Genomic DNA, 71,898 nt, shown 5'->3' with positions numbered 1-71,898 from the left:
TGCATTGTCATGCTCTCTTTATTTGTCAATTGCCCAAGCTGTAATTTGTTCACCCAACATGCTTGTTCGTCTTATGGGAGAGACACCTCTAGTGAGCTGTGGACCCCGGTCCAATTCTCTTTACTTGAAATACAATCTCTTGCAATACTTGTTTTTCTTGTTTTCTCTGCAAACAATCATCTTCCACACAATACGGTTAATCCTTTGTTACGAGCAAGCCGGTGAGATTGACAACCTCCTCTGTTTCGTTGGGGCAAAGTACTTTGGTTGTGTTGTGCGGGTTCCACGTTGGCGCCGGAATCTACGGTGTTGCGCCGCACTACATCCCGCCGCCATCAACCTTCAACGTGCTTCTTGGCTCCTCCTGGTTCGATAAACCTTGGTTTCTTTACGAGGGAAAACTTGCTGCTTGTGCTCATCATACCTTCCTCTTGGGGTTGCCCAACGAACGTGTGAAATACACGCCATCAAGCATATTTTCAGGCGCCGTTCTTGCGGGGAGATCAAGACACGCTGCAAGGGAGTCTCCACTTCTCAATCTCTTTACTTTGTTTTTGTCTTGCTTTATTTTATTTACTACTTTGTTTGCTGCACTAAATCAAAATACAAAAAAATTAGTTGCTAGTTTTACTTTATTTGCTATCTTGTTTGCTATATCGAAAACACAAAAAAATTAGTTTACTTGCATTTACTTTATCTAGTTTGCTTTATTTACTATTGCTAAAATGGCCAACGCTGAAAATACTAAGTTGTGTGACTTCACAACCACAAATAATAATGATTTCTTATGCACACCTATTGCTCCACCTGCTACTACGGCAGAATTCTTTGAAATTAAACTACCTTTCTTGAATCTTGTCATGAAAGATCAATTTTACGGAATTAGTTCGATGATGCTTGCTGCCCATCTTAATAATTTTGTTGAACTATGTGAAATGCAAAAATATAAAGATGTAGATGGTGATATTATTAAACTAAAATTGTTCCCTTTCTCATTAAGAGGAAGAGCTAAAGATTGGTTGCTATCTCTGCCTAAGAATAGTATTGATTCATGGACTAAATGCAAGGATGCTTTTATTGGTAGATATTATCCCCCTGCTAAAATTATATCTTTGAGGAGTAGCATAATGAATTTTAAACAATTAGATACTGAACATGTTGCTCAAGCTTGGGAAAGAATGAAATCTCTGGTTAAAAATTGCCCAACCCATGGGCTGACTACTTGGATGATCATCCAAACCTTCTATGCAGGACTAAATTTTTCTTCACGGAATTTATTGGATTCAGCTGCTTGGAGGTACCTTTATGTCCATCACTCTTGGTGAAGCAACAAAGCTTCTTGATAATATGATGATCAACTACTGCTGAATGGCACACGGAAAGAGCTCCACAAGGTAAGAAGGTAAATTCTATCGAAGAAACCTCTTCCTTGAGTGATAAGATTGATGCTATTATGTCTATGCTTGTGAATGATAGGACTAATATTGATCCTAATAATGTTCCGTTAGCTTCATTGGTTGCACAAGAAGAACATGTTGATGTAAACTTCATTAAAAATAATAATTTCAACAACAATGCTTAACGGAACAATTCTAGTAACAACTATAGGCCATATCCTTATAATAATGGCAACGGCTATGGTAATTCTTATGGAAATTCTTACAACAATAATAGGAATTCACCCCCTGGACTTGAAGCCATGCTTAAAGAATTTATTAGTACACAAAGCTGCCTTTAACAAATGCTGTTGAGGAAAAGCTCAATAAAATTGATATTCTTGTTTCTAGAGTTGATAGTCTTGCCTCTGATGTTGATCTTTTGAAATCGAAAGTTATGCCTAATAGAGAATCATCGATAATAAAATTGCTACTACAGCAAATGCCATTCAAGTTAGAATTAATGAGAATATAAGATTAATGGCTGAAGCTAGCGTGCTAGGTGGGATAGAGAAGAAAATGAAAAACTAGCTAAAGAGAAGAATATAGCTAAAGTTTGGACTATTACCACCACTAGTAATGCTAATGCTACACATGTTGCTGCACCTCCTACTCATACTAATAAAAGAATTGGTGTTAGCAATGTTTCCACTTCTAATGCAAAGCGCGAAAAGCACTGGCTGCTAAAGCTGCTGAAATTGCACTGTGATAAAGCTGCTGAAATTTTTTCCAACATTGGGGATGATGATCCCATTGCTTTAGATTATAATGGTTTGAATTTTGATGATTGCCACATCTCTGAAGTTATAAAGTTCTTGCAAAAACTTGCTAAAAGTCCTAATGCTAGTGCTATAAATTTGGCTTTCACGCATCATATTACAAATGCTCTCATAAAAGCTAGAGAAGAGAAACTAGAGCGCGAAGCCTCTATTCCTAAAAAGCTAGAAGATGGTTGGGAGCCCATCATTAAGATGAAGGTTAAAGATTTTGATTGTAATGCTTTATGTGATCTTGGTGCAAGTATTTACGTTATGCCGAAGAAAATTTATAATATGCTTGACTTGCCACCGCTGAAAAATTGTTATTTGGATGTTAATCTTGTTGATCATTCTACAAAGAAACCTTTGGGTAAAGTTGATAATGTTCGCATTACCGTTAACAATAATCTTGTTCCCGTTGATTTTGTTGTCTTGGATATTGAATGCAATGCATCTTGTCCAATTATATTGGGAAGACCTTTTCTTGAGCTGTTGGTGCTATTATTGATATGAGGGAAGGTAATATAAAATATCAATTTCCTCTCAAGAAAGGTATGGAACACTTCCCTAGAAAGAGAATGAAGGTACCTTATGATTCTATTATTAGAACAAATTATGATGTTGATGCTTCATCTCTCGATGTTACTTGATACACACTTTATGCGCCTAGCTGAAAGGCGTTAAAGAAAAGCGCTTATGGGAGACAACCCATGTTTTTACCTACAGTACTTTGTTTTTATTTTGTGTCTTGGAAGTTGTTTACTACTGTAGCAACCTCTCCTTATCTTAGTTTTGAGTTTTGTTGTGCCAAGTTAAGCCGTTGATAGAAAAGTAAGTACTAGATTTGGATTACTGCGCAGTTCCAGATTTCTTTGCTGTCACGAATCTGAGCCCACTGCCCTGCAGGAAGCTCAGAAAATTATGCCAATTTACGTGCATGATCCTCAGATATGTACGCAACTTTCATTCAATTTGAGCATTTTCATTTGAGCAAGTCTGGTGCCATTTTAAAATTCGTCAATACGAACTGTTCTGTTTTGACAGATTCTGCCTTTTATTTCGCATTGCCTCTTTCGCTATGTTGGATGAATTTCTTTGATCCACTAATGTCCAGTAGCATTATGCAATGTCCAGAAGTGTTAAGAATGATTGTGTCACCTCTGAATATGTCAATTTATATTGTGCACTAACCCTCTAATGAGTTGTTTCGAGTTTGGTGTGGAGGAAGTTTTCAAGGATCAAGAGAGGAGTATGATGCAACATGATCAAGGAGAGTGAAAGCTCTAAGCTTGGGGATGCACCCGGTGGTTCACCCCTGCATATATCAAGAAGACTCAAGCGTCTAAGCTTGGGGATGCCCAAGGCATCCCCTTCTTCATCAACAAATTATCGGGTTCCTCCCACTGAAACTACATTTTTATTCGGCCACATCTTATGTGCTTTTTCTTGGAGCGTCGGTTTGTTTTTGTTTTTGTTTTGTTTGAATAAAATGGATCCTAGCATTCACTTTATGGGAGAGATACACACTCCGCTGTAGCATATGGACAAATATGTCCTTGGTTTCTACTCATAGTATTCATGGCGAAGTTTCTCCTTCGTTAAATTGTTATATGGTTGGAATTGGAAAATGATACATGTAGTAATTGCTATAAATGTCTTGGGTAATGTGATACTTGGCAATTGTTGTGCTCATGTTTAAGCTCTTGCATCATATGCTTTGCACCCATTAATGAAGAAATACATAGAGCATGCTAAAATTTGGTTTGCATATTTGGTTTCTCTAAGGTCTAGATAATTTCTAGTATTGAGTTTGAACAACAAGGAAGACGGTGTAGAGTCTTATAATGTTTACAATATGTCTTTTATGTGAGTTTTGCTGTACCGGTTCATCCTTGTGTTTGTTTCAAATAACCTTGCTAGCCTAAACCTTGTATCGAGAGGGAATACTTCTCATGCATCCAAAATACTTGAGCCAACCACTATGCCATTTGTGTCCACCATACCTACCTATACTACATGGTATTTCTCCGCCATTCCAAAGTAAATTGCTTGAGTGCTACCTTTAAACAATTCAAAATTTATTACCTCTTATTTGTGTCAATGTTTTATAGCTCATGAGGAAGTATGTGGTGTTTATCTTTCAATCTTGTTGGGCAACTTTCACCAATGGACTAGTGGCTTCATCCGCTTATCCAATAATTTTGCAAGAAGAGCTGGCAATGGGATTCCCGAGTCCCAAATTAACAAACTAAAAATAGACACTCCTCCATGGTATGTGATTGTTGGACGGCACCCGAAGGATTCGGTTAGCCATGGCTTGTGTAAGCAAAGGTTGGGAGGAGTGTCATCATAATAAAACTAAAATAAAAAGGTACTCCTTCATGGTATGAGATTGTTGGCAGGCACCCGAGGATTCGGTTAGCCATGGTTTGTGAAAGAAAGGTTGGAAGGAGTGCCATCCAAAAATAAAATAAAATGGGAGCCGCTCTTTGAAGGTTTGTACGGCAAGGGGTTGGAGTACCCGCTACCATTCGTTGACAACAACATACACCTCTCAAAACTTTATTTTTATGCTCTCTTTATGTTTTCAAAATCAAAGCTCTAGCACAAATATAGCAATCGATGCTTTTCCTCTATGAGGACCATTCTTTTACTTTCAATGTTGAGTCAGTTCACCTATTTCTCTCCACCTCAAGAAGCAAACACTTGTGTGAAGCTGTGCATTGATTCCTACATACTTGCTTATTGCACTTATTATATTACTCTATGTTGACAATATCCATGAGATATATATGTTACAAGTTGAAAGCAACCGCTGAAACTTAATCTTCTTTTGTGTTGCTTCAATACCTTTACTTTGAATTATTGCTTTATGAGTTAACTCTTATGCAAGACTTATTGATGCTTGTCTTGAAGTGCTATTCATGAAAAGTCTTTGCTTTATGATTCACTTGTTTACTCATGTCATCACCATTGTTTTGATCGCTGCATTCTCTACATATGCTTTACAAATAGTATGATCAAGTTTATGATGGCATGTCACTCCGGAAATTATCTTTGTTATCGTTTTACCTGCTCGGGACGAGCGAAACTAAGCTTGGGGATGCTGATACGTCTCCAACGTATCGATAATTTCTTGTGTTCCATGCCACATTATTGATGTTATCTACATGTTTTATGCACACTTTATATCATATTCGTGCATTTTACGGAACTAACCTATTAACAAGATGCCGAAGTGCCGATTCTTTGTTTTACGCTGTTTTTGGTTTCAGAAATCCTAGTAAAGAAATATTCTCGGAATTGGACGAAATAAAAGCCCGAGAGGCCTATTTTCTCACGAAGCTTCCGGAAGACCGAAGACGAGACGAAGAGGGGCCACGGGGTGGCCAAACCCTAGGGCGGCGCGGCCCCCCTTGGCCGCGCGGCCCTGTGGTGTGGGCCCCCGTGCCGCCTCTTGACTTGCCCTTCCGCCTACAAATAGCCTCCGTGACGAAACCCCGGTACCGAGAGCCACGATACGGAAAACATTGCGAGACGCCGTCGCCGCCGATCCCATCTCGGGGGATCCTGGAGATCGCCTCCGGCACCCTGCCGGAGAGGGGATTCATCTCCCGGAGGACTCTACGCCGCCATGGTCGCCTCCGGTGTGATGTGTGAGTAGTCTACCCCTGGACTATGGGTCCATAGCGGTAGCTAGATGGTTGTCTTCTCCCCATTGTGCTATCATTGTCGGATCTTGTGAGCTGCCTATCATGATCAAGATCATCTATATGTAATTCTATATGTTGCGTTTGTTGGGATCCGATGAATAGAGAATACTTGTTATGTTGATTATCAAAGTTATACATGTGTTGTTTATGATCTTGCATGCTCTCCGTTATTAGTAGATGCTCTGGCCAAGTAGATGCTTTTAACTCCAAGAGGGAGTACTTATGCTCGATAGTGGGTTCATGCTGCATTGACACACAGGACGGTGACGAGAAAGTTCTAAGGTTGTGTTGTGCTTTGTTGCCACTAGGGATAAAACATTGATGCTATGTCTAAGGATGTAGTTGTTGATTACATTACGCACCATACTTAATGCAATTGTACGTTGCTTTGCAACTTAATGCTTGGAGGGTTCGGATGATAACTTTGAAGGTGGACTTTTTAGGCATAGATGCGGTTGGATGGCGGTCTATGTACTTTGTCGTAATGCCCAATTAAATCTCACTATACTCATCATGATATGTATGTGCATTGTCATGCTCTCTTTATTTGTCAATTGCCCAAGCTGTAATTTGTTCACCCAACATGCTTGTTCGTCTTATGGGAGAGACACCTCTAGTGAGCTGTGGACCCCGGTCCAATTCTCTTTACTTGAAATACAATCTACTGCAATACTTGTTTTACTTGTTTTCTCTGCAAACAATCATCTTCCACACAATACGGTTAATCCTTTGTTACGACAAGCCGGTGAGATTGACAACCTCACTTGTTTCGTTGGGGCAAAGTACTTTGGTTGTGTTGTGCGGGTTCCACGTTGGCGCCGGAATCTCCGGTGTTGCGCCGCACTACATCCCGCCGCCATCAACCTTCAACGTGCTTCTTGGCTCCTCCTGGTTCGATAAACCTTGGTTTCTTTCGAGGGAAAACTTGCTGCTGTGCTCATCATACCTTCCTCTTGGGGTTGCCCAACGAACGTGTGAAATACACGCCATCGGTCCTCCTCCGGCGACCGTGTCGTTTATTGTGGACAGCGTCTTCTCCGTCCGCCCATCTATTTGCTATCTCCATCAACGCGGATACTTGTTTTTGGATTGGTCCTTCCCAAATCCTCGACAAAATCTCCACGCCTAATTCCTGCGACAAACGCATCTATTGCTCTCTCGTCAGATATGTTTTCTGCCGAGTTTTTTATGATGTTCCACCTTTGGATATATTTTCTCATTGACTCATCTGGCTTTTGTCGACATGCCCTCAGCTCTTCTAACGACGCGGGTTTTTTGCACGTGGACCTGAAGTTCTTGACGAATATGTCCTCGAAACTTTCCCAGCTGTCGATGGATCCTGGCGGAAGTTTTTTGATCCAAGATCGTGCAGCTCCACTTAAGTGCACCTGAATACTTTGCATGGCTGTTGCTCTAGTTCCTCCAGTTAGCTTCACCGTCTCGAGATAATCAATTAGCCAGTCCTCTGGGTCTTGCAGACCGTCGAATTTTTTGAAGTGATCGGGTAACTTGAATCCTGAGGGGACTCGAGTTTTTCGGACTCTTCTCGTGAAGCACGGTAGACCGCACATATCCTCGTCATTAAGCTCCGGGGACTGCCGATGATCTCTTCTGCTTTGCCTCGCTCTATCGACCCTTGCTTGTGCTCCTGCATCTCTTGCTCCACTTGGTCCTTCAGGAGCTGCCGCCGTTGCTGCCGCAGGTCGTGGACTATTTTGCCTTGTCGCTCCTTCGGGAGGCGTTGCTACGAACGCTGTCCCCATAGCTCCAACCCCTGCTAACGCCATATTATATAATGTTTCCCTTGGATCTCCCGGGGGTGGCACTGGATGCGAGGATGTAAGCTTGTGTCGCCATATACCCAGCTTACGGTGTCTTAGGGATAATATTTCCTCTTGTATCTATCGACATAAAAGACATGTCGAGGTTTTGAACTAAGTGCTCTCTTTCTGCTTCGGGTATGTGTTGTAACCTTGATCTTCCTCTGTTCCGGGCCTCTCTGTGGCTATCACCCGAAACTCTAGATTGTCCACTTAGATCCGCCCTTCTCCTGCTGGATGCAGAAGCTGCCTCCTTTCTCCTGTTCAACTCAGTCTGTCTGTTTTTCTATTTCTCGGGCAGTTCGTGCGAGCCTATATTGATAAGCTTGCGGTTCTTGAGCTGTGGCTGTCGTCGTCATTGGCTCCGAACCATCTAGGGCTTTTGCCGCTCTATCCCAAGCTGCCTGTGGAAGTTGAACTCTGACGCGTGGTGTGGGCCCGTCATATTTAGTGCCCATACCTTTCCTTAGATCTGAGGGATCGACAAAAGGATTTCCCAACTCGTCGAAAGCCTCCGATGTTTCCTCTTGATTTTCGATAGCATAAATCTGATGATATTTGGTACTCAGATCTATGTTGGGTTTGGTGACATCATTGTTGAGATTGATGAAGACCTTGCCCATTGTGATGGATTTGTCGATGAAGTCGTAACTGTCGACATCGCTTGAGCCATCGCTTATATATGAGTCCGCAGATGACTCAAACGATGTATCATCGAAGATCTTGGCGAGTTTCTCTCTTGTTCGATGCTGACGTAACGTGTTGCCGAAGTTTCTTCTTCTGACTCAGTTGACGATGCATAGCTTGAAAAATCAGAATCGACCGCCGACGATCCCGACGAAATCGGAATTTCGACACGATACGATCCTTCCTTCTCAATGCGAAAGTGGAACCTTCCGAACGTCATCTCCAAGGGCTCCGCCAGATACGCATATGCATCCAAACGGGAGGGTGGGTGAGGAACAAAATCAACAAGACCGAGCGGCGATCTGTTTACCTCGATCCATAGTGTTGCTTCCGAGTTGATGATGTCGAAGATCTTGAACGTGCCATCGAGATCAGATCCTTACGCCTCTAATTCCCACAGACGGCGCCAATTGACAAGGGATTAACTTATCAATGCCTATGGATTGTAGGCTAGGGTTTAGTTAGAAGTAGAGGGCAAGTAGATCTCGAAGGTTTCAGCCGAAAAGTACTCGACGAATATGAAAACTAGGGTTTGCAGACAATGATTCAATGATCTCTTCGTCCCTCGGCTCCCCCTTTATATAAGAGGTGGAGCCGAGGGTTTCGTTTTGTACAAATTACAGAGTCCGGGACGGTTTCTAACTCATCCCGCCAGATTACAAATAACACTTCCTATTACAACTCTATCTTTTCCTTTAATACATCTTGATCTTCCGAATCTTCTTATTCTTCGAATAGTGGGCCTTCAATAAACCCCGGGTACTATATTCGGCAGGCCCATTTGGGATGCCTATGTCACCAGCCGGCGAAATTCATTGTGCGATCAATGCCTGAAGATTGTTGGATTGGGTGCTTTCGGTCGTGCGCTTCCATGTTTTTTATCTGACCGTTTTGTTTCAGAGGGAGCGTTTCGAAGCTCTGCTGGCTGTTAATATCATGGAATTTTCTTTCCAAGGTGCTGGCGGAGAAGGTCATGAAAGCCGAGATCGGTGGAAGAGCAACGGTGGGCGGATCTTGGTGGTGAGGTGGAATTGGCTTGGAGCTTCGTGATTTTGAACATTGACTTGTATGTGGGGGCGACTGCACAGGAGAAGTTCAGAGTTCTATCTTTCAGGGTGAAAATCCAAGGTCTGGCCTTAAGTGGTTGTGCCTGACAATGTTCTTGTTGAAGGCATTGTTTTGAGAGAGAGGACTTTCTTCAGGGTGAAAACCTAAGATCTGTGATCGGGCGACGATAGTGTTTGTGCACTGTTTTCTTCTTGGAGGCGTCGCTTATGGAGAAGCTGATCTTCTGGTGTTGTCCTGGTGGTGTCAGAGTTGCTGTTTACAGTTTTCGATCTCTGTAGCGGGGCTTTTCTTTTTTGTAATTCTTCTATCTTTTTTGGTTGTGTGCATCCTTTATGCCATTAAGGTATGATGTTGTTGCAGAAGCTGGGTGTAATCGGTATCTAAACGATATTAATATATGCTCATTATCGAAAAAATGTAATCAAACCCTCGCAGATCCAAAATCATGTAGTTTATTTACTCCTATAGAATCGGAGAGGACATGCAATTATACTGAAAATCCTGCGAATCAAACGAGTCCTTAGTCGGCTGGTGTTGCTGGGTCCTTAGTCGGTTGGAGAATACGACGAGGGATATTTTCTCCCAACATGGGTCATGACCTTCGGCTAGACCCTCCTAGCTAGTCCTAGTTACTGCTATTTCCTAGCTAGTCCTAGTTTCGGCTATTTGGACAATATTTTTTTATCTTTGGACCTTTTATGGTTTTGTAACGAATTTTGTGCGGCTGTCTGCATCTTAGTTATGCAGAGGCCGGATCTATTGCGCAAGTAATAAAGTGCCCATTTTCGAAAAAAGATATGGTGATCTCTAGGTGCCGTGTTGGAGATTGCCATGAAACAGGAAGAAGAAGACTGCCTTGACAGTGTTATGACAACACTGGATACTAGCCAAAGCATGCATGTATTACAAGATCAGAATACCACGGAACCACGAAAGGTTTTTCGGATGATCTCTAGATATCATCAGATAAAACATCAACAAGCTGGACACACTACAAGCTAGCTACTTTCCCGATGCATAATAAGTACGTGGTTGTGGTTTCAGTTTAAATTTAAATTTGAACCACGCCACGTATTTAGACCGGAGGGAGTATATATCTTTATCGAACCAATGGCAACGACGCTACATGCACGATGGACGTACGCTTTGCGCAACTTGGTAAGGGGATGCCACTTTACTTACTTTACTACTGCATCTTCGATCTCACGAACTCGTGCAGACCACCAGCTAGCAGCAATCGAGCACCTCCCTGAATCTTTCTCCACTCTGCCTGGAATATTGCAATGCGAATCGAATCAGAACGGGAGGCCACCACCTGCGTCGATCATGCCGGTAAAGCATGCATGGACGTACGGGAGAAAAGCTACCCGGCATATGGCCGGCCGCCCAAGCAATTCGTATCCGTCCATGCCCTACTCTAAAAATCTCTGAAACCTTGTCGCTTGTCAGTATCATGCCGTTTAGATTTAGAGATTTGACGTTACAACGGCAGGAGTCCGAGCACTCTGGGAGACGATTCTTTTCTAGCGTTCTTCGGGGTATGACCATAGTTAGCCAGCCTTCTTCTTTTTAATAATAACAAGATGCATCTAATACATATGGCCTCTGCAACAAGCTAGGGTTCTCCTCAGGCTTTCTGCCTGAGAAACAATTCACTATTTCACTTTGATAATTACTATTCTGTTTTTGAGATGCAGGGAGAGCCGGAAGGGACTTACTTGGTATTCAAATGCCAGTCTGGTGCTTCTTCACATGCAAAGATTTAACCTCCTCTAGGAGAAGTTACTAATAAATGTTTTCTCAGCTTACCAAGTAACTATGTGCTCGAAACAGAATCTTTAAAATGTCTGAAAAGGAACACTTGAAGAGTTTTTCATTAAAGACAATATTATTCGTGTCTTATACTCCTTCTTTTCCATTAATCGATGCTCTGAATTTGTCCTACGCTAGATTTCTCTATGTTTGAACGAAGTTACATGAAACATGTCAATATGTAAAATCAAGCTGTATACAGTATATAGTACACAATAATACAGCATCCTTTCAAGATAGCCTAAAATAACAATAAAACTGAAATTCAAAATCTATGGAAGTCAAGTTGCATCCGGCGATTGCGGCTACACACAATCTGCAGAGATGCAGAATTAAGATATGACACGCAGCTCGATCGGGATCCATCGTCCATGATCGATCAGTTATCAGTTATAACGTCCCGGGGGCATGAACACATGCTTCCATGTCGATCACTGCCCGTATAAGGCCGTATTCCCTTGCCAGCTTCCGCTCTAGCCAGCACAGTCATACAGTAGCCAAGCAGCTGCAGTGAGAAAACAAGCATTCTGCGTATGGCAGCTTCCTGAGCAAGAATGGACAGTCCCCTGGCATCTGACAGCCGGCGCTACAAGGCAAGCAAGTAGCGCCCGATCGCCCGTTCGAGAAAGAAACGTAGCGCAAGCCACTCTGGAGGTCCCTGTCTCCGCTACATATAGGTGGTAGCACCCATGCACGGGCTGCATTGCCTCATCGATCTCACCTAGCTAGCTAGTCAAACAGAAGCTTCTCTTGGTTCCACATACCGGCAGTCGGCAGCACGGAAAGCCACGGGAATTTCCATGTCGCGCGGCAGTGGCCTGACGCGATGCGCCGTCACGACGCGCTCGGCGCGTGGCGCCGGCCGGCGCACCAGCCGCATCAGGAATTCCTTTGCCACGACGCCGACGGGAGGGAGACGCCCGTTCATGAATCATGATGGGATCAGTACCGGCTGTGATCGATCGCCCGTATGCGGCCGCATCGAGGGAGCCGTGGCGGTTTATTCCCGGACGACAGGGCGCCATGGGCCGCCGGTGAGCCCGACAAGCACACGGCGACAGCGTCGCCTTGGTGGCGGGCGAAACGACAAGTGAAGTGCTTTGCTGTGCGTGAGTGATGCTGTCTACTAGGTCTCCGACTATAGTTCTATTAGTCTCGTCCATGAAGATTGTGGTAAAAATGTTGGTAACAAGCGGGATCTTTGGCCTTATGTTTAAAAAAAATGTTGGTAACAAGATTGGCAGCTTTCATGATCTCTTGTTTCTCGAAACCAATGTTCTGCATATCCATGACAATTATACATACGTGCCGAACTATGCGAGCTAGAAGGCTTCAGAAGACAAGAACCCTGGCTCTCTAGCTTTTAGTTCGGTGAGGTCAGACTATCTTCTTGACTTGCTTCAAAGCGGGGCATTCCTCTGAGATTTCGAGATTGGCTTACGGTGCTCCTTTTCGCCGCATCCTCTAGAGTTCTCTTGAATGGGTTGCCGGGATTGCCAATAAAGCACGGGAAAGGGTTGTGGCAAGGGAACCCTCTATCGCCACTCCGATTCGTCCTCGCAATCGACCTTGCAACCCATTCTTCATGGAGTCATGGAACATGGTAATCTTCACCGACTCCGCGGTAGGGCAACAAGCAACTAGATCTCCCTCTATGCAAGACATTGTGCCATTCATTCTTACTATCTCAAAACAAAATAACATCAGTTTTTGCTTCAATGCCCCCCTCTCTCTCCTAACTTTGCTTCTTGTGGATGGCTAAGATCTCCTAATACCTATTCGTGGGCTAACTTAGAAAAAGATCCACATAATCCATAGATGTTTTATGTTTCAAACACAACACCCCTTCAAGTTAAAAGTGGCACACTTAACCCCCTCAACTTCCTAAAACCATGTAATTCACAACTAACTCTGATAAGCAGTTTTGAAGAGCAGTTTTTCTCGAGGGAATTGTTCTACGGTGACATCATGGAGCTCCTCTACCGTGCATCATCTCCACAACCACGAAGAAAGGCGTGCACTTGTTGGACGGGACCAAAGGCTTTGCATCAAGAGTACCCGTGAATAAAATTGCTATCCTCAGACATGGTATTATGAAATCGAGGAATGCTCTGATTTCATAAAACATGATGAGAAACCCATGAAACGGGCGGAATGTTTTCTAGATTGATGCGCCAATGTTCAGCGCCGATCTCTAGATATCCTCAGATAAAGGTAAATTTGGCATTCCTTAAACGCGGTATAACAGATAGAGGGGTGCTCCGGTTTTAGAAAACAGGTTTTTTGGGATTAATGCACTTACGTTCAATGCCGATCTCTAGATATCCTCAGATAAAGCATGAACAAGCTGGAAGCAACAAAGCTATTTCATCAAACCAGTGACAACCGGCGATTTACACAAAAAAAACTTTTTTGGGTAAGAATTACACGAAATAATCCTTCGGCCAAACTATTTCACGATTCTAATCTTTTTGTATGGCTCTCTTCGCAAGGGCGCCACACCCTTCTGTGTGGCGCCCTTCGCAAGGGCGCCACACCTTTCTGTGTGCTCCCTTCGCAAGGACGCCACAAATTCTGCCATACGTGACGGCTCGAGCTGCTAGCCGACAATGTGTGGCGCCGCTCCCACAGACGTCACATAGACAGATGTGACGCCCTTCGCAAGGGCGTCACACAAAAGGGGTTATAGACGTGAAATAGGTTGGCAGAGGGTCGTGTGGTTTTTTCCATAAAATATTATTTTTTTGTAAATCGCCGTGGCAACCACGCACATGCATATGCAGGATCGACACTTTGCCCCTGCATCTTCTCTCCAGCTCGTGCATGCAGACCACACCAGCTAGCAGCAATCGAGCACCTGGCTGAATCTTTTCTCCACTCTGCCTGGAATATGCACATGAGATGCGAATCGAATCAGAACCTAGAGGACACCACCTGCGTCGATCATGCCTTGCTTTATTGGTGGCCATTACCGATAAGGCATGCACGAGAGAAAAGCTATACCTGGCATGACCGGCCGCCCAAGCAATCTCTGTATCCGTCCATGGCGTACTGTAAAAATGTCTGAAACCTTGTGACTTGTCAGCTTTCATGCCGTTTGGAGATTTGACGCCGCACCAGCCGCAGTCCGAGCACTTTGGGACATGCTGTTCTACAGTTCTAGTGTGTGTTCTACCGGGGGCACGATGACCGTTGTTTGTCCACTGATGACCGGGGGCACGATGACTCACATGGGCTTTCTGCCTGACAACATAACACTTTCGATTCTCACCATCAACATGCCACCAACAGGCTATTAACTTGCTGGTTTTTATATATCAATGAGTGTGTTGTACTAGCATAATTTGGTTGTTCATAAGTTACCTGTGTCAACAAGAGATCAGCCAACAAGTTTAATTAATCGTGTACGTATGTGTTTCACCGAGGCATACTATTTCTCTAACGATATGTAACATACTCATCAGTAGCGTGGCGCTAGCGACTTTGTCCCTATTCTTCGTCAGATGTTATTTGACTATGTGCAGTGCAGTGTATGTTGTACTGGACATTTCTGAAAGAAAAAAAAAAGCATAATTTAACTGGTCCTAAGAAAAACATCACCACTTTACACCCATTTGTATCTCAGATATTGTGGTCCAAGTACTATCCTCTAAAATCCTAACAACCTATGTCCTCTCATCTATGATCTCTTTTTTTCCACATGATCCATGATCTCTCTTACTCAGTCCTTACCGTATCATATTGCTATTATTTTTAATAAGGCAAAAGATTTGCCATTTTCATTAATTATGAAGAAGTTCAGAAGTTCGTGCTCATAACAGTATCTACGAACTTAAGCATAAGCATACTCTCCCGCAATTACATTACTCAAGAATTTTGCCTGGCTAAACTCCACATCCTAGCCTCATCTTTGATCTTGGTGATGACTATCAAGGCAGTAGAGGTTTGGCTGAGAAAGACCCTCATGTTTCTCTCTTTCCATACTTCCCAAGAAACAAGCATGAGCAAGCATGTCATCGCCTTCTAGCATAATCTGTAACATGTAGGTGAGGCGAAAAGCACAAGTATAGCCCGAGCTAGCCCACTTTTGTTTTTGTTCTTTCAAACTTCAAAACTTTTGATTTCAAAGTTTCAGAAAATTTCGAAAAAATATAGAGACATGGAGAATGTTGTAATCTACTGTGTAAATTTTCAGATTGAAATATACTGTTCATTACTATTCACCAAGAAAGAACACAAGATTTGTTATTTTGCTGAGCCCAAAATACAACGTATTTCATTCTGAAAATGTATATACTTGTAGATTACAATATTATCCATATCATGGTATTTTTCGAATTTTTTGACATGTCTGAAATGAAATTTTTATAGGTTCAGAAAATGATCTACATGTAGGCCAGGCTACAAAAGTTCACTCTCTCAAGTGAGGCGTCTATCAAAATAAAATGCTAAACAGACGAAGAGGTAGGTAGTTTTGATGGTGGAAGTTGCTATAAACACGATAAACAAATAAATCAAAAATGAAGAAAAACTTACACATGAGACACAAGATTTGAACGTGGAAAACCTTCCCAACAAAGGGAGGAAAAAAACCATGAGCGTCATCTAGCAAAACTTTACTATATCAGGATTTGAACATGGTTTTTTCAATGAAGCAATAAATCCTAGCCAGCAGCTTAAAAGATGTATTTATTTACGGAGATAACTATCTGTACCGCGCCGAGAGAAACGGAGTTTGAAGTTAGCCTCAATTTTATATGAATTTAGATCATAAAACAATAGAAGGAGGATTTCAGCACGAGGACAGGCACAACCGCACAAGAGTTATAACACAATGAATATATAGAGTCTCAAATATAGCATCGATCGCTCTCAAATGTACAAGAACATGCCTTCGAGTTGAAAAGAAAGTTACTTTGTATTAGTTTCAATATACTATCTGTAAGTCTACCACGCCCATCTAACAATTCGATAATCTCATCGGCATTGAACTTATTACCCAACATGGGTGGCTGCATAATCGTAGCTGCTCCTCCTGTCTAGTTGGCTTTTGTGACTTTTAGTGCTCGTTTTGTACCGACTTTTATGTTTGTTCTTATCTTGGACGGCTGTGTGCATCTTAGCTATGCAATGACCGGGCGTGATGCTTAAACTTTTAAGTAATAAAACCCCCTTTATCGAAAAAATGAATTTCTTTGTATTTTTTCCTAATATAAATGAGCATGTAATGCTAAATAATGTCATCTCCCATTTTATTTCAAAATCTAGGCATTCTGAACACTTAATGGATCATTTTACTCAACCAATTCTTGAGCTATGTAACATACATCTTGTAGGAGGTTCCTGAAGATGGCCTAACATAGCAATAACAGAACTTGAGAATTTAGGGAAGGACAATTGGATGCATTGATTGTGGTGCACTACAGGAAACAGATAAGGTGCCGACGGCCATTACCTACGCTGACGGTTTTTTATCGGGGCCGTCTGGGTAAACCCAAGCCGGGGCAGCCCAACAACATGGCCGTTGGCCCAAGTAAATCATCGGCGCATGGCACGCTGGGCCCACGATAACCGTCGGCCTAGGTTAAGCCATCGGCGTAGGCTGGTACACTGTGATGGCGAGGCGACGACATCAACCCTATGATCCCTATATGCCGACGGCTTTTTTTGCTCCACGCACCCCCCTCCTAGAATCGCCTTTTTAGTTTCTAATAAATATAAGAAAGTGTTAGAAATTTCAAAAAATAAAATCATTTGAGACGATCATGTATTATGTGCTCTAGTTGTTAGGAAAAATAACAAACATGAATTTTGATATATTATACAAAATAACGTGATGTTTCGGTAAAACTACTTTTCTGGTTGCATACGACTTCCGATGAAACGTTTTTTATATGAAAATTTATCTACATAAAAAGTTACATAGTTTTAACGCCCTATGGCCATTTACCCATTTTTTAGATGTCTCAAAATAAAACAGAAAATAGGATTTTCTTCAGGTTTTAGATTTTGATGAAAAATAAATAACTTATTGTTTCAAAATTTATTACTTATTCAGTGTTGTATACTCAAATAATTGTCGGGAATTCAAAAAATAAAGACTGACATCATGGCTGAAGGCATAATAGGATTCATAGCAATACTATTATCAATAAAGTATAGCTCCTCTGCCGAAAGCTCATCCTTAAGGAACGAACACAATGAGCAGTTTAAGGATGGGTGAAAGCAACCTGATAGTATTAAACATGCTTAGAGATTAAACTGTTTTTTTCCGGAAAAACTCGCAGACGGCCGTTAACCTCTAGTGGTGCAGATATTAAACTAAAATATGACACACAATTCGATCGGGATCCATCGTCCAGGATCGATGACCGATAACAACCCGTCGGCATGAACACATGCTTCCATGTCGAGCCACTGCCCGTCTTCTCTTGTCAGCTTCCGCTCTAGCCAGCACAGCCATACTGTAGTCAAGCAGCTGCAGTGAGAAAACAGGCAGTCTGCGTATGGCAGCACTTCCTGAGCATGGACAGTCGCTGGCATCTGACGCCGGCGCTACAAGGCAGGCAAGTAGCGCCCGATCGCCCATCACTAATCCCAGAAATGTGCTCATCGCTAGGAAACGAAGCACAAGCTACTCCTCGAGTCCCAGTCCCCTCTACATATAGGTGGTTTGTAGCACCACCCATGCATCACCTAGCTAGTCAAACAGAAGCTTCTCTTGGTTCCACGTACCGGCGCGCGCGGAAAGCCACGCGCGGGATCTCTATGTCGCGCGGCAGTGGCCTGACGCGGTGCGCCGTCACGACGCGCTCGGCGCCATCGGGAATTCCCTTGCCATGACGCCGACGGGAGGGAGACGTTCGTTGATGATGGGATGGATCTCTACCGGCTGTGGCTGTGATCGCGCGCGCCCGTACGGCGGTGTGGGCGTCCACGCGATATGTATGCGGCCGGATGGAGGGAGCCGTGGCGGTTTCTTCCCGGACGACAGGGCGCCATGGGCCGCCGGTGAGCCCGACAAGCGCACGGCGACAGCCTCGCTCTTGGTGGCCGGGGAAACGACGCGGCCGGCCAGGCGGGCGGTGCGGGTCCCGAGCGCGGCAAGTGAACTGCACTTCGCTGTACGTGAGCGATGCTGTCTACCAGATCTCCATTCTCGCACACGTCCCTTTTACCCATTTCTTCCACGCATACGGCGCCAAATCATCTTCCTATATGCGGAGTAGTATCTATCAGACTATCACTTAAGGCCTTGTTTACTTCTCTCGTATTTTCCTTCCCAATGGGTATGGGGATGGGAGGGGATTTGGTGTTCACCATATCCCCCAAATACCCCTCCCCAAAAATACACTAGTATGATGGAGAGTTTTTGATTTAGGCAAAATATGTGGGGATGGGAGGAAATAGAAGGGGATATCTCGGGATTATGTCGTTCAAAACCGGAGAAGTAAACGGACTAGTGGGGATTTTTCGGGATACGAAATAATCCCCTCCCATCCCCATAAATACCTTAGAAGTAAACAAGGCCTAACAGCGGGGTGCCCCCCGCATCATCAGCAAACGGACGAGAGGAAGGAGTCCGTGCCGATGCCGATGCCGATGGATGCCGCTGTACCGTGGATGTAAACGACGAGGCCTAGCTAACTAGCTCGTCGTCGTGTGCGCGCACGCGGCGATCGAGAGGGTAACCACCAGCCGAGCAGTTGTGCCTTGTGCGAGGAGGACGAGCGAGCCAGCCTGGTCCCCCGTAGCCTCGGCCGGCATGGCAGTGCGCTTGGGGTGGACGGGTCCCGGGACATACTGAAATTAGTGCTGTGACTTAGGTTTCAGCTCCTTCTGTTTGCCTTCTTCGATCAGGGACCCTCGCTAGTTTATTCTCATTGTATTGGCCTTTCCACGCCAAGTGGGAAAATAACCGATTCTGACAATAGTATAGAATGTAATGTCACTCACCAAGGGCAGAAGATGGACTGGGCTTCAATTTTAGCAAATTGTAGTAATAGCTAATTTTGCAATAAGCCGGAATAAAGCTCTACCGAAAGGTGATGGCCACCATAACCATGCTTATGAGTTGAACTATTTGGAAGAAGCAGTTTTCAACCACAAGTCCGCTCCCCGTACCATCCTCCTCGAGATCATTAGAGCCGAGGCGAAGCTTTGGGTCACCGCGACACGAAGTGTTTGAGTTTTATAATAACAGAAGACTAATCCCTTAGGACTTTCTTTGGTTTGGATCTTTGACTTGTCAAGACACTTCTACTTATTGAATGAATGGTGGTAAATCTTTTTCCCCACTTTTTTAAAAAAAAGTTTCTCTTAGCTCATGCTATAGTTGCAGGGTACATAAATAAATTTCAGTAAAATATTTCAATATTTGAAAAACTATCAATGTTTCTAACAAATTCATAATTTCAAATAGCACATGTTTGCTGATCCGGTGACATCATCTGTAACACTCCCATTCATAGAAAAGATCATCAGAGTAGAAACATCAAATGAACCATTTTGAGAAAATGTTTCAATAAATTTTGATGCAACAGTTCATATTTCAATATCATGCTATGACTTTATGTTAGCGAAAACTTGAAATAACTTATAAACATACTAAGTTCCTCAATTACTTTTTTTAATGAAGCATCCGACAGATTCACCGATACATTGGTTGTTATTTTAATAAAGCATTTGACATTATTTTTAAGTGAGAGTGGATTTTGTACTTACACGCATGTAGGGGTGTAAACGAATCGGATCGGATCGGATTTTTGTTGGGGGGATGACCCCCGGTATGCCAAAGGCATGCCAAACCGGATGGTTTGAGCCATCAAGATACCGGCTTGATATTCATTCCAAAGAACAAAGTTAAGCGTTTGGCTAAGTAAGTCTATACCGGTATCCCTAAAGAGAGGCATACCGGTATGGGCTAAGAAGACACCGGGCTACCGGTAAGAAGTGCACTGTAGCACGTCGGCAGGACTGGTCAAAGATTCTCTCAGGAGCTAGAGGACAAGGGTGACCTAAGCAAAGTAGCTTTAAACGAAGCCCTGACGCCAAAGAGGAAGGTGACGCCAAAAGCAACCGGAGGACGTCAGCCTCCCCGATTAAAGAAGATACCGGCGTCACGTATGATTAAAGTAGCTTTGTAAAGTAGTTTGTCTGTTCAAAGATGCCGTTAGGGTTTCTTCCCCTGTAAGCCACCCTCTCCCCTATATAAGGAGAGGGGGCACACCCCCATCGCGGGCATGTGAGATATGTACGATGAGATGTATGCATAAACCTGTATTCTGTTGAAATCAATATAGAAAAAGATCTAGAGCAGAGTTCTTCCTTGTGTCTCTCTTCTTCTACCTCTGGCTTAGGCCAAGTTCTTGAGGAAAGCACCCGGAAGTTCATCCAATCTAATCCAAAAACCCTCCCCCGAATCCTCTAGCGTCCAACTCGGCCCCAACTTAAGCCATCCCATGGCATCTGTCTGTGTCCGCTCTTTCCGGATTCTTTCGTCGCATGGTTCTTTCCGGATTCTTTCGTGAGGCTGAGAATCCGGAAAGAGCCCTACGAAACAAAGAAAGAAAATAAGGACATGCTACCGGAAAATATAAACTTATAAGCGAAAACCGGAAAAGAAAAGAGAAAAACTTACGGAAGGCAAGCGCGTCAGTTTGCATGACCAGTTGGTCATACTCCTTCTGCTCCGCCTCCAAGCGGGCGGCCCGATCCTCGGCTGCTTTCCGCGCCTTGGCTCCCTCTTCCAGCTCGGTCTGCAGCACCACAGTGGAGTTGTTCGCATCCTCCAGAGCTTCGTTCAGCTTGGTCTCAGCGGCGGCTTGGGCGGCCTTCATCGCCTCGCTGTGCTTGAGCCCGAGCTGGATCAGCTGGTCCTTCAGCCCCTTGGAATAAAGTTCCTGGGCGTCCAGAGCCTTGCGATGCTCCTTGATGAGCTGCTCTTTTTCATCTAGAGCCCGGAAAGGAAAAGTTAACAAAATTGCATCTGGTAAAATGAAGCGAGACAAGTTAACCGAAGAAGAAAAAGTACCTTGGGCTGCGGCGAGCTGGATCTTGAGGGCTTCGAGGGAAGCTTCCGGGATAGCTATCATGCAAAAGATTATAAGTACTAGAAGAAAAAAGTTGCCGGAAAGAAGATGCCGGAGGAAGGAAAACTCACCTTGGCATTTGCTATGCGCCTCAGAGAGGTCCCGATGCTCCCACAGAAGCTCCTCGAAGAGGCGCTTCCGGGCGTCCGCCGTGCTCTGTTCAAAGCAAAATAATTATGAGAAACGTGCCGGTTTCGAAAATATTAGAGGAAGTTTCGCGCTCAGAGCTGCGCTCTAAACCCGAAACTCCGGGACTGGGAGGATATGAGTAAGTCCGGAAAGAATAAAACCGGCATCAATTGAAAAGTTGCAAAGAGTTCGGTGAAACTTACCACCACATTGTTGGTGGCGTCGTGCCACGCATTATCGAACTCCTTCACTGCGCGCCAAAGCCGCATGAAGTGCTCTTCCGTGCACCGGGGGCCGGCGGGGTCGATGGCAGGAAGTCGGTCCTTCCCCAGGCCGCGAGTAGCTGCGGACACATCTGCCAGATTCCACTTTTCAGCGTAATCGAGCAAATGCCCCAACTCGCGGCCATCGCGCTTCAGCTCCGTGATCCGGCCAAGCAGGCCGGTAGCCTTTTCTCCAGCCACGGCAGCCGCATGGCCGACGTGCAGCACCATGGACTGCGGATCGGCAGCTGAAGTGCCGGAAGCCGTGGCCTTCCCCTTGAAAGGTTCAGACACACGGAGCTTGGCGCCTTCTGGCGGCGGCGGCGGCTTGGCCGCAGAGGGTCCTTGGCTTGGCGGCGGAGTTGGCGTGGCCCCAGTTGGCTCAAGTATAGGAGCTTCTGGCGGCGGTGTAGAGCTTGCCGACGCGGAAGTGTCCGCCACGGACTTGGCGGGGGAAGAAGTCGAGTTCTTCTTCTTCTTTCTTTTTGGGGCGGAAGGAACCAGAGGTTCCGCCCGCCCGACAGCTTCAGTGTCGGCGCCGGTGTTGCTGGCACCGGTATCTTGCGTGTTTGGAGGGGGGACGAGGTCCTCCTCCGCGCGGTGATCCGGAGGTGTAGGGGCCGCGCGCCCCGCACTTGGAGTGCCACCCAGAGGGGAGGCAGAAGGGTTGCCGGTACCAAGATGTACCGGGCTTGAACGAGGAGGAGATGAGGTCCTGGCCGTTCCCTCGGAGCTCCCCGGCTTCGTACCGGTAGCGCCCTTGGAAAGCGTGAGCGCAGGGCTAAAAAAGAAAAAGAGAAAGGATAAGAAAAAACAACCAAAAGGAAAGTTTGTAAAACCAAACAAATAGAAAGACAAAAACTCACCCGGAAGAGACAGGCATTGTCTTCCCTTTGTAGCGCCTCTTGACTACTTCCTTCCCTCCAAGGATTTCCGTCCGGGGGCGTTTGGCGGGAGGGGCCTGGCTTGAACCGGCATCGGGTGCCGGGGCCTTGTTCTTCTTGCCCTCGGAGGCGAGCTTATCCAGGAACTCCTGGCCAACCTCGGCCTGCAGAGGAGCCACATGCTCGTGGACCTGTGGTTGGGGGCCAGTTGAGGGAGCATCTACAGAGGAAGAATAACGATAAAGCATGAGAGACCGGAAGAGAAAACTACCTCAAACACAGTGAGATCATCGCTGGAACCGGGAGCCTCAGACGAGAAGTTACCGGGGCGCGGGGTGTGCGTGCGGCCCATCTTGAGATCCGTCCAATGGACGTAAGGATCTGGGTCAACCTTGTCCAGGGGGCGCTTCCGGCAAGGGCCTCGCTGATCCGCAGTGATGCGAGGGAAGCGCTGTTTAACCTGAAAAGAAACAAAAGGACGATTAGCCACAACACAACAGTTACCGGTATAGCAACCCGGGTTGCGCAGTTTCTTACTTCTTCGGTTGGAGGGTTGGTGGAGCTAAGAGGCACGAAGCCCCACTCCCAGTCAAGCGGCATAGCAGTCTGGCAGATCTGCTTAGCCTTGAGGACTACATCCTCTTTGCTTAGGGGGAGGCCGGAGATCTTGGTGGGATCGCCAGGACCATACATTTCGCTCATCTTGTGAGCCCGGCGCTTGAGGGGAAGCACCCGGCGGGAGATGAAAGCGCGGATGATGTCGTCAGAGCAAATGTTGGTTTCTTTCATCAGCTTCTCCATGAAGCGTACGACCCGGTTCGTCTCAATATGGTTGGTTCCGGGAAAGTAGCCCCAGTTGACCTTCGTGGGTGGCGCCGGATTGAAAGCTGGCAGGTTAATAAGATCCGGGGCGCCGGTGTTCTTCACGTAGAAGAAGGTCCCTTGCCATAACCGGCACGATTCGAGACCGGAAAACTTAAAAAAGGGGCTCCCTTGGCGGGAGCCGATGATGCAAGACCCGCATTGTACGGGGGGTTTGGGCCTAGGAATTTCCTTGCCCTGGACGGAGTTGATTCTAAGAGAGAAAAAGCGAGCAAAGGTCTCGCGAGTAGGACGGACACCGATGTATGCCTCCATGAAAGTAGCATAACAAGAAAGGTAAAAAACGGCATTGCCGGGAAGATGGTGAGGCTGAAGTTGGTAGAAGTCCAAGAATTGGCGGAAGAAGTCAGAGGCAGGGAGGCCGAAGCCGCGCTCGAAGTGAGCGAGGAAGACAACAAACTCACCGGGTTCAAGTACCGGTTCGATCTCGTTGCCCGGAAGCCGGCAGGATACTCCTTCCGGTATCCTTCTAGACCGGTATAGCCAGTCGATCTCGTGCTGATTTACGTCGGAGCCTTTCTAGGCCCCGCGGGTGACGCCGGATAAGTCTACTCCGGAAGCTTGGCTAGAGCTGCCGGCCTCCTGATCTTTGCCGATGTCAGCTTCCATCCGGGCAAGATCTGCTGTAAGTCCGTCGGATGCTTCACTCCGGTGGCTACTGGAGGATGACTTGCAAAGAGACTCTTCACTAGACATACGAATCTACCCGAAAAACAGATTTCCCAAAGAGCTACCCTTGCGCGAAGATCTACGAGTAAGAGAAAAAACAAAAGAAAAGGGGAAGTAAATACCCTACCGGCCCAAGATCTGGAAAGCAAAGAAGAGAGAGGTAAAAGCGCATCGAGCCTAACCTGAGGCGGCGGAGAAGCTGAAGGAGGAGGTCGCCGGCGGTGCGGCGAGCTCACGGTCGTTGAGGAAGTCCGGCGACGAAGAAGGAGAAATGAGGTCGCCGGAGGACGAACGGCGCAGCAGCAGCGGGCGCACTGCGATGAATCTCCGCGCAGCGAAGCTTGGCGAGGCTTGGCGAAGCAGCGGCGGAGGTTCACCGGGCGGCGAAGCTCTGGTGGCGAACGGAGACGGCGAGGGCGCAAGAGGGCTAAGAGCTCTGTGCGCGCGAGAAAGTTGAGAGTGCGAAGAAAGGAGGAAGAAGGAACCGCTCCCCCTTATATAGGAGAAGGAGTTAATGGGCCGGCAACCGCTGGGCCGCGACGGTTCAGTTCGTGGGCCGCCACGTGGCGCGATGATACACGCGCGGAAAATAACATGCCACAGGGAGGCCACACGGATCCGGAACGGCAGCAGGGATCCGGTGCGGCGCCATAAATGCTGGCGCAGAAGCCGAAGGGAAGTGACCCCGACATCGGCGCGTCGAGCACAGTGCGCATGTCACTGACAGGCACTGTACCCGAGAAATTCTCGACTTCGCCGAGGAGGGATTTAATGTCAATGGTGCCGGAAGAAAAGACACCGGAGACACTTTGTAAAGAAAGGAAGATGTGAATATGACATAAGATACCGAAAAATCCGGAAGGTAACAGAAACAAGGTAAGGCAAAGAGGCCGGCAACTTCGAACAGGGTGCCGGAAAGATCAAACCGGTACCTTGTGAGATAGGAACCTGGCATAGCCCGTCGGATAAAATCCACCGGACTGTACCAGCTTCGGGGACTAATGTTGGGGGGATGACCCCGGGTATGCCAAAGGCATGCCAAACCGGATGGTTTGAGCCATCAAGATACCGGCTTGATATTCATTCCAGAGAACAAAGTTAAGCGTTTGGCTAAGTAATTCTATACCGGTATCCCCAAAGAGAGGCATACCGGTATGGGCTAAGAAGACACCGGGCTGCCGGTAAGAAGTGCACTGTAGCACGTCGGCAGGACTGGTCAAAGATTCTCTCAGGAGCTAGAGGACAAGGGTGACCTAAGCAAAGTAGCTTTAAACGAAGCTCTGACGCCAAAGAGGAAGGTGACGCCAAAAACAACCGGAGGACGTCAGCCTCCCCGATTAAAGAAGATACCGGCGTCACCTATGATTAAAGTAGCTTTGTAAAGTAGTTTGTCTGTTCAAAGATGCCATTAGGGTTTGTTCCCCTGTAAGCCACCCTCTCCCCTATATAAGGAGAGGGAGCACACCCCCATCGCGGGCATGTGAGATATGTACGATGAGATGTATGCATAAACCTGTATTCTGTTGAAATCAATATAGAAAAAGATCTAGAGCAGAGTTCTTCCTTGTGTCTCTCTTCTTCTACCTCTGGCTTAGGCCAAGTTCTTGAGGAAAGCACCCGGAAGTTCATCCAATCTAATCCAAAAACCCTCCCCCGAATCCTCTAGCGTCCAACTCGGCCCCAACTTAAGCCATCCCATGGCATCTGTCTGTTCACCACGACGACAATTTTGCTCATACCATATCTTCTACCATATATTTTTCTCGGATTCGAATCAGAACGGATATTGATCGGTTTCGGATTCGAATGCGGATATATCGGTGTGCAGATTTGAATCGGAAATGGAGAGGACTCGGACCAGAAACAAAAATAGTCGGATATATGCTCTCATCGGTAGACAGTTATAGTTCTTGCAAATCTTGAGAGAGATTTAACCTTTTAGTCTTGTGCAGTTAATAAGAAAGAGACATAATGCGCTAAAACTCAAACATTGTTAGAAATTTAGATATAAACATGCTCGCCAAATGAATTTGGTAACTTAATAACTACAAACCTTTCAAGCTTGGCCTTTGCTTTTGACTCAAAAATCGGATTATCCAGTTTCAAACCTTCGGATTATCCTAATTAAATTTCGGATAATCCATATCCGCATGCTATTTGCTATACCGTATCCTATACCATATCCGGAGCACCACTTCAGAATCGGATATCCTTATCCGTCGGATTCTTTAAAATTGGATATGGATACATTAAAACGGATTCAGCGCCGGTTTCGGTGCAGAAATTATCCTATCCGTTTACACCCCTACACGCATGGGTGTGGGTGTTTTCATTATCGTTCATTATTCCTCAAGATTCGTGCTCACCATGGCAGATGGATATAATCTTTTCTCTCTCCTCTTTTTATCCGAATCTCAAAGCAAAATAGACGGTGACAGAAACATCCACACTCATGCGTGTAAGTACAATTCACATCTACCATTGTGAGCACGAATCTTGAGGAATAATAGGCGATGATGGAAACACCCACACCCATGCGTGTAAGTACAAAATCCACTCTCATCTTTAATGAAACACTTTTAATGAATCATTTTTTCCAAGCGATCCAACAAGGGATCGAATTTCATTACCAAAGAGATAACAAAACCATGTTCAGGATATTACAGCTACCAACAACAAAAGAAAAACGCCGCTCCTAATGCTAGCGTCTGATAGAAACTAAGCCGAACCCAACATGAAGTATATACTTATTACAGAAACTGACGAGGAGATGAATTACATCACATGCAAATGATCTCCCATCGAGCACAGGCCAACAAAAACACATCACGCGATAACCAGCAGTTTTTCAACACATCAGAAGCATCTTTACGTTATCACCAGGGTTCCTTGTCATCATCCGTCTTCTTGTCTTCTAAACGGAGCGGGGGGGTCAGGTGCAGATTTTCCTGTCTCAGCTTGTTCACTTGTTGAAGCTAATCTCATGAGGTTGTCCGCTGCAGCATCTTTTTCACCATGGAGCCCAGCTCAGTAATTCATGAACACAACAACATAACTGATTAGCTCAAAGAGGGAGTGAATCAACTTATTCTCAAAACAGTCTCTATTTCTTAACTTCCAGATTGCCCATTAGATTGCTGCCAGCAGCCCAGCAATTTGAGTGTTGTGGCTGGCAGGAACGAACTGTGAAAATCACCAAAAAAACCAGAGAAAAATTCCTAGGGCGAGTAGGAGAACCAATGGCCTTTGCTACAGCACTCCAGAAAAATTTGGCTCCTACACAGTCAAAGAAGAGATGAATGATGGATTCCTGCTTTCTGCAAAACTGATAGCAAGGACTTCGAGTCCAGTTGCGCCTCAGTAGATTATCCTTAGTAGCGTTGTGCAAAATCAAACATAGCCAGATCTTGATTTTCAGGGGAATTTTACTTTTCCACAAATTTCTGAAGGATCTATCTATCCCATTACTGCATAAGTGTTTATAAACTGATTTAATAGTGAATTTGCCCCCTTTAGCCTATTTCTAGAAAGGAACATCTTTTGCCTGATTGAGATTAATTTGATTCAACAGAGACAATAAGCCATCTCTCTAAAGAATCAAGTCAGTTGTCAACCATCTTCTGAAAGTAAAAATCCATCTCATAGCAGCAGCATCAACTGTAACTGTTGCAAATACAATACAGTTCAGTGAACATATCTTTCAAAGGACTAATGTTGCCCCAGGAATCTCCCCAGAATCTAGTCAAAGCCCCATTTCTCACCTGCATCCTTCTACCACACAAATACAACTTTTTAACTTGTAGCATATCATCTGACATAGGGGAATCTCCAGTTCTACGCTTAAAAAACACCAACACCTTTGAGATATTTAAATTTTATAAAATCTTGCCAAGGACCAGAATCATGCTCCAACTTCCACCACCACTTGCACATCAGGCTAATTTTAAATTTAAGCAAATCCTTTACACCCATGCCCCCTTTTCTCTTTGGTTTACAAATCCATTTCCATCTCACAATGTGGTATTTCCTCTTATCAGCACTACTAGTCCAAAAAAAAGATCTAATAGGTTTGTTCATTTGCTCTATATTTGTTTTATGTAGCAGTCTCATAGACATCTGATAAACTATACTACTGGACAGGCAGGCGTCAATTTCAACCAGATTTCCACCAATACACATGGAATTACCAATCCAGCCACTCATCTTCTTCCACCAATAAACATGGAATTACCAATCCAGCCAACTGCCTCTTTGACAATTGAACAGTTCAGCAAAATATTGTGCTTAATTTTCATCTTCCATAATCAACATCACCTCACTTTTCTCAAAATTGATTTTCAAGCCAGACATGGATTCAAAGATATACATCAACAATTTCAAATTTCTAGCTTGTTGCAAATCATCCTGAATCAGTAGGATAGTATCATCAGCATACTGCAGCTTTGCAACCCATTATGTATTAAATTATTAACCAAACCAGTAAACAACCCATTTTATTGAGCCAACCAAACCATTTTTGCCAAGTTGTTTGCTGCCATATTGAACAGAAATGGGGCGAAGGGGTCACCCTGCCTTACCCCCTTGTAACTGGTAAAATAAGGTCCCACTTTGTCATTCACTTTCACACTAAGTGTCCCTCCTGTAACCACCTTCCCGATCCAAATTATCCAGTTGTCACTGAAACCTTTTTGTTTGCAGCAGTCAAACAGAAATTCCCAATTTACTTTGTCATAGGCTTTTTCAAAGTTAATTTTCAAAACAACCCCCTGTTGCTTCCTGATTCTACTTTCTTTAAGAATCTCATGCAGCAACATCATCCCATCTGTGATATATCTCCCTTTAACAAAAGCAGTTTGGCGGGGATGCAACAACTTATTCATCACAGGTGTTGCTCTGACTGCCAAGGCTTTAGTCACAATCTTGAAAAAAACTTGGAGCAAGCAGATGAGTCTGAACTTCTGAATTATATTCTCTCCAAGTCAATTTTGTGTTCAAGCAAATCATCAAACATAGCCATCACATCATGCTTAACAATCTCCCAATAGGATTTATAAAATTCAATTCGGATCCCATCATGACCAACAGCTTTGTTATTTTCCATCTAGTCAACAATTTCTTTGATCTCTTCCATAGAAAATCTTCTATCCATATCCAGCCGATCTGAATTATTCAATTTCTCCCCCTCCTCCTAAATCTCACTGTTCAATCTGATGCTAGTATTAGCAACAGGATCAAAAAGGTCCTTGTAAAAGGATGTGGATGATCCAGTAAGGCATCATCACCCTGAATAATAGTATCACCTCTTTTCAGGGAAAAAACTAGTCATTCTCCTTTTACAACCATTGGAAGCTCTATGGAACAACCAATTTTCTCCATGCAGCAACCAATTTTCTCTTGATCTCAGGCGCCGAAAGCATTCCTCATTATCAAGGATTTTTAGTAATTCTTGTTGAATCAAAACTTTCCTTTTTCTTTGATCTGGAGATAAATTTCCATTTTCCTCCTTTCTCTCTAATTCACCCAACTCTATAGAAATTTCTTTCTTTCTTTTAATATCAGTACCTCTCAAATTGGCTCCCCAACCCTTCAGGCTTTTCTTGACATTCTTCAATTTCTTATGCAACCTTTCTAATCTATTATTGGCCACCACATACTGGGACTAGCTCCTAGTGACCTTGTCCAAGAAATCATCTTCCTCCACCCATCTTTTTTCTAATCTGAATTATCTGTTCTTGTTTGCCTTGGCTTCCATTGTATCAAGAATCAAAGGGTTATGATCAGATATCTCTCTAGCCAGCTTATGGATAGTAGTCAGAGGGAAAATATCTTCCCATGAGCTACTCATCGAAAATATATCAAGTTTCTCCAGGGTGGGTCAGCATGATTATTAGACCAAGTATATTGACCACCAGACATATGAATCTCTCTAAGGACATGTTATTGATGAGGAGTCGGAAATATCAGACCATTTATTATGACTCGTTAGTTTATTCTTTTCAGAGGAGAATCTCAACAAATTAAAATCTCCACCAATCAAAAGTGGTAGAGATTGATTGTTGCACACATTCCCCAATTCTGCTAGGAATTCTTCTTTGCCACAAACTTGTGCTGCACTATACACAATAATCAAGCACCATTTCACCTCCATTTTCAAACCAGTCAAAGTTACCTTGATATGGAATTTTCCAACACAAGTATCACAAATGGTAGACCTGGATAGCCTAAAACCACCAGGATACCACCACTCCTGCCAACTGAACTAGTCCATTTCCAATCAAACTCTCCTCTGGGATCAATCCTCCTAAAAAAGGAGGTAGAATAATCTTTCTTAATAGTTTCTTGCAAACCAATGAAGTCCAAATGTTGATCCTTCGGTAAATCTGAAAGGAACCAACCATGCCTTTCTTGTCAACCACTCTGCAGTTCAAGGTTGCACCTATCATAGATTCTTTGGATTTTTTTCCTTCTCCTGGTTCCAGCCACAATGCCACTCAAAGGGTGGTCACTGTTGGCTTTCACGAAGGCAGCACATGATTTTGATTGTGCTCCCACAATTGCATCACCTGATTTTAATTGTGATCCACTTCTCCTAATCTTGCAAGCTGATTTTCTTTCTTTCTTTTTCCTCCTGGAAATTACTGGAGTGAAACCATCAACATCTTCCAAGTCTGTACCACTTTGATCAGTACCAAACACAAGCAGGAGAACTTGACTGACATTTGTTTCATCAGTAGGAACATGATTGTCCTATACCTCTACAATAGCATGTCTAGCAATTTCTAAATCTTTCAGATAATTAACTTTCTCTAGAGAAAAAGAAACAAGTCTAACATCCATCTCCAAATCTCTACTCATAATATTTTAATGAATCATTTGTGAAATATTAACAATATGTATGATATGACTTGTAACATTAAATGCCAATAGAGATATTAACCCATGCTTAATCGTGTGACTAGGCTACTGATAATGGATTTCATTAGTCACAATGTGATAAGATGATCTTGCAATACCAAATCAAATTATACTACCACCTCAGCACTACCTATTTTTTCCATTAGTATCACCATAATGTGATAAGATGATCTTGCAATACCAAATCAAATTATACTACGCATGCTTTGGGATGACATAAGGACGATTTGGAGCCTACCGGCAGATTCTGATCTTCAGCAACCAACTTACAACTGGTTCCAATTTTTTCTTTCACGAATACAAGTTCATACGACAAACCTCTCCCTCCAATGGAGAGCTCTAAGAACTTCCTCTCTAATTATTTGAAGCTGATCTGGAATATTAAAGAGTCCTCCACCGAGTCGATGATCAAGTGTAAACAGCCACTGCTCGATGATGGGACGTTGCCAACTCCCCGCAGGTGAAGAAGGCCCAGACATACGCTGAACTGAATGTCTAGGGCTCTAGGCCCCCTCCGGGTTGGGTGAAAGTCTCCATCGATGGAGACTTTCCGCACTCAAGATAAACCTGTTGGGATAGGTATGTCGTTACATGATGCCGAAGGTCTTCTAATCTTTACCTCCTGCAGGCACTGTTCAAAAACTAGGGCGATTCAGCGATTACTAGGCCGATTAATCGCTACTAGGGGCATGGCCGTGTTGATTACCATTAATCTCTTGTGTTAATCCTTTAGCCCGATTAATTGTACCGAAAGTCCGATTACTAGGTATGTTCCCGATTAACTACTGCACTTGGTCAAAAAAAGTTATAAACTTTTCAATGCATATAGCTAGTACAGGCGCTACCCCTCCCCAATAAAGTAGGTTTTGCAAAGCTCCCGCTTGATTGCAGCCTCCAACAGCTCGAACTCCGCTGTCGCCAACTAGTTCCTTGCCCTCCCAGACCAGTTACTCTCAGTTGCCTAGATACAGGAGCTCGGCCACCTTGCGTAGCTCGTGCAGGAGCTCAAGGGCGCCTTCGATAGGTTAGGTGGTTGAGGTGTAAGAGGGGTCGTACCCTAGGTAGGTGGTGGGAGAAGATAAACTTCAGTGGTGAGAGGATAAGAAGTGGAAGGAAGAAACGCGGCTTCGACTAGTGGATCCTGATTCGCTCGTGACCTTGAAGATTAGGTCACGGAGGAGAAGCATACATGTTTTTCTGGGATTTTAGGCTCTACAGAAGTAGGGCCAGATATATAGAAGCTCATATACTATTATTTTCTTATATAAACTGTTTTTACGTGCTAATTTGTGTAGGTTACACCGATTAATAGCCGACCGATTAAATCAGTTAATCGTCCGAATTCCGATTAATCGCTACTCCCAAACCAACCGAGCAGTTAATGATTACCGATTTCCTTACACTACTGTGGAGCACTACTTGAAGCTGAAGTCGCTCATGTGGCTTGGATCTGGCTTTACACAAAAGTGAGTTGCCGATTATTATCAAGAATGATTGTTCGCAGTTAGTGGATGCTGTAAAGCCTATGGGGCAAGATAGGTCACCCTTTCTCCATTGGATTTCTCGTTTATGAGATTAAGTTGTTAATTAGTCAAGGGCCCGAGCGTGTCCTTGTAAAAGTGGGACAATGGCAGGTTAGGGCTAGCCCTGGTCTTGCAAATCTTACGAGACTAGAAAAGCACACTACTACTTGGTTAGGTTCTAGACCCGAAGCTGTTCTTCAAGATCAAACCATGATCGACTTGTGACACCTCCAGCTTAATAAAGTTTCTATTTTGCCCGGAAAAAATGATGTATTTTGTAGATAGCTGCATCCCAGCAGTGTGGTTGAACCGACCTAAGTTATGCTTCATGTCTCTCACGACTAACTATCTGAATGATGACTACCACTACCCTGTGCAGAACAACTTTGACAACTGACGACTATTTCAGGCCTACGAGAAAGAACAAACTGACCAATCTTCTTCAGATTTTATCTCACCTATGAGAGTTCTTTTTGTCAGGAGATTTGAGGGTCATCGTTGAAAGAAAATAAAAGTGCTTACGTGTAATGCATAACATGTCCCTTTGATGTCAGCTCAGTGTGAACTTAAGCCATAAGTCAATTTATTTTTATAGAAAACTAAAGGTGAAATCAGATCATGCAGATTTGACTAACCACAGCAGCAAAACACTGATGTACTTCCAGACGCTGCATTACAATCTACAAGACACGTTACCAACCATCGCCAACAATCCAAGATAAAGAGTGATTTGGATGGGATTTCTACGTCAATTATTTGTGCTGACTGAAACTTCCATATCAATCAGGCCTTGTTTGGCTCTAGAGTATTAGTGGGGATAATCCGCAATAAATTTTAAATCCTCATTTATTTTAAATGTATGTTTGGTGCTAAAGTATTGAGCCCCGCTTATCCTCACTTTTCCTCAAATCTTAGTATATTTTTCAATCCCCAATACTCTACCCCTACCTAATGGATTGAAGATATAGTTTTGCGAAGATTGGGTAACGGATTCACCCAATACTCTAGAGTATTGTCCGCACTAATCTCCACAAACACTCTAGTACCAAATAAGATCTCAATGGGTTTAGCGCCAGAATGTTACAGGACATGATGGAGAAAAAGAACAGTAACGGAAAATGTAGCACCTCAGATTCATGCCAGAGTGACTGTTTATCTTGGATAAATATACTTGGAAGCCAATAACTACATCCCAGCAGGAAGGTACCTCAAAGTTGTGGGACATGGCCTAGGATAAGAATGCTCGAAATAATTACATGCTTGGCTTTAATACTCGATGATTCTGCAACAAACTCAATTCAGGAGACTACTTATTTACAATGAAATATATGGATTAACGAGTTCACTTTTCATCAGATCACCAAAAGTTTGGTCCGTAGCACAGCTTATAGATTTGGCAAGTATTTTTGTAATAAACAGTGGGACAATGGAGACATGCATGCCTGTTTATTTATACATTTAAACAAAACGGGCTCCGTGACAAGTTACAATTATATACCATTTAAAGCTTTACAATGAAAAATTTCGGTAAATGCCCGCAGCTCACTCATATACAAGGAAAAAAAATTGGGAACCTCCTCAGAGATCTTCTGATAGCAATCTCTCACCTTACAAGGAAGAAAGGTAACAGTATAAGCAACTGAGAACAGCATGTTGATTTTAAGCAAAGAGTGACAGCACAGCTCTTAAATGCAAATAGTTGAATGGCAGATTCACACTTCCCTATAAACATACACTACCAGCTAGAATGGAGTATCCATGGTAGGTGCAGTTGAGGAAGACAAACAAGATCATACTCTGGCGGCAGGTTCAAAAAAACATCGTCATTTGAGCAGACTTCCTTAATAGCAGTCAATCAATCATACTCCTAGATCATATCCTATCAATATACACATTCATACTCTGGCGGCAGGTTCAAAAAAACATCGTCATTTGAGCAGACTTCCTTAATAGCAGTCAATCAATCATATGGAGTAGATCATATCCTATCAATATACACATTCATGTTTAAGCACCACTGAACCATTTTCGCAGCAGATAGCTAACACTTACGTAAATCAAAGTTGCTAACTATCATGTGCAGTCTCGCTGCAATATTGTTACGAGTAAAACCCAAGAAACGACAACTTACACAAAACAATAGATTTAGTGATTAACTGTATCACAAACTACTAGTTAATGTGCACCAAAGTCACCACCCAAGTCACCTCATAAAGATATGGGCTCCCCACAACCTGTTAATGGTGAATATTCTGTTTGTCATGATGACTTTTATTCTAATATCTGGGTTCGCAAATCATGGTGTGGATGCCGTGTTTGTATTAGAAAAAAAAGTCACTATGCAAAGGAACATGTACCACCCCAATTTCTCAATCCAAAATCTAGAATGGTAGAGATTGATATATTGATAAATGATAGTGGATAGTGAAACCGAAAGACAATGACTTTGTCCAAAAGACGGTTTCAGACTTTCAGTGCTTCTCGGTATGGTAACAACGCCATACTCGAGTAAGTATGTCCTAAAGAACTTTTACAATTTAGTGGAAGATGTTTCGGAAATACAAAAATCAACTAGAATGATTTCACTTGCAAACTTTGATGGAGGGCATCCAAAAAGTGCAAAAAAAATATTGTATGAAATTAAGGCTTGGCCAAAGGGAAACTTGGTGTTTGCATAGTTACACTAGCATTTTTTTTACTGTACAATTGTGCATGGCATGTTCTATGCAGTATAATTTTTGGTAAAAGGTGCATCTGTTAAATGGTCCTGATTATTCTCCCCTGTGGTCTTTCACCCACACTTGTCAAAACTGGGATGAAACTAATGTCGGTTTAAGATATTTATATGACCATGAAAATGGCCGTGGTCATGGCAAAGTAACTGATTAAATCTTGTTGGTAATAGTTTCATGTATTCATCTATTTATGTGCTTATATATAATGTTTTTCTCATTTAACTTGTAGATTTTACACTTTATTTCAGATGAACATAGATTGCAAGCACAACAACCAAAGGCTCCCCCTAATAAAGCAAAGACTAGGATATCTCAAGCTGCAAGTAACACACCTAAATCAAAAGCTTCCCCCTCTGTATCTTATTATTAAGCTGTTTTGTAGAATCCTTAATATACTCCATAAAATGCTCCATACTAAGGGAAGACTTTGATTTAATTGTGTTAATTGCAGCTTGAGATATCTTGGTCTATGCTTCTGCTTTAGGGGAGCCTTGACATTGTTGTCCTCGCAAAGGCATGTTCATCAATCTGTAAGTTTCATAAGAGAAGCATTACATATTCAACACGTAAATAAATACATGAAATTAATACCAACAAGACTTCATGGGTTTACCTTGTCAAGATCACGCCCATTTTCATGGTCATATAAATCTCTTAAACCAACATCCCAGTTTTTCATAAATGGGGAATGGAGAAAAATCAGAACCATTTAATGGGGCACATTTTCCCAGTAATTATACTGCATAAAGAACATTGAAAATTGTTGGAGAAATACATACAATGCACAATTGTACAGCTGAAAACTAGTACAAGCACCAAGCTTCCCTTTGGTCAGTCCTTATTTCATTTCTTCCCTCTTTGGATGCCCTCCATCAGAATTCGCAATGTGAAAGCATTTCAATTGACTTTCGTATTTCCGAAACATCTTTCGTTAAATCGTAAGCATTCTTTGGGACATACTCGAGTATGGAAATATTTATCGGATCAAGAAGCACTGAAACAGTCATTGTCTTTAGCTTTACTATCCACAATATCATTAATCAATTTATTAATCTCTATCCTTCTAGATTTAGGATCGAGAAACTAGAGTGGTACATGTTCCTTTGCATAATGAGTTTTTTGCCTAACACATCCATACAACGATTTACTAACTCGAATATAGAATAAACGGCATCATGACAGAAAAATGTTACCATTAACAAGTTGTGGCCCTATCTTGTATGACAAATCTTTGTGCCGTAGAATAACAAAATGCTCAACCGGCTCCAAGACAAGCCAAATAACCACACACCCAATACATCAATTTTTAACATGAAACAAACACGGGATCTTATGTGGGCCCAGGTGGAGATCCCACGTAAACGATAAAAGCTGTAGTTTTGTGATAGTTTATCATCAAACCTTTAGTCTTGAAAAAACTACAAGTAATATTGTTATGCAGAGTTATCATAGTATCCTATTACCGTAACACTATTTTCTTTTTATATATGAAGTGCACGGAGCTCATGCAATTGTTTGCGAAGAAATGATGGACATATAGTAGCCTCTGGACTTTTGTAGGAGGTAGCACAAACAGTTTCACATAGCTTCCTACCTACTCCCTCCGGTCGGATTTAATCGACGCGGAGGGAGGCCTGTACGTGCACAACAGTTAGGGTAGGTGTGCGTCAATTTTTTGGGACCAGAGGTAGTATATATTTCAGAATTAAAGCCGCTATTCAACACTCAAGTGGAGGAGAATAACCCTTAACGATACTAACTTTCTCTTCCATTATAACACAATTTTTTTTGGAACAGTAATATCTGAGCACCTTGATTCAGCAGTTTCACTTACAGTTTTACGCTTGAGCCCCATTCACCCAGTTCCACAAATCCTTGCTAGCATCCAGTTTTATGGAACCCGTCAGAATTTGGTTGTTTGTGTGCTATTTCGATGGAACAAGAGACCTGATGGTCATTAAAGATGCAGATATCATAAACTTCATGAAAATACTACAACCATTTGGCTATAGGCGAGACAGTGAATCTCGAAAAAAGAACGCAATGAAGTGGGTTTCAGGATTGCACAGGCCTTGAGATTCAGAACCTTGTTTCCAACCGCCTCCCTGACCAAGCAATTCTCTTCAAAAAGAATAATAAGTATTCTATTGCAGAGGAATATGTTATTCAGACTGCAATTACATTCTTATTCCCTGAGATGAAATGATTGTTCTGGAAGTTGGCGCAATTCGGAAGCCTTCACAAAGAAACGTTTGAGGAACTATGTATTTGCATTGCACCTTAAGAGGTATAGGGATAATAGAACCTTAATGGGAATCATCATATGCAACAGGTAAACACAATAATGATGTACTGAGGGGGACAGACCACAAGCTATGCTGGCACCAATCCTGGCAGTAAGAGATGTGCACTAGGATTGCCATGCAAGGCATACATAAATACATCCTTTACTGAATTAGAAACATAGGTAACAAAATGGTGAAATTAACTCTTCTTTAAGAGTAGTTCTCATACAGATTTAAGTTTGCCCTGAGTCCCTCATGTTCTCTTACCATGACTAACTCCAGAATTCCTACGAGATTTGCTTAGAGTTCTTAATGAGAAACTCTTGGTCTGCCACTAAAATGTAGTCCAGTTCTCGGTATGCCACCAAAAATTTGTCCTGCCTGGATTTACCATTTCAATTAGTTGACCAATCATTGGCCGTTAAGTTTGATAGCTGAAAAGACCATTTCACCCCTGGTTCTTTGAACTTGTTAGTAGAATTATTATCTTTCAACTTTACTAGTATTGTTCCTAATGTCAATATGTTATGAAGCTGCGAAGGGCAGGGGAAATATATCTCTTTTACTCGTTACCATGTTCAAAACGGTCATTTTTCAGTAGTGACTTCACAGTCAACTGATAGGAGGTGGCAGATCAAGAATTTTCACCCTGGAGTGTAGTCTCAGCAAATACAACCAGTTGTAAGGGAGAATATCAACTCTGACTAGGGAATTACCAATTTGCAGAATGCATTGACCAGGATACCGAAGAAGGAAAGCACATGCATACAAAAAACTTAAATGACGAAGTCAAAGGCGGTCCACCAAGCAAACAGACCCACTAGGGAAGACTCCAAGTCCATGGTCCACCATAGACTAAATTTGACTAAAATGTCCCCACCTTAACAATCCATCAGCAGGTTCTTTTGTACATGGGCTTGAGCCTATATGAGGCACACTATGGCTCCCTATAGTTCACCACTCATTTGAACATAATTCCCACCTCTCCTAGGTGTGGCCTAAGCTTTTCAGAGGGAGATCCAAATTTGACTAAAATGCCCCCACCTTAACAATCCATCGGCATGTTCGTTTGTACATGGGCTTGAGCCTATATGAGGCACACCATGACTCCCTATAGTTCACCACTCATTTGAACATAATTCCCACGTCTCCTAGATGTGGCCTAAGCTTTTTGGAGGTGACGCCTCTTGTGTCGAAGGCTCCTCCAGTCCTCCATCGGCTAGAGAGGAAGCTTCCCTAAGAACATGTTTGCCCCATTGCCAAAAAGCCTTCCATAGGCGCAGAGCTGACCATCCCGATTGAGCTTGAGGCCACACCCATTGATGGGTTGACGCCCTTCTCCTCATGGGGCACAGCTGAACTAGGTTAATATCACTGTGACATCTTTTATCTCTTAATAGGAGTCCCCCACTAACTCATTTTCCTGAATTCTCCTGCGTCCACGTCACTTCCTATCTCTCCACGTGGTGCATCAAGCGTTGCATCCCGTCTGTGGTCGTGCATGACTCTCCCGTGTTTTCTCGACCGGGCGTCCCGTCTGTTTTGATACATGGGCTGGGCTCTCCATGTGCTGGACGAGGCATGCCCGAGTGCCCCACATACTCTCTCCCCATTCTCCCTCAAAAAAAAAAAACTCTCCCCATTCCCGCTGTAAAAAAGGTCGTCCGCTGTCTGTTCGTCTTCCAGTCCGCCGCCGCGACCAACGACCTTCTCGCCACAAATGATCTACCACCTTCTCCCCACAAATGCTCTTGAAAGCTGCACGATGGATCTCACGATTTCATCATCATTGTCCTCCAAACACGCACGAAACTGCTCAGATAAACTCACCAGCTGCCGCCTCCATGTTTAAAAAGCTACCCTCGACAACCAGCGCGGCCGCCTGCTCGCGATGTCTTGCACCAGCCTTCACTTTAGTATCTGTCCGCTCCAGATTTTCCTTCTCTTTTTTTTACTATCCTCTCTCTCATGTTTGTCAATTGTTAGGTTGCGCTCCAAATCTGCTCGACGTTTTGCCTCCCCGTGATTTGGTTGGATTTTCATTGCATTGAGCCTCCTGCTCACTCAAGGCCACTCCGATTTAATTTGGATTTCCGATGGTTTGTTGTTCCATCCGTTGTTGATCTTCCACAGTCCCTAGGTGTTCTTGATTTATTTGTTTACCTCGGTTTTATTCTTTCAGATTGTATTTTAACATGATATGTTAACTGTATAATCAGGCTGTCATCATCTTTGTAGATCTGGTCCGAAGAAATATCATCGAATCCAACTAGGATATTTCTAGCTGCTGAACTACCAATCGGCTGGGCAGCTACTTGTGGCTTCTAGCATCTATTGGGCAACTTGTCAACAGTTCTTTTTTCGTCAGAATCCCCACTGTGATAACATTTTACATTTCTGATGTCAGGACAACGTTTTATCTTTGATGACACTTTGCTATCCTGTTTTACGTTTGATATTTGATATACATTCTACATAAGGATGACGCTTTGGCTGGGCACCAATCTGAAATGGATATACTCTACCGATTTAACTACAAAGGCTATTCTGAACTGCCTAGATTGCCAACAGATGTTGGATGAAATGGGTGAGAGATTTTTTACTCTACTGGATCAAGCAAGTTGATAAATTAATTTGACCGATTCTAACTCAACTGTTGTAATTTATTTTCCGACAAAATAGTATGGCAATTTTTTTGCAGTATTAATAATTTCCCGTTTTGCACCAGATATGTATAGCATTGCGAGATATGTACAAGATAGTATGAGCAAGGAATCTTTGATATCAGGTAGGTGCTAATCCTTTCTTCTCCCACACATTTTTCTGATAACATTTCAATTCTTTGTGACATGAAACTCCGGTAACATTTCCCTAATATTTCCTATAGTGTTTGTAATAAATTTTAGAGAGAGCAAAGAAAATTGGTTTGCTGACAAGTTATCTGGTCAGTTGAGGACTTCATGTAACGTTTGTGTCATTCGAATTTGGCTGCTGCAAATTGTATTTTTGTATGACACGCCACTTCAGGTTGAAGTTAGAATAAACAAATGTAATTGTCTTCTCCTTTGTAGGATTTTATTGGTATAGGTTTGTGTAAAGGGATGTTGCACAAGTTGTCTAGCCGGACAAACAGGAAAAGGGAGAAAGCAGAAGAAAATTAACTTATTTTACCTGAACATGTGACCATATTGCGTTCAGAATTTCATGGTTCTTTTTTCTTCTTGGAGGTATGCTATTCTGTCACTATGACTATATTGCGCTCAGAATTTCAGATATAGTTATTTAGCAGTAATTCAGTTATTAAAATAAATTCTGTAGAAGTAATGGTCAGTTGTTAAAATAAACTCAGTTTTCTGCACCAAAGTGATATAGCTTAATTGTTTCCGCAAGTTGTGAGCAAAGTGTCTTACTTTCTTTCGTAGAACTGCAGTCTTATGTCAAGTTTGCTGCCTTCTGATAAGACACACATCATGTACTTTCTTTTATAATGGGTTTGTTTTACTTCCAAATGCAACCGATCTATTTATTCTCAGTATTGTTGTGTCTTACATACTAACAAATGTAGAGAAAACGAAGTTGGACTTCAGATCTTGGATAGGATTATCATTCTATTGTGTATTTTTGAAGCAGCACAATGTTGTGGAGGAACAGCTCCACCGTGTTGCTACAATGTGGACAACACAAATGTTGAAGGAACCGCTTCAACATGCTGCGCTAGATATCGCTCTAGGGGCGTAAGCTAGATATCGCTCTAGGGGCGGGGCTGTCAAGAGTTCAATCCAAAACTCTCAACACACAAGATCTAGTCCAAGATCTAAGACAGAACACAAGGTTCTATTTATTTGATAGGTAGGGGTACATAGTCCGATTTCACAGGTAGAGATTGGACCTCTATTTATAGGCTGCATGAGCCTTCACTACTTAGCCCAACTCACAACTAGAGTGTTTTAGAGAACACTACATAAGCTAGGAAAAGAAACACACACAACCTAGTTACAACTCATAGCTAGAACACTCTAGAAACCATTACAACACTATAGGACCAAACTACCTAGAATATAATAGAAGTGTGTAGAAGCTACTACTAGATTTTAGTTGGTTCTATTTTATTTTATTTTCTCTTCTGTCCCTCATCAATTTTCCTGAAATTATTTTATTATACTCCCCCCGATCCAGAAAAAGAGTCGGAAAGGCATTTTTGCAAAAACATCCTTATGCTTTTTATTTCGTCAACCCGCACTCCCCCACTCAATGAACCAAACGCGAGAGCTGATCCTCACATGCATGTTCGCATGTGCCGTGAAACCCAACGCCCCCAACTCGATCCCCTCTAAGATCTTGAAGTCACTAGTGGTCGCGCGCTGCATCGGCAGCCGATGGAGTCCTACAGGCGGCCGAGCTCCATAGATCAGAGCTCTCCTCCCCTTGGGGGCAGCTTGGGCCGGTGGTTTGGGGAGCGAGCGACCTGGCTGGGCGAACATGCGGCGGCGAGCAGACACGGAGGTCAGCGCGGTGGGTGGTCAGCTCGAGCGGAGGCGAGGCAGGGGCGCAGGGCGGAGGCGAGGCGGGGGCGCATATATGAACTTTCGAGAATCATATATGAACTTCATCTTTTTACCAAAATCAACTTTTCAAATGCAATTTGAAAACCCTCACATGATTGTCATTTTCTTCTATAGCTAATAAATTATGATGTGCAATATAGATTTCCACAGCAACGCGCGGGGTATCATCTAGTTTGTGTTAGTTTACAGCGCCAAACATCACAGTCGTTGAGCACGCACTCCTACTTAATTGACAATCATATTCAACGCTTAATAGAGACCCCCTTCTCTTTTGTCTTTTTTGTTATAACAACATAACCCTAATCAGTTGAGAAAGTTCAAATCTGGCATGACAACCGCTAATTCATCAAATGGTTGGTGAAAAGCTAGCACTAAGCATCTCTTGGCTTAATGTAAATGAGGCACTTTCTTGCACTTAATCTCATGTTAGTACTCTGTCACCTCCGACAAGAATGCACCAGGTTCATGTATTATTTGTATGCATGAGTAATATTGCCAGTTTATAAAACCATGTGGCCTACCATATCATCATCATTTCAGCAAAGGCGAAATAATAACAAAAAGGTAGTCTTTTATTGCTTCTAAAGAGAGTGTACAGTGCAGTTTATCTGGATTTCTTACTTTACATCTGTAACTTAACCCATGACTTTTGGGCGCCATCCAGCAATGACATCCTCTGGCAGAGCCCGAGTGTTCACAAATGAATCCATTGCGAAAACAGTCTGCAATAGAAAAGTCAAATGAGTTAAGATAGGATGTTCAAGGTCCACACACCTGAATAGTATGCCCAGAAGAACTTTACACACTAATAGAAAGATAGCAGGCCTAATATACCAATCTGTATTAGAAGCACTAATGCATTAATCTATCATAAAAAAAAGTACAGACAAAGTGCATGCCAGTTTTTCTAAGGGCTACTTGCAGTCTTGAACCATATAGTCAGCATAAGAATAGGCCATCATTACTTCTAAATAAGCAGGGCATGTGTATTATATGCCACTCATAATTAAGCATGGTCAATTGTTCATGTGAATGTCAAAATGACATAAACAACATTCGGGCATTATGTTACTGTATGCAGTTTGCCACAAAAATAAGTTTGTCTAATCGTATTTTTTATTAAACAGTGAAGGGCAGAGCACACATGCCATGAAACTACTCAAGAACTGGTATTTTTTGCTTAAGCAAAGGATAGAAAGACAACCTGGTTGCACCTTTGATAATACACTAGGTGAGAGATGGCATATGAATTTGTTCATTTTTGTATTATTAAGTACTCCCTCTGATCCATAATAAGTGCCAGGGCTTTAGTTCAAATTTGTACAAATTTATTTTGAACTAAAACCCTGACACTTATTATGGATCAGAGGGAGTACAAGATACCCCAAAAACAAATGTAAAGTTTCTTGTACAAGATAAGAACAAACCTTCATGTATGCTTTCACATTTGCAAGTGAATCTGGGACAGACCAATTCTTATAGTGGCCTAGAGCAATCTCCATGTGATATAATTTCGGAGCGAGAGAGAGATCAGCTCCAGAAATTGCTTCACCATTAATAAATGGTCCCTGCACGAAATGTCATCCATGATAAATATACAGTAAAATTCATCTCAGACAGGCATGTTAATACCGAAAACAAGTATGTCGATATAGAAGGTTCTTGCAAGGTAAGAAACAACATTATCAAATCAAATATAGTTTAAGAAGTTACATAATAAATTCATCTAACAAGCTAAGCTTATCCGAGTATCTTGACTTATACATTCCTAATGGGAGATTGAGCATAATTTCAACTTCCAAAGCAAATCCGATTTCCGCTACATATGGAGCAGGAGTTGGGGGATACAATAAGCACATGATAAAATCGCCGTAAAAAGATCTACTAAAAGAACGATAATGTTAAGCAAATATTACACCCTAAAACATAAGATGTGCAGATATAAAGTTGCTTGATAAGAGTGGGGCAGCAATGGCATTGTTCAAAAAAAATTTGAGGAAGGGCCAAACTACCAAACAACAGGCTGTGGACAAGCAACATCATCCACATCTGTATATCAAGCAGATCTGATCAAGTGAATAAAACTAGTAGCATAACTTCATATGGGTATGTTATATCGTCACTGTAATTTTAGATCAGCATAAGGTATCTGAACTATGAATATCAAACTCGAGTCTGACTTCACGAATGTACAGATTGGTAATACTCTCCTAGTATGATGACAAACAATATAAATAACACTAAGGATATATGAAATTAAGGCTTGAGACCTTGAGTATCCTACTTTAAGAGAGAAAGCAATATAAATCTAGTCATAGGCACATTAGAGCCACAAGAACACAACCGCCTGCTAGAGCTAAGAAAAAAAACAGCAGCTATGTCTAGCTAAGATTAAGTAATCATACGGTCATACTCATGGCACAATTCATGAGACTACTCATCTAATTGAAATAGCCATGTGGGCGGTGTGACTATGGCAAGTAGATAGCGCGACAACATTGCAGAAGTAGATATCCTTGCCAAACCAATACTAGTTAGACCATCTCCTCGAACATTGATATTGCCACTAAGCTCACTTACATTGTCTTTTAGATGACTGTCGAATGATGTTAGCTCGCTAAGAAGTGCCTGCTCTGTTCCATCGCTGGTGTCTTTGCTCTTGAGAAAACCAATAAAGGTGGAGAATATTTTTGACCCTCTGCATAGAAATTTGTGCAAAATTGTTAGTAGGGCAGGACTAACAGAAACGCCTTATAGTAAAAAAAAATACGATGGCCTTGAAGGAAATTCTAGAATTCTCAGTTACTTGGTAAGTTGGTAGCTACAGGTATGAGTACATATACACTACCGTGGGCCTTCCGGACACACACTCAGACCACTATTACCAAAAAATGCAGAGCCAAAAGTAACCAAAAAAAATGGGCAAAAGATATAATTGTGGACATCTTAGAGATATAATACAAGCATTTTCACTTTTCATCTCTAAATGGGATGTGACTACAGTTACTAATTTCATGTAATAACTGTTGGTGAGACGCTGGAAATACCACTTACACTGAAGCCTTTTCTGGCGGGGTAGCCAAGGATGGTTGAGGATACTTTTCTTCTAGTACTTGTGTTATAACATCGGAATCAGCGACCCATTTGTCCTCAAGCTTTACAATGGGCACCTTACCTTCTGGGTTAATTTTTAACAACCTGATGAAGTGATAAAACCGAATGATGGCCATGGAACTTTCAACAAAAGAAGACCCACTAATGATATGAATATCAAGGGTTAGTTTTCTCATCCAGATGCATACCAATCAGGTTTGTTAGTGAGATCGACTAGTTTTAAAGCATAAGGCAGGTTTTTCTCCTCTATTGTCAACAAAACTCTCTGCGTGAATGGACCTGCGACCAACATGTGAAATTTAACAGAATGATAAAAATGTTTCAACAATAGAACTAAAAATAATAATATATGCGGCGACTAAAATTATCAGTTGGGGTATCACCGCAGCAGTTCATGCTCTTGGATAGTAGGAATGCAAAGCTGCCTACATGTTATTCTTTTATATCATTCAGATGCCAATATAGTGGCCCTTAAACTTGCAGGATCAGTATATGCTATTTAAAAATTGATGGTTGACAAAAATAGACTGCATCAGCGATGTCTACTGTTCTAATAGCACTTGCTCTAATCAAGTGAAATTTGTAGTTATTACATTACAAACCCACAATAAAGCATTTACGTATTAATTTACAAACCCACAATAAAGCATTTACGTATTAATTTACACAAACTATGATTTGTCTCTGGACCTTCATGAAACCAACTAGTCACCCTTCTACATCGTCGATCAGTTTAAATGACATAAGCTGACAATTACTCGAAAACCAGTTCTAAGATTACTCTGTGTTTGAACTCTTAAATGTTCATGCTTATTAGGGACTTACGCAGCCAGATCCCAATAGTAAACTTTAGTAAACCGGAAAAAAAAAATCAAAGAAGTGCTAGCATACTTTGTAGTCCAGCAATTCTGCTTAGCAGAAAACTAAAATGGTGGTCGAAATAATTCTTAGCCTGCCAAACTACAGATTTAGTGCCAAAGTCATCAAGTCACGAAGATGAACAATTACCAAGAAAAAAAAAACGAATCAGCCCACTAGCTTGCAATGTTTATGTTTACATGTAGATCTTATGGACAAGCATTTGACACCTAAAACACAGAGATGACAACCCAAAGAAGCACACAACCCGAATACTGTTTGTCGCATTCTCCTTTCCTCCACGCGTCCACCATATGAGTATGTGAATCCAAAATGCAAAACCACAAGGAGTCCCAAACCAGAATGACACTGAACTTGAGATGACCAATTATCTGATACTCGGAATTGCAAATTTCCCCACTTCTCTTGCACAGCATGATTATACTTGTTTCCAAACCAAAATTAACGGAAATGGCGCCTAAAATCCTGCATTACCAAATACCAATGCCTCCGGTAGTCCGGGCCCTTGCATTTCTAATGCATAATATGAGAGAAATAAATCGCGCGGTCGGACACAAAGATAGAGAGCGCTTACAGTCGCCGAGGCGGTCGGGGACGGTGATGGAGGCCTTGGCGCAGACCTCGAGCGGCTCGGCCGAGGCGCGGGCAGCGAAGGCGCGGCGCGCCGGCGAAGCGCGGGCCGGGAGGAGGCGGCGGCCGCGGCGGAAGGTTGTGGCGAGGAGGGTCGAGGAGGAGCCGGTGGTCGTGGCGGTGGCGCAGGTGGTGGTGCGGAGGAGAACGGCCATGGCTAGCTCGTCTGGGTTGGTTCCCTGGGGTGAGGCGGCGGCGCGCGAGCTGTGGGAGCAGAGGTGGAGGTGGAGGCGGAAGCTTATCTCAGCGGCAGCGGGCGTGGTACGTGCGCTCCCGTCGGCTTCCGGTGCGTCTCCGTCTGGAGAAGCTTCTCGTCGCGGGTTCACCGTGCAACTGTTTGGGTGCTAGGCGTGGAGCAATTGAGCCTGTTGCAGCCCATCAATAGGGGTCACTAAAATTTAGACCCATTAGGCTTTTTTGGTTTCTTAACACGTACTGGGCTACCTAATAAATTATTGGGCTTTGTTCATAAAAACAAAATATTTGGCTTTGTGACCTTCCCAAAGGCCCACTGGGTGCAGGCTGGGTGCTCTAGTAGTCTAGCACTCCGTACTGACTTTGTCGTAAGCAAAGCATCTGCGGGTTTGGATCTTTTGTATTTTATAAAATACATGGATTACATGGAACAATTTGCAAAATATATGTAGACATATGTGGTATTGATTGTCTAAAAAATACATAGATTATATGAAGTACTTTGCCATGCAAGATAAGTGTACTCGTCAATTGGGCAACAACAGGGCCCATTTCCCAATCCCGTTGGTTAATTCACCTATTGGATAGTTTTTCATCTTCGTGGTGCTCTTATTGGAGGCAAAATCCTCCGCACCAGGTAAGGCGGGGCTAGGTTTAGGATACCACTATCCTGGTAACAACAAATTCCCCATTAGGCATCTAACATGTGGGACCATGGTACTAGAGAGTAGTAAAATATCCAATATATACTTGTAACCCTAAACTCCCACACGGACACCCCATCCTCACTCCCCTCGTCTCTCTTTAGCAGCCGTTGCCGCAATATACGGATGTGCAACGCGAACCCATCTCCCTCACACACACCGCAATCTACACTCTCCATTCCTCTTCTTCACCTCGATGTCCCGTTGACATCACCTGCTCCTCTCATTCCCATCGTTGCCCCTACTTGAGAAGTGCAGCTTTTTTTGAGCTCACGGATGGTTGCTAAAGCGGGTATGGGGAACCGATGGTTATTTCCTTACCCGGTGGGAATGGGAATGGGGATGGGGATGATAGAAGAACTAGTTCCATGATGGTTAATGGGGATGAGGACGATAACAATTTTGTAGCACGAGAATGGTTATCGTTGAGCGATAACCGGTGGTTAGCGTCCCCGTTGTCAAATTGAGTACCCAGCGATGCAGCGTGCGGTGCAGTATTAGTATAGTATAGGACAAATTATGTGTTCAGGGCCGGCCCTGACCCATGGCCAGCATGGGCAAGCGCCTAGGGCCCAAGCCAGGAGGGGGCCCAGGATCACGTCTTCCCTTTTACTATGTTTTGAAAAAAAATAGCACAGGTGACAGACCCAACGAATACAATCACGTAAGCTATCCCCGATCGGTCCATCACATCAAGAGCAGTTCCACAATTACATGAGCAAGGCAGCGTGCGATTTCCTAAAAGAAACAACTACAGGACGACTAAGGCCTGGATCGATTGTTCATCTGTCTCGTAGTACTTGTGTGCCTCGTCGAGTCGCCCCGAAGCTTGGTTCCTCGTCCTGATAGTCATACGCGGTGTTGCTTCCTGCTCCATCGCCTCGCCGATCGGCAGCTGGTCAAGTCCATCGGGAGTAAGGACTTCGCAATCCCAAGGACTTCACAATCACGCCGAGTCGTCTGCACGTACGCCCCCTGCCCATGATCCAGCTAATCCTCCAGCTAATCCATGATTTAATCCCTCAATTAGGGTTCTAATTATATGAAAATATCTTCGTCATTATGGGTGTTACAATTTTCAAAACAATCATTTGGTGCTGCAAAAAGAAATAAGCCAAAGTGAGATCATCAATTTATTCAGTTGTAAAGGGGTGCTTTAAATAAGTATTTGAGGTAATAAGTCATTGTAATTTGGTTTTATTTGAGACAAATAAACTAGTAGGAAATACTTTTTATATTTTGCTACTTTTTTAATTTCTATTGTAATATGACATTGCTAAAGTGAAATTATTTAAAGAGATTTGAGTGTGTGCTTAAATTTTAATTGTTAACTTTTAACAAGTAAAAGTAGGCACATATATATTTTTACATAACTAGTTATGCTTACATATATATTAGCTTTGAGGGCATATACAATCTAAGACGCTTAGAAAAGCCACATTGTACATGGCAAGAGGCCCTTTTGTCGACTTTGCCCAAGGGCCTCGAAAAGTATAGAGCCGGCCCTGTATGTGTTCACTACTAACCAAAGTACTCAATTCAATTGGGGTTGTTGCTGACCCATACCACATAGTTCCAGCAACTACGAAAGCTGCAAAAAATACAGCAGCGATACTACTGGAAAGTACAGTTTCAATATTGCCCATACGTAATCCTTTGTATAGACGTTGAGGCGGACGGACACTAAGATGGAATAAGCCCGCTAATATACCCAACGTACCCGCAGCAATGCATAAATGTACAACAAGTTTCTCAGGTACAAAGTAGAATCGTCTAAAGCTATCGAGATGGGATATGGTTTGAAAAATGTCGACGCAAAAAGTGCAAAGAAGAAAATGGGTCTGATGGACGGTTCTTAAAAATATTTTGCATTAATCTATACCTAATAATAAAGGAGCTAAGGTTTCTGCCAAAATTTTCGTCCAATTTTTCTTTGAACCGTTTTGCCCTCCCACCAAATCGCATAATACTTCACATTGCCACCGTACCGTTTCGTTTAGTTTTTCTTTTGCGCTATCTACCGGCTCGTCTTGCCTCCGTGCTCGCGTCACCATGGGCCACAAGCTGCGATGGCCGCTGCTGGGCTAGCTTCGCATCGAACCCACCTTAATCTAGCCTAACGATAGCTAAAAATATTCTTAAATTAGTACCACCTCGCTTCATTAAATAGAGTTTCAGCAGTTTATATACGCAGGTTTTCTGGATATCCACAAGCCTCCAAGGAACAGAAAGGAAAAATCTCATCGAGATTCGGTAGCGCACCCCATCGGTGGCGGCAGTGGTGTGCTCAAGTGAGCGGAAAGACTCGGGATCTGAATCTATACCTAATAATAAAGGAGCTAAGGTTTCTGCCAAAATTTTCGTCCAATTTTTCTTTGAACCGTTTTGCCCTCCCACCAAATCGCATAATACTTCACATTGCCACCGTACCGTTTCGTTTAGTTTTTCTTTTGCGCTATCTACCGGCTCGTCTTGCCTCCGTGCTCGCGTCACCATGGGCCACAAGCTGCGATGGCCGCTGCTGGGCTAGCTTCGCATCGAACCCACCTTAATCTAGCCTAACGATAGCTAAAAATATTCTTAAATTAGTACCACCTCGCTTCATTAAATAGAGTTTCAGCAGTTTATATACGCAGGTTTTCTGGATATCCACAAGCCTCCAAGGAACAGAAAGGAAAAATCTCATCGAGATTCGGTAGCGCACCCCATCGGTGGCGGCAGTGGTGTGCTCAAGTGAGCGGAAAGACTCGGGATCTGAATGGAAGAAAAGAACGAAAGGAGGCAGAGCACTCTGATGGTGGAAATTAAGCAGTCGAACTCGTCAGGAAATCGAAATCGGGACGCCTCCCCTGGTCACAGCCGCCGGGCTCGCCGCCTCCGGTCGGGCCAGCGCCGAGCGGTTCCTCCGGCCGTCGTCCCACGGGAGAAGACTCGCTGTGTTGGCGCGGCAAGAAGAGTACTGAGCCTCTCCTGCGTGGAAGCTCTGCGGATCTGATGCGGGCAAGCCTCGCTGTGTTGGCGCGGCAAGAAGAGGAATAGACTACTTGTGGCCCATGGCGAGAGACAGATGATGAGATGAAGCAGGGAACGGGAGGAAAGGAAGAGGGAGTGGCGGCGGTGGATGGAAACAGGGGAGGACATCGTGCGCTTGCAGGTCTGATGAGGGTGCTGGCTGCTGCTGGGCCATGGGCCTGTATTCAATCAATTGGATTCATCTCAGAAAAATAGCTTGCGTTCAAAACACATGGGTCGTACGGATATTTTATGTTGAATTGTCCCACATCGATTGCTTAAAATAAATTCTACCGGTTTATATACTCAAAGTTGCCTGAAATATCAGCAAGCCGGAATTAAGAAGAAATATAACAATTGGTCTGTCGGAAATCTATGCCATACATGAATGGAAGGATGGAAGTATTAAAGTAGCCTGGTGTGAGAGCGAACATGGGAGGTGGCGTTTTGGCTCATAGGAGCAAATGCTCCCATTATACAAAATAATTAAAAAATAATTTTAAAAATGTCAAAAAATTCTGACATAATTTTTTTGGTGTACATCGTGACATTCTTTGTTAGTGCACAAGTTTTCGTGGAGAAACAACATTTTATGTGGCGTGTACAAAAAAGACAAAAAAATGTCCTGTACGTAGTCGTGTTATAGCATCAAAATTTGTCTTTTTTACAGGAGCCACAAATTTTTTTAGTTTCTTTTGAAAACTTGTGCACGAACATAAAATATGTAGATGTACATGAAAATTTTTACTTTAGAATTTTTTGACACTTCAAAATGTAGATTCACATAGTGGGAGCAAATGCTCCTATGAGCCAAAGTGAATATCCCGCGAACATGGCCAATCTAAGGAGCAGATGGTGGGTGGGGCTGTTCCGCAAAGAAATTACCGGGATAGATGGTGAGGTGAGCGGGATGCGCGACGCCCCAGAGAGATAATTGATTGAAAATAAAATCAGCATTGATGCCCAAAATTTAACGTTTTTATAATATTTTTAGAACCATCATGAAATATGTTTTCGTATTATGAGCATTTAAATTTGTTGATGTTCATATTCTTTTGTATATAGTTGCTCAAACTTTAAAAGGTTTAATTTTGACTAAAAACTATAGGCATCTTAATTTGGGAAGGAGGAAGCAGTACCACGGGTGATCTTAGGAGATGCGAATCGATTGGTCTAGATTGGCGAACTTATTTATAAGGTTAACAACATGTATTTTTGTTCATGAATTTTCCTTTTGCAAGATTTGGAAAAAAATGGAGCAAGCGGTTATCTATTGCCATTCAACTTCCAGACTTCTTGATTTGTTTCGTGCAAATTTAAGAAAAGTACATTATTGTTAGAATCTATGTTAGGTTCTATTGTTTCGTGACCCTCTAGATTCCAGGATACTTACAACCGCGGTGCAGCCAAATATAGTTCTAATAAAATAAATACATACTCCTCTTAAAGATCTGAGTCAGAGTTTTTTCGCAAATGCAAGTGCTGCAGGGATAAATGCCACATGCCATAGGGGATACCTAATCTGAAAGCATTATAGCATCAGCATCAAGCTACATTAAGACGGTGCAACAATGTGAAGAACATTAGAACATACTGGTTGTCTATTGGATTTGTACCCGACCAGTTGAGTTTCACTCATGTGGAGGACCGGCGGTTGCATGATTTTTATATTGAGAAACAAGGGTTTCAGATTGGTGCAGTTTCGGTGGTGCTTTGGCGGTGGGATTGAGGCTTAGGCCCGCAAGAATAGTCAGGACAAATGGGACAAATCTGACTACAACACAAGCCGCGGCCAGCTCATCATTGTACAAGGATCAAGTTTTTCATGAATAGAGGAATACGTAACAACCGAATACCATGTTGGCACAAATGAGAAGTGTCATCAAGCATGCTATACTTGGCTGGAATGCTTTAATTTTAGTTTATCCCGGTGCAACGCACGGGCAATTTAATAGTTACAAAATAAATACTATGCATGTTTAGAAGATGTGGAAGCTTAGCCTAGGTTAGCTCAACTGATCTTGGGATACTTCGCGAGTTAAAAATAAAGGGAACACGGTGGATTCATCCATGTAAAAAGGATTTTCATTTAACATTGTATTTCCATAGACCCCTAAATTTTAAAACAGTGTAAACTCCGTAGGGTTATCGTGGTATCAGTTAATCTCAGCCATACTACGCCTAATTCCGAACAGGTATCGTTTAATCTTAGCCGTTCTTGTGTTTCAATTAGGAAAACATTTCGGTCTTGGGGGGTCTATGGAAGCACCAGCCTTTCAGTTATCCTTTATTTCTTCTAAAAATGATTTTTCATTTGTTCTTTTTTCTATTTCTTTTTTACATTTGAGGGTTGAAATATACTAAAAAAATACTGCAACTTTCATGGTTTTTTAGAAGTTATCAATGTAAACATATCTATACCTATACACAATGAGTAAGGACTCAAAAATGAAATACGAGGTGGTGTATCTTTTAAATGTGACGCCGTGGCAACGCACGGGTTTTGTGCTAGTAAATGTTAAATCCAGGAAAGAAAAGCGCATACAAATCCACACACTCCACCTTGCCTGGCACAGTCCGTCCCACTGACAAGCATGCCCACCGGAACTCACCCCCGCTCGTCCCTTTCCGTCGACCGTCGAATAAACAGCCGCGCATGCGACGCGGTGCCCAACTGCACAACAATCTCCGCTGACACTCGGGTCCCGCGTGCCAACTCGCCGCGGTGGGCCCGGACCGTGCCGTCACGAGGCGCCCAAGAGGTGGCAGTTGGGCACGAGGAGGCGCGCGCCGGAACCGCCTACCCAATAAAACCCTGTTCGCTCCCCTCCTCCGCGTGACAGAGAGCCCAGACAATACTCCGCAACCGCCCAAATCTCACCCCCAATGGACACCAGCGACGGCGGCGCCGCGGCGGCGGGGCTCGACGAGGCGGACGCGGCCTTCTTCTCCCGCAGCCGCCACCGCTGCTGCTGCTTCTCCGCGCCCTGGCAGTCCTCCTCCTCCTCGTACGCCCGCCGCGCGGGCGGCGCGGGGACGGACGGGGAGTGGTGGCACCAGGTCGGGGACGGCGGGGCGAGGGCGGGGAGGCGGCGGTGGTGGCGGCGCGGGGTGGACGCGTTCATGAAGGTGCGGGAGTGGTCGGAGCTCGTCGCCGGCCCGCGCTGGAAGACCTTCATCCGCCGCTTCCGCCGCGGCCACCACCGCCACGCCGGCGCCGGCGCCGCGGGCGGCAGGAAGCTCAACTACGACGCGCTCAACTACGCCCTCAACTTCGACGAGGGCGCCTGCAGCCCGGAGGACGGCGGCGCCGAGTACCCCGACTTCTCCGCCCGCTTCGCCGCGCCGCCGGGCTCCGTCAGGACATCCATGGAACTCGGCGCCCGCGACGCGCCCTCGCTCTTCCACCACCACCCGCCGCCGCACGCTCCCCCCACTGCCATCGCCGCCGCCAAGGGCTGATGATGACGGCAGCCGCGCGCACCCACCGATTTTTTTCCCCAACCAATGGTATAGTGGGACGGCGGAGGCGATAAGGCTGGGACGTCCCTTTCCTCCTCTTGGACGGATGGTGGATGGTGCCCATAGGTAGGCCGGTGGTGGTGTGGTGCTCGTCCAATTCTTTCGTTTTCTCCTCCTCCGTCATTGTACAAACCAAACAAAATACAACGCCGTATGCATCCGCGCCTGTATATATGATCACCATCGTCTGTCATCAACTTGTATATCGACCAGATAATTTGTAGATTTCTGTTATCGTCAGTCATGTTGCAATCGACACGGTATGACGAAGAATTCAATAGCTTTTTTTTCTTCTGTTTCACACGTCGAGGATTTCATTCATTCATTGCAAAGATATATATATCCTATAAAAGGAATATATCACTACTAATATAATCCAACTACTTGGGACAGCAAATCTGCCAGCTTTCATTCATCAATCAATTTATAAAGATATTACCAGAAGAAGAAGAAGAAAATCAGATGTAGTACTATTGCAAGAAGAAAATCGTGCTACTACTTACTCTCAAGAATGCTACAGTGCAACAACTTGAGACAGCAAACCAGCTAGCGCATTGGATGCTCTGCATAATGCTCTGTGATTGCAGTTTTAGGTCTCGCGGTGCCGATTCAATCGCCACTCGTCTCGTCTACGTGAATACTACGTGATTGATGCACCCCGTGAGATGGGATTTCGACGTTGCCGACACGGTTCGGGCGATCACATCTGTGCAGTTGCATCAATCTAGTGGCATATTAGAGCATGAATAGAGTACAGTGGTGTTCAGTTCGGGTTCTTGTATTTGTAATAAAGGTATTTTCAATGGGTCTTGAGTTTGGACAGTGACGTCTTCCTTGGCGTGGTTCGGCAGGTGGGTTGCGACGTCGCGTGCAACTGTCCGGTCCAAAACAAAGTGACAAGTTTACATGACTTGGACCTGTACTGCACCAGAGTGCTTCAGCAGATCGTGTCATTCTAAAGGCATGGCCAGTGCATAGCCCAGAGGTGTTGCCTCGCAGTTTTATCTTAATTCGGATGGTCCAAATTAAGTTCGGATAATGAGGTAGCCTTTTCATCAGGAAGCAGTCTCTTCAGCCATAAAGTAAAAACTGAGTGAAAATGTGAGAGATGTCGCGAGTTGTGACGTGCCGCTGGGTTGTTCAGAGGTAGTCTTGTAGACGTGGGTAAGTGGAGATGTCGCGAGTAGTCTCGTAGAGTGTGTGTGCCGCTGCCCTTCGAGGGTAGTGTGGGGTTGCACCATCTGGCGGTTGTGCCAGGGGTGCGTTGTACAACGGCCTTCTGGCCCTTCTTCTATGAACCAGATATATCTCTCCCTGACGTATCCTTGAAAAAAAATGTGAGAGAGAAAAATAAAAACCAAATCAGCTTTTGAGAGAAAGACATATTAATGAGACCATAACATGGCATGCATATGTCAAAAGTTTTATCCAATCCTAGTTAGACATCTGCCTCCATTGCTCATGCCCTAAGATCAATTTAAAACGATGAGGTGACATGTCAGGCCAATTTGTATGGCTATCTATTGGAATGGCCATGGTTTTATTGGATCGGGTGGTATAGATTCATCCTTCTCAGCTACACCCAAAACGAAAACACAAGTAATTTCACATGGCATGACATATTGTTCTTGCGTTTATGTTATTCATGTGTTTTTAATATTCATTAAACTATGATCCGAGTCGGTATGTCTGTGGTATGTATTTTTCGAATTCGCCACATGTTATAAACGCGGCAAGCAATAACGAAGAACGAAAAAAAATCACTGCATAGACGCAAGATTTTAACGTGAAAAACCCCTTCAACACAGAGGAGAAAAAACCACGGGCGTCAGCCAGCAAAATTTCATTATACCGGGGAGTGTTTACAGATGTCGTCGGTTATCTTATAATTTGATAAACTCTAGCCGGTGGTCTACAAGAGGTATATCTAGACGGTGCTATCGATCTCTACCGCAGGGGGCGAGGGCTATCGCCCCCCGCGCACCCCCCACCCCCCAGCGTCCTTGTTCTCCCAAGCCTCCGGCAACAGGCTTCCACTCCACTCGTCAGAAGTTAGCCTCCCTTTAATATTAATTTGTATCACAACATAACACCACAAGACACCGTTCATTTTCTGCAGAGATTAAGAGCAAATCAAATGAACATACCTGTAAAACAAAGCAGGGGATGCACCGGTTTGGATGTCAAGAGATCATGAGGATTGCATGGATATACTTGGATAGCCAACAACTGACAGACGATTCAGAAAACAACGGATCTGAAGAATCAAATATAGCAGAGACGTAATATTCCGATATTGATGTTAACATCCAACCAATCCTGTCCCCTTGCTGAATTTCCCAATGGAGCCTTGAGCATCTAAAATGGGGATGATGCGATTTGAGTACACGCACAAAACTCTGTCATTTTAAGTCGAACAGGTTAAAATATCAGTGAAGGAATACTCAAAACAAAAATGATCAGTGACAACAGCCAGCAAACTTTGCTAGGCCCCGTCATGTATGGGACAGTACGAAATTTGGCACCAATATTTTTTTTAATCGTAATCCACTGCTTTATTAAACGAGGCAGCGGTTACATTCGGACTGAATCACATCAGTAATTACATCAAAGTGAACAGGACTAACTAGGCTTAAAGCTTCTCTAGCACAATAATGTGCAGCTTTATTTCCTTCTCCACCAATATGAAGAAACTTGACCTCCTGGAAAGAATTGCATAGGAACTTCATTTGTTTTATAATGTGAGCCCCCATGAATCTTGGCTCTTTTTCCTCCCTCCACATATCCACAACCGAGATGCAATCAGTTTGGATGATAAGCTTTGGGATCCGAAGTCTCACAGCCGCCTCCAGGCCATCCCAACAAGCAAGTAACTCACTGACAAGAGGATCATCCACATGTGCATGCTTCCGACACCCCGTCTCTACAAACTCCGCTAAGTCGTTGCGAAGGACATAGCCTGAACCTGCTTCGCCTGTGCTACAGTTTAGATAACAATCAGTATTAATAAGAGACCAGCAAGCCAGAGGTCTCTCCCATTTTGCCACAACCTTCACATTTGATTGCTGAGATGGGGACATCTCAAGCAAGAATGGTTGTTCTTCAATCAGTTACATTGATCCCAGTGGCTTGTACTGCTCCTCACCATGAACATACTTAATCCGGCTGGACCATGTACACCACAACAGTGTCATCACGATCGGGATGTGTTCCACTGACAGGAAGGGACTCATCAGAAGATCTTGCAGCCAAGAAGCCGGGTGCACTCGTAGTATAGACACCCGAAAGTGATCAAACGCGGGAACTGCTTTGCATGATTGCACCTCACCAGAGCATAAAATAACAATTCTTCATCATGCCCACATAGTTTACATGTACCATTGTCCATAATGTGTCTCCTCGAAAGTTCAGAGTAGGACAGAAGAAATCCTTTGATGGCACGCCAACAAAAGACCCGAACCTTTGGAATCACTCAGAGCCTCCATAACTTCTTCCATATCGCTACAGAATTCGATGTTTCCTGGACATCCACAATGTCTTGTACAAGCAAACGATAAGCTGACCTGACAGAGTATACACATGTCTTCTCCTCGTTCCAGGCCCAGAATCATCGCCACCATGCCGTGGGCGCGGCAAGCGAAGGGCTGCTTCCGCATCCATAGGGCTTAGGGTATCACACACCATCTCTTCATTCCATTGGCCAGACGCCTGGTCAATCAAATCCGCGACACGTGTTAGATTCGTGTTAGTATTGATGGTGAGGGGTTTAAGACCCGGAACACCTGGAAGCCATGGATCCGACCACAGCCGAGTGTCGTTACCATCCCCCACACGATGAACCAGCCCCCTCTTCAACACACTCTGCCACAGATTATGGCCTTCCACACTTTTGAAGCTCTTTTTGGGCAGCAAGCTGAAAGAATGTCTCCGTTTGGAAAGTACCTCCCTTTCAACACTCTTGCACACAAGCTGTGAGGATTAACTAGTAAGCGCCATGCCTGCTTGCCCAACATCGCATCATTGAATTTCTGTAGGTCCCTAAAACCGAGACCCCTTCTCCCTTTGGCCTCAGACATCTTCTCCCATGTTGCATGCCTCTTCAGTCAAGTGAACCACCCCACCAGTACTTGAACGATATTGTCGTTAATTTTGGAGCTCCGATATGCAGCTACACACGATTCCTTTGGTAGTACAAAATTATTGTAGTACCGCCAACCATTTAATTTTCATACGTCAAGAATGGACTTTGAGAGTGCTGTCAATCAATACTCAACAAGGACCGTACGGCTGTAAATTAAGAAAAATTTAAAGCTACCGGTGGCGTTAATTTTCTGAGCTAGTTAGCCAGCAAATGAGCCAAAAGTTGCCTAACTAGATATGCTATTCCTGGATGGATGTTGCAACAAGAAAAAGAATCAGCTTTCACAAGCTCATAAATGTTTGTTAACACAAGCTCACGGTGCAACTAGTGACATCAGTACACTGTCATTTCAATGAGATGTTGACTTTCTGACAGGACAGGATTCAAAGCCAACGAGAAAGGAAAAAAACCAGAACACCCATGACACTTGGTACTACTCAAGTACTCAATCATAGCAAACCTCCAACCTTTCTTCTTGTCCGTTTCAGTCATGCGTGAAACTGGCCTTTTCCGGACGATCATCCACTGCATATGAGAAAAAATAATATGCGGCCTGGAACTAGCATCCATAATCTTTCGCATATAGAACAGTATTTTGTACAGACATGCCTCGTCCGATCTTCAGAGGTATAGGACCTCAAGCTTGTGAGCCCCGAGAACTGGAAAATAATCTCTGGGACTTGTCCTGAATCTGGGAGTGGAGATCTGAAGAACCAATCTCCAACCAGCTCTTTCAGATGTCAGAATAAACCACTATTTTTTTATCTGGTTACTAACAATAAGTTTTTTTTATCAGTATTAGTTAGTTGCTGAAATACCAAGAGTATCCGTACAGTGAGAACTGTCGCTGTATGGGTTCACATGACAGATCTAAGATCTGAATGTAAAAACGCTGAATAGATTGCTTTTACTGCCTGCTCAATTTAGTGGATGCATGAGAGGCTGGCACTCCTTTACTGCTTTCAGATTTAACATAACACAAAGATGAAACAGCACATATGAAAATGCATCTTGGCTCTTAAAATCCACATGACATGACACTGAACTCCACTTCCTGAAGCGCGCCTTTCCAGAAACTTATCAGGATACATGTCACACCAACTGTTCAGTTAGATAATATTCAGCCTGTCACTACCAGCCACATGGTAAAATAAGCTACAAGAGGGTAGCATTCAATTGGATATAAATTTGTACAGGAATGATGCCATGAAGCACAAAGAACGCCAACAACAAGAACAAATGTCGCTCATAAACAAAGATGGAGCACCAGAATTCGGAGCACCAAAGCAAAGATGTAAACTCCTATTTACCAACTTGTCAGTTGCATGCCCAAGGCTATGGCAATCAGATGAATTCAATCTCACAAAACTATCAGTCAGAGCAATGAGGAAATTAAAGTGCCTGTGGAGCACTGGCATTACATATTAGGTGGTATGTGTAAATGTATTGAAATTAAGGTTTGAAAATTGTTACCTCTCACAAAACATGAATGAGGAACAGCGATATTAAGGTGTCTGAGACTCAGCGACATTACAATTAAGAATTAACCAGCAAGAATTGCATACAAGTGGCATCTGTGAATATGTTGAAGTTCAGAAAAACTAAATGACACATCCTAAGCTGGCAGATCTATACTCTGAACATTAAAGGTCTGTGGCAGCCCAGGAATGAAGCAAAGCATGATGAGTTGGTTCCTCTGGTTCCAACCTTTTTTGCTTTTTATCATGATAATGGAAACTATCTTTGCTTCTGTGAGAGTAAAGAGATCCATGAAAAGGGAATGTAAACCCCCCAAGAAAGTGCTTATCAAAGGAAAGGCTTTGACAAAGGCAGCAGATGACTGATGAACTAAAGGCAAAAGAATATGCTTAGCTAAAACATAAATAATTAAAGCCTCTTGTATTGGGCTCAATCATGATATGTTCCTACCAATCACTGTGCATCAGATGGAAAGAACGGGGGAATACTAGGAAACCTATTGACGTGAATTCAAATTTAGAAATAATCCACCATGGACCTCAATTTACAAAGTTAAAGCAAGACACTTCCTGTTCTTGAGTTGTATAATGCAATCTTCAATACATTTGATAGTCCAGACCATGAAGTGTATATCATCAATTTCACTTAAGCTCCTATGGCCAGATAAGAAGAAAAAACACAAGATATTTACATGTGCAATATCTTAAACTTGGTTTACTACAACTATCATAAAAGGAAATATGCCAAATCATAAGTAGTTGTAGGCATGTAGCTCATCGTGAAATAATAGTTAGCTACAAGAATTTAGACCTATGTGCCAATGGCTCTCGTAAATTACAGCCTTGTGCAATTTCTCAAACTTACAAGTGATGTTTTCCGCAGAAGTCAATTCCTGTCTACTTATGCATTAACAGTTTTATTATAGAAGAACAGTTCCTCATAATAGTAAAACAGGTTTTGCTTGGCCGTATAAAAAGATAAGTGAGTCGTAAAAGTATTAGCTACTTGCAACTATTCATCAGATTAGGACCCACAGTAAGGATTCAATAAAACCAACTACAAGTTTAAGATTTGTCCCATGAGGAGCTTCCCAAACCTACAAAATAATCTGCTAATTCTTCCTAACTAACCTAGTGCCCACTTAATCCCGCCTCAACTGTTTATGTGGCGGCTTAGCAAGTGTACTTCCCTTTAACTGCACATGAATTCATAAGTGTCTCTTTGGGCAAGATCGTAATACATTCGCAAGAGCCGCCAAAGAAATACAAAAACGAAGATCAAATACCCACAATGATAACCACCTTACAGCAGCATCTCTGAGTTGTGTTTCATTTGGGAGAAAGCATTATCTCTGAACAATTGGCTCTCGTCGGTTCGGGAAGGGATAAAAGCGACTGCCAGGGCTACACTTCTACTCCCTCCGTTCTAATTTAGTCTACATTTAAGGAAAAAATGAGATAAACTAGTATTGCATTTATTAGTATTACCTGGATATGTGAACAACAAATCCAAGGTACATTGAAAATAACAACGTCCAATAAAGAGAGCAAAACCACTTCGTTTTCAGTGTTGTTGTTGACTAAAAGCTAGAATTTAGATTATTTCAGAACAAATTTTAGAGCTAGAATGTAGACTATTTCAGAACAGAGGTATTATGTGATAACAGACAATTTAATATCCAAAAGTACTCCAAAGCAAAACTCTACAGTTCATCAGAAGGTGTAATTAGTACCAAAGCAAAACTCAAGTAATATTCATCCTTTCATCTAATGCTCTAGAAGAATGTTAAGATTAGATTTAGAAGTCAATGCTAACCCCACTTTGATCAGTTTTGTAAGTGAAGCTTTAGGAATACGAAGGTAGCTTCAAACCGATACACGAACACAAGCAAAGCAGCATTCTCCGGAAATCACATGATCCTAAGCTATGACACAATTGGCGCAAAGCTGGCTAGAAGTTACTATCCTTCCATGAGATATAACCAATTCCAATCAAAATTCTGAACATAAAAATTAGACTAGAATAATTATAGGTAAGAAATTAATGGAGTGGAACTAAGAAGAGCAATATTAGCTAGTATCACAGTACAGAGTCACATCAGATGTTGGACTTATCCGCGGCGCCACCCCTCTTCATCCAGGGAAGGCTCCCCGCTTCCGAACAATCATCCGAGCCGGCGGGTAGCTTGCCCTTGAGATTAGACCACTGCCAAATCTTGGACATGGAGAAGCTCTCCCCTTTGTTCCGCGCGCAGATTTTCTTTCCCTCCATGATGTCGGCATTGACGCAACTTATCCCGGGAGGTCTCGGTCTCATCGCGCCGTTTCTAGGTCGGCCTGGCTGGAGAGCCACCTGAAGCTCAGAAGTCCCGAGGACATACTGATAGGTGCCCATGGAGAAGCATTTTCTCGCATCCAAACTGCTGCTGCTGCTCTCCCCTTCCTCCCTCCTCAGCACAGCGGAATCGGCGGCGGCATTCCCGCCTTCGACGGCACCCTGGGTGCCAACATTCTTGAATTTCCCAAGCCTCACCGGGAACACTCTTTTCTCGGCCACCACCGGCACCTGTGCTTCATCTGAGGATTTCTGCGTAGGCAAACCGAACCCATCCTCGCAGCACTCGGATAACCGGCCTTCCTCCATCCCCTCGTCGAAATCGAACATGGGGTTGTCCTCGGCGGTGAGGCCGGGCGCGAAGAGCACCCCGCGGCAGAGCGGGCAGGTGGAGTTGGAGAGCAGCCAGGTGTCGATGCAGTTGAGGTGGAACGCGTGGCCGCAGAGCGGGAGCAGCCGGAGCCGGTCCTCGGCGCCGAACTCGCAGAGGCAGACGGCGCAGTCGAAGGGCTCCTTGTCCCCGGCCCCGACGACGATCTCCCGGTAGGAGAAGACGGGCAGCGCGTCGATGAAGGCCTGGTCGAGCCCGGAGTCGTGCAGGTGGAACAGCTGCTGCAGCTGGCGCTGCAGCGCCGCGTCGGCGCCGTCGTGGCCCGCGGCTGCGGTGGAGGTGGCGCGGCGGCCGTGGTGCTGCTGCTTCTTGACGAGCAGGCGCACCAGGAGGTGCAGCAGGCCGGAGATGAAGAAGACCACCGCGAGGATGACGATGATGAAGAGCACCGCCGGGCTGATCTTGCCGCCGCCGCCGCCGGAGCTCTGCGGCGGCTGTGGAGGCGGCGGCGGGGGAGGGGCGGCGGGGTAGGCGTTAAACGGGGTGAGCGAGTCCCTGGCGACGAAGGCGCCATGGAGGCGGCGCGGGTACGCCGCCGCGTGGGATCCGGAGGAGGAGAGTTCAGCCATGTCTCGTCCTAGAGGCTGGGGCTGGAGGACCGCCACATCTCATCTGATCCGACAGACAGGGCAGGCAGCCAAAGATGCGATCTTTGGCGGGGAGCCAGCGCGCGACGAATCCCGGCCGGAAAAGGATGCGGAAGTCGCACCTAAAAGCGGCGGCGGGCAGGCGGTGGTGCAGGCCGGGAGGAAGCGTCCAAGGCGGTAGGGACCAAGAAACGGCCGGGGTCGGGCGTGGCGAGCAGGTAGACACGGAGGGGAGGAAGAATGGTGGTGGGAATGGGGAGCTGGAAGGGGAGGAGAGAGTGGCACGAGCTGGGGAAGAGAGGAAAAAGGCGAAAGCGACGGCGGTGGTGGTGAGTGGCGTCGTCTCGTCGGTGTGGAGTATTTTTGTGGTGGTGCGGTCGCTTTCGGCCGCAACCATGGTTGGAAGTCGCGGTCGCCGGGAGCGCCGATTGCGAGGGCACAGCGGCGCGCCGGGCCCCCCACCCGTGGCCGACTGACCAGTCCAGTCCAGGAGCGGGGTCGTGGCAGCTTGGCCTGTCTAGCGTTTCAAGTGGATGCGCACGCTCGAGACAAGTAGTTTTGGCAGGTATACTTGATGACAATATACATCACATATTCTCACGTGGACAGTCTTGATTCCAAGGGTTTTAAAAGCACGGGAATATGGAAAAATTAGGAACAGTTGTCATGGCCTGTGAAAAATAGTTTTGGCAGGTACTTGAGCCCAATATACATCACATATTCTCTCTTGGGCCGTATCTGATATAAAAGATTTTAAAAAATATATATGGAATGCTCTGTTTCATTAAAACACGGCTGAATCTCTAATTCAGATGTGTGTAGGTGTGTGTTTCAAATATAGCTATGCATGCTACCAAAGAGAATTTGCATAACATTTTTTATCTGGCTTGCCTATTTTACCGCAGCCAACTTGAAACTACAAGCAATTAAGATCTATCCTTTCGAATAGCCCGGAACAAAACATTCAGATTCATGAACACACAAAAGGGTATATAAGGACATCTCCAACGGCCTGATGCAAACAACAGGCGCACCCGCGCGTCCGTTTGCGTCCATTTGGGTGGACCGCGGACAGTGGCCGGTGTCTCTATCTTCTTGGCAACATGTTTGTTTATTGTTAGTAAATTTATTGCAAATTCGTGTCTTGTCATCAAACACCAAAAATGGGGAGATTGAAAGAACATATATCCACAGTTATGGTTTTGTGTGTTTGATGATAACATGTGTGATGATCTAATGTAGCTTAGTATGCAGATATGATCCAAAGTTTGTTTGAACTAAGAGGAATTAAAAAGGAAGAATCATTTGATGAAAAGGAAGAAGAAAGAAAGGAAACGTGAATTTCCAGGCCGGAAATTCGGGCTCAGAATTTCCGGGCCCCAAAATTCGGCTAAGGACCTGAGGTCCGCGCTCTCAGTACACCCCTCGGAAATTTTGCCGAACATTTCTGTCGAGCGGCCGGAAATTCCGGCCCCAACTCACACCGGAAATTCCGGTCCTAGATTCTGCAACGGCTAGATTTGGTAGGGGGTATAAATACCCCCCCCCCCCTTCTTCCCCAAGCTCTGGTTGCTCACTCTCTCTCTCTCCCTCTCTCAAGTTCATCCACCATTGTTGAGCCACAATAAAACACAAGATTCACTTGATATCCTCCTCCAGCCATCCAAATCTCTTGATCTTTGGAGAATCGAAAGAGAAGACCCCGATCTACATCTTCACCGAAGTGATTTACATTTCCCCCTTATTTGCTTGAGGGCCCCTTTGCTAGTGTTCCTTTTTGAAAACCCTAGTTGTTTGTGGTTGATTTGATCTTCTTGTTGTTGTGCTGTTACAGCTATTGGGAGTCTCCAATTCGGTTGTGGATGTGTGCCCCAAGAACCTTGTAAAGGTCCGGTTTCCACCTCGAGAAAATTCCTTGGTGGACAAGTGAGCTAGGCCTTTGTGGCGTTGCTCACCGGAGAATAGGTTGAGGTCTTCGTGGCGTTGGTTAGGCCTTTGTGGCGACCACACCCCTCCAAACGTAGACGTATTCCTCTCAAAAGGAAGGAACTACGAGAATCATCCATGTGTCTCCTCGTGCTCCACTCTCGTTTACCTATATCCTTGATTGCACTATTATATCTTGTCTAGCTATATCTTGCATTCATGCATACCTTGTCATCTAGGGAAATTCACATAGTTGCATATCTAGAGAATTTACCTTTGTGTCAAGCCTAAATTGAAAAAGAATAAAAAATTGGGTAGCACCTAATAACCCACCCACCCCCCTCTCTAGGTGCGGCATATGATCCTTTCAATTGGTATCAGAGCCTCGGCTCTTATTTCGGGCTTAACCGCCTAAGATTATGTCGGGCGATGAGACTTCGAAAGGAGCCGCAAAGCCGGCTTCCATGGAAGATCTCAAGTCTATGGAAACATCCTTCAGATCCTCTTTGGAAGCTAATATGGAAGATATGAAGAAATATTTTTCAGATCTTCTAAAACAATCGGTCCCTCCCGTCATTCCCGTCTTGGAGGAAAAGGACAAGGACCCTTTAGTAGAGGGAGATGCTTCGGGCTCACCTTCTACTACAAAGCCCTTGGATGGTGAAAAGTTAGCCAATATTAAAACCTCTAATGCTTATCCTAAAGAGGGCTTAGGTGAGAGCTACAATGTCGTTCCTTGGCGCTCTCCCGATCCCCCGGTTCCCCACCCTTATATAAACAATAGGGGTGATCCACCTAAGTGTAGTGTTCATGATTTTAATAGGTGAGAATTTGAGTTTCACTCTCATGTGTGCAGTGCCTCCAATGAGCTTTGGAGAATCATTCTTGAAGGGTACAAGTCTTTCAACACCGAAAAATTGAATAGAAGAGAAGAGGTTGATCACCAACTTAACTCTGTCGCCTTGAACATGATTCATCAAGCTGTGGGGTCAAAGGACTTGTCTTATATTCGGAACTTCACCACCGCCAAGGAACCTTGGGATGGATTGTCCGAAATCTTTGTGGGAAGTGAAAGCATGAAGAGAAACAAGTGTAGTGCTCTTTGGAACCAAGCCGAAGGGTTCATGAGGTTGCTAGATGAAGATCATCACGAGATGTATAGAAGGTTTATATCCGTAGCCGATGCCTTTCGTAATGTGGGTGCCCAACATATTGATGACTTTTGGATGAAGGACAAGTATATTGATTGCATGATGCCTTATGAACCCATTGGTGTCAAGAGTATCCTTGGAAGGGAAAGCTATCCTAAGTTAACCTCCTATCAAGTGGTGCACGAGATGCAAGCTCTCAAGGTGGCCGAACAAAACTCTCAAGATTCTCGAAATCGTGCAATGGGGATGGCAAGAGGTGCAAATATTGCTTCGAGTGTCAATACGGTGGAAGAGGTGGAAACTCAAGAACCATATATAGCCTCTTGGAGCATGTCCTTGATGTCTACGGGAGTTTCTATTCTTGTAGACAGTGTTGGGCCTCCAAGAGCAGAGGTTTGTAGAACAGCAGCAAGTTTCCCTTAAGTGGATCACCCAAGGTTTATCGATCTCAGGGAGGAAGAGGTCAAAGATATCCCTCTCATGCAACCCCTGCAACCACAAAGCAAGAAGTCTCTTGTGTCCCCAACACACCTAATAGGTGCACTAGTTCGGCGAAGAGATAGTGAAATACAGGTGGTATGAATAAGTAGTAGCAACGGCACCGGAAAAGTGCTTTGCCCGGGACGAGTAAATAAGCGATAGTAACGCAGCGGTAGTAACGCGAGTAAAACGAGTAAACAAGCAGCGATAGCGATATTTAGGAACAAGGCCTAGGGATTAGACTTTCACTAGTGGACACTCTCAACATTGATCACATAACAGAATAGATAAATGCATACTCTACACTCTCTTGTTGGATGATGAACACATTGCGTAGGATTACACGAACCCTCAATGCCGGAGTTAACAAGCTCCACAATTCAATGTTCATATTTAAATAACCTTAGAGTGCAAGAAAGATCAACACGACTAAACCAAGTACTAACACGAGCATGCACTACCTGTCACCTTCACGCTATGTAGGAGGAATAGATCACATCAATACTATCATAGCAATAGTTAACTTCACAATCTACAAGAGATCATGATCATAGCATATGCCAAGTACTAACACGGATGCACACACTGTCACCATTACACCGTGTAGGAGGAATAAACTACTTTAATAACACATCACTAGAGTAGCACATAGATAAATTGTGATACAAAATACATTGCAATCATAAAGAGATATAAATAAGCACTTCACTACGCCATTCATAACAGTGAGTAAGTATTACTGTGAAATATAGCCTAAGAGACCCACACGGTGCACACACTCGTCACCTTTACACACGTGGGACAAGGAGTCTCCGGAGATCACATAAGTAAAACGCACTTGACTAGCATAGTGACATCTAGATTACAAGCATCATCATATGAATCTCAATCATGTAAGGCAGCTCATGAGATTATTGTATTGAAGCACATAGGAGAGAGATGAACCACATAGCTACCGGTACGGCCCCGAGCCTCGATGGAGAACTACTCCCTCCTCATGGGAGCGACGGCGGTGATGAAGATGGCGGTGGAGATGGCAGCGGTGTCGATGGAGAAGCCTTCCGGGGGCACTTCCCCGCTCCGGCAGGGTGCCGGAACAGAGACTCCTGTCCCCCAGATCTTGGCTTCGCGATGGCGGCGGCTCTTGAAGGTTTTCCGTATCGTGGTTTTTTCGCATCGGGGTTTTCGCGACGGAGGCTTTAAATAGGCGGAAGGGCAACCTCGGAGGGGGCTCGGGGGCCCACACCATAGGGCGGCGCGGCCCCCTCCTCGGCCGCGCCGGGGTGTGGTGTGGGGCCCCCGAGGCTTCCCTCCGGCGGCTCTCGGGTGTTCTGGAAGGCTCGGGAAAAATAGGGACCCGGGTCTTGATTTCGTCCAATTCGAGAATATTTCGTTACTAGGATTTACGAAACCAAAAACAGCGAGAAAACGACAATCGGCACTTCGGCATCTTGTTAATAGGTTAGTTCCAGAAAATGCACGAATATGACATAAAGTGTGCATAAAACATGTAGGTATCATCAATAATATGGCATAGAACATAAGAAATTATCGATACGTCGGAGACGTATCAAGCATCCCCAAGCTTAGTTACTGCTCGTCCCGAGCAGGTAAAACGATAACAAAAGATAATTTACGAAGTGATATGCCATCATAACCTTGATCATACTATTTGTAAACATATGTAATGAATGCAGCGATCAAAACAATGGTAATGACATGAGTAAACAAGTGAATCATAAAGCAAAGACTTTTCATGAATGGCACTTTCAAGACAGGCATCAATAAGTCTTGCATAAGAGTTAACTCATAAAGCAATAATTTAAAGTAAAGACATTGAAGCAACACAATGGAAGATTAAGTTTCAGCGGTTGCTTTCAACTTGTAACATGTATATCTCATGGATAATTGTCAACATAGAGAAATATAACAAGTGCAATATGCAAGTATGTAGGAATCAATGCACAGTTCACACAAGTGTTTGCTTCTTGAGGTGGAGAGAAATAGGTGAACTGACTCAACATAAAAGTAAAAAGAATGGTCCTTCAAAGAGGAAAGCATCGATTGCTATATTTGTGCTAGAGCTTTTATTTTGAAAACATGAAACAATTTTGTCAACGGTAGTAATAAATCATATGAGTTATGTAAATTATATCTTACAAGTTGCAAGCCTCATGCATAGTATACTAATAGTGCCCGCACCTTGTCCTAATTAGCTTGGACTACCGGATCTTTGCAATGCACATGTTTTAACCAAGTGTCACAATGGGGTACCTCCATGCCGCTCTGTACAAAGGTCTAAGGAGAAAGCTCGCATTTTGGATTTCTCGTTTTTGATTATTCTCAACTTAGACATCCATACCGGGACAACATGGACAACAGATATTGGACTCCTCTTTAATGCATAAGCATGTGGCAACAATTATTATTCTCATATGAGATTGAGGATATATGTCCAAAACTGAAACTTCCACCATGAATCATGGCTTTAGTTAGCGGCCCAATGTTCTTCTCTAACAATATGCATGCTCCAACCATAAAGGTGGTAGATCTCTCTTACTTCGGACAAGACGGACATGCATAGCAACTCACATGATATTCAACAAAGGATAGTTGATGGCGTCCCCGGAAAACATGGTTATCGCACAACAAGCAACTTAATAAGAGATAAAGTGCATAAGTACATATTCAATACCACAATAGTTTTTAAGCTATTTGTCCCATGAGCTATATATTGCAAAGGTGAATGATGCAATTTTAAAGGTAGCACTCAAGCAATTTACTTTGGAATGGCGGATAAATACCATGTAGTAGGTAGGTATGGTGGACACAAATGGCATAGTGGTTGGCTCAAGTATTTTGGATGCATGAGAAGTATTCCCTCTCGATACAAGGTTTAGGCTAGCAAGGTTATTTGAAACAAACACAAGGATGAACCGGTGCAGCAAAACTCACATAAAAGACATATTGAAAACATTATAAGACTCTACACCGTCTTCCTTGTTGTTCAAAACTCAATACTAGAAATTATCTAGACTTTAGAGACACCAATTATGCAAACCAAATTTTAGCAAGCTCTATGTATTTCTTCATTAATGGGTGCAAAGTATATGATGCAAGAGCTTAAACATGAGCACAACAATTGCCAAGTATCAAATTATTCAAGACATTTTAGAGTTACTACATGTAGTATTTTCTAATTCCAACCATATAACAATTTAACGAAGAAGAAACTTCGCCATGAATACTATGAGTAGAGCCTAAGGACATACTTGTCCATATGCTACAGAGGAGCGTGTCTCTCTCCCACAAAGTGAATGCTAGGATCCATTTTATTCAAACAAAACAAAAAAAAACAAACCGACGCTCCAAGCAAAGTGCATAAGATGTGACGAAATAAAAATATAGTTTCAGGGGAGGAACCTGATAATGTTGTCGATGAAGAAGGGGATGCCTTGGGCATCCCCAAGCTTAGACGCTTGAGTCTTCTTAAAATATGCAGGGGTGAACCACCGGGGCATCCCCAAGCTTAGAGCTTTCACTCTCCTTGATCATATTGCATCATACTCCTCTCTTGATCCTTGAAAACTTCCTCCACACCAAACTCGAAACAACTCATTAGAGGGTTAGTGCATAATAAAAATTCACATGTTCAGAGGTGACACAATCATTCTTAACACTTCTGGACATTGCATAAAGCTACTTGGACATTAATGGATCAAAGAAATTCATCCAACATAGCAAAAGAGGCAATGCGAAATAAAAGGCAGAATCTGTCAAAACAGAACAGTCCGTAAAGATGGATTTTATTAGGCCACCAGACTTGCTCAAATGAAAATGCTCAAATTGAATGAAAGTTGCGTACATATCTGAGGATCATGCACGTAAATTGGCTTAATTTTCTGAGCTACCTACAGGTAGGTAGACCCAGATTCGTGACAGCAAAGAAATCTGGAACTGCGCAGTAATCCAAATCTAGTACTTACTTTACTATCAAAGACTTTACTTGGCACAACAAAACTCAAAACTAAGATAAGGAGAGGTTTCTACAGTAGTAAACAACTTCCAAGACACAAATATAAAACAAAGTACTGTAGCAAAATAACACATGGGTTATCTCCCAAGAAGTTCTTTCTTTTTAGCCATTAAGATGGGCTCAGCAGTTTTAATGATGCAATCGCAAGAAATATTATTTGAGGCAAAAGAGAGCATCAAGAGGCAAATTCAAAACACATTTAAGTCTAACATGCTTCCTATGCATAGGAATCTTGTAAATAAACAAGTTCATGAAGAGCAAAGTGACAAGCATAGGAAGATAAAACAAGTGTAGCTTCAAAAATTTCAGCACATAGAGAGGCATTTTAGTAACATGAAAATTTCTACAACCATATTTTCCTCTCTCATAATAACTTTCAGTAGCAACATGAGCAAACTCAATAATATAACTATCACATAAAGCATTCTTATCATGAGTCTTATGCATAAAATTATTACTCTCCACATAAGCATAATCAATTTTATTAGTAATAGTGGGAGCAAATTCAACAAAGTAGATATCATTATTATTCTCATCAAGTGTAGGAGGCATAGTATAATCACAACAAAATTTACTCTCCATAGTAGGTGGCACCAAAAGACCACTATCATTATAATCATCATAAATAGGAGGCAAAGTATCATCAAAGAAAATTTTCTCCTCAATGCTTGGGGGACTAAAAAGATCATGAAAACCAGCTTCCCCAAGCTTAGAACTTTCTACATTATTATCAACAATGGTGTTCAAAGCGTTCATACTAATATTACTACTAGCATGCAAATAAGATTCCATAGGTTTTTTAATTTTCGCATCAAACAATCCAAGTTTTAAATCAGGAAACAGAATAAGAAGCTCATTGTTGTCCATTATGCCAAACTAGTGTAAACAAGAAACAAAAAGATGCAATTGCAGGATCTAAAGGAAATAGCTTCGAGCACAAACACAATGGCGCCAGAAAAGTACTGTTACCTGGAACCGGAGTATGAGTGCCTTTTACCTTTCCTCCCCGGCAACGGCGCCAGAAAATAGCTTCGAGCACAAACACAATGGCGCCAGAAAAGTACTGTTACCTGGAACCGGAG

The 71,898-nt window shown here is 43.6% G+C and overlaps 3 protein-coding genes across 4 annotated transcripts; 1 reads left to right on the top strand and 2 right to left on the bottom strand.

Moving 5' to 3' along the window:
• Nucleotides 1-34,072: 34,072 nt before the first annotated feature.
• On the bottom strand, nucleotides 34,073-47,050 carry LOC124685391 (probable glutathione S-transferase DHAR2, chloroplastic). Of its 2 annotated transcripts, XR_006997425.1 has the most exons (8): nucleotides 46,803-47,050; nucleotides 45,538-45,628; nucleotides 45,290-45,433; nucleotides 44,816-44,933; nucleotides 43,663-43,803; nucleotides 42,857-42,957; nucleotides 35,999-36,124; nucleotides 34,073-34,257 (listed from the first exon to the last, which is right to left on the bottom strand). XR_006997425.1 is itself a non-coding variant. In XM_047219732.1 (7 exons), the coding sequence occupies exons 1-6, from the start codon at nucleotides 47,011-47,013 to the stop codon at nucleotides 42,871-42,873; spliced, it is 792 nt and encodes a 263-aa protein (XP_047075688.1). In that variant the 5' UTR covers nucleotides 47,014-47,050; the 3' UTR covers nucleotides 34,073-34,257; nucleotides 42,857-42,870. The 2 variants fall into 2 exon arrangements, 1 of the variants encoding a protein (XP_047075688.1); XM_047219732.1 differs by lacking the exon at nucleotides 35,999-36,124.
• A 6,550-nt stretch (nucleotides 47,051-53,600) lies between these two features.
• LOC124673725 lies at nucleotides 53,601-54,526 on the top strand. Its single transcript, XM_047209766.1, has one exon. The coding sequence runs from the start codon at nucleotides 53,656-53,658 to the stop codon at nucleotides 54,229-54,231; it is 576 nt and encodes a 191-aa protein (XP_047065722.1). The 5' UTR covers nucleotides 53,601-53,655; the 3' UTR covers nucleotides 54,232-54,526.
• Nucleotides 54,527-61,911: 7,385 nt separating this feature from the next.
• On the bottom strand, nucleotides 61,912-63,361 carry LOC124673712 (RING-H2 finger protein ATL46-like). The gene has a single exon (XM_047209756.1). It carries the CDS (start codon nucleotides 63,203-63,205, stop codon nucleotides 62,009-62,011), a length of 1,197 nt encoding a protein of 398 aa, XP_047065712.1. The 5' UTR covers nucleotides 63,206-63,361; the 3' UTR covers nucleotides 61,912-62,008.
• Nucleotides 63,362-71,898: the final 8,537 nt, after the last annotated feature.

Source organism: Lolium rigidum, chromosome 1 (assembly GCF_022539505.1).
Source record: "Lolium rigidum isolate FL_2022 chromosome 1, APGP_CSIRO_Lrig_0.1, whole genome shotgun sequence".
NCBI classification, from domain to species: Eukaryota; Viridiplantae; Streptophyta; class Magnoliopsida; order Poales; family Poaceae; genus Lolium; species Lolium rigidum.
The sequence above is the reverse complement of the archived record's forward strand: the minus strand, read 5'-3'. Positions and strand labels throughout refer to the sequence as shown.

Bases quoted from the DNA above. Each gene is read 5' to 3' on its own strand.
- LOC124673712 (XM_047209756.1), bottom strand. From the start codon at position 63,205: ATGGCTGAACTCTCCTCCTCCGGATCCCACGCGGCGGCGTACCCGCGC.
- LOC124685391 (XM_047219732.1), bottom strand. From the start codon at position 47,013: ATGGCCGTTCTCCTCCGCACCACCACCTGCGCCACCGCCACGACCACC. The intron at 43,804-44,815 runs GTAAGTGAGCTT...CATTTCGTGCAG, and splicing joins ACAGTCATCTAAAAGACAAT to GGACCATTTATTAATGGTGA. The intron at 42,958-43,662 runs GTTTGTTCTTAT...TTTCTATTGCAG, and splicing joins ATGTGAAAGCATACATGAAG to ACTGTTTTCGCAATGGATTC.
- LOC124673725 (XM_047209766.1), top strand. From the start codon at position 53,656: ATGGACACCAGCGACGGCGGCGCCGCGGCGGCGGGGCTCGACGAGGCG.